Source organism: Glycine soja, chromosome 14, assembly GCF_004193775.1.
Source record: "Glycine soja cultivar W05 chromosome 14, ASM419377v2, whole genome shotgun sequence".
Classification (NCBI taxonomy): domain Eukaryota; kingdom Viridiplantae; phylum Streptophyta; class Magnoliopsida; order Fabales; family Fabaceae; genus Glycine; species Glycine soja.
The window spans coordinates 14241582-14313670 of NC_041015.1; the positions used below are offsets into that span (position 1 = coordinate 14241582).

The window sequence follows — 72089 nt, forward strand, 5'->3', positions numbered from 1 at the left end:
CATTTAGTCTTCCATTTTTAAAGTCATATTAAGTGGAATTTGGAAAAAACATATGAAATAAGATAGATGATGTCATACCCTAATTTCGTCCGGGGACCTTTGCTTGATGACATGCGACCATTCTTTGGTCCTTGTGAGGTGCTTGGCACCCATCATTAGGCAATTTATGAAATTCCAGGACATGCCGAAAAACCAAAAAAATATTGATGCACAATCCGTAAGTTTCCGTGACACACCGGAAATCAAATGGAAGCATCGTTGCATAATTGAGTGAGGTTCCGTAACATTCCGTAAGTCAAAAAGGGGATGATTATGTAATCCGCAAGGTTCCGTAACATTACGGAAAGAAAACAAGTATCGTTACGAAATTCGTAAGTTTCCGTAACTTTACGAAAAAAGAATCACCAAAAAACAGTAGAGGGGGGTGTACTTAGTAAAAATGGGGGTGCAAATAGCACCCAGGCCCATTTGGGCCCTCCAGAAGATTCCTCCAGAAGGCGGTTGCTTCTGGAGGAAGCAACCCTGCTCGCCTGGGCGAGCTGAGCTCGCCTGGGCGAGCTGGGCGGCAACCACCTCCCCTATTTTGCTATAAATAGGGGAGGAAGGGAAGAAGGAAATGGTCGAGCCCCTTAGGCACTTCTCTCTCTTTCGAATTTGCTTGGAAAAATTGTTTCCGTGAAGAAAATCTAAGCCGAGGCGCTTCCGAAACGTTTCCGTAACGTTTTCCGTGAGGAATCTCGCAAAGGTTTCAACCGTTCTTCGACGTTCTTCATTCGTTCTTCATCGTTCTTCGATCTTCAACGGGTAAGTACCTCGAACCAAGCTTTTCGATTCATTCTATGTACCCGTAGTGGTCCACATTGTGTTCCGTGCATTTTTATTCTCGTTTTGTTTACTTTTTATACCCCCTCTTGACGTGCTTAAGCCGTTTTACTTGAGTCATTTCTCGCTTAACTTAAAAATAAAATAAATTTCCACCGAACGTTTGAATTATATTATCCGTTAACTTCGGTTAAAATCAATTCCGACCGTTCGGTCGTGCCGTAACCACGTTGGAAATCAAAAAGAGGTAAAAAATAATATAATAATCAAAAAGACATCTTTTAGTAAAATAAAGCGGAAAATCAAGTGGACATTTTCTCTTTGGGATTTCTCATTCTTAATCGAATTGATTAATAACTAAAGTGAAACTAAAGGCTAAAATCAATTCGCCTAGTCAAGCTCGTCCATAAAAAAAATAGGCTTTTGAAGTTTGTCATTTCATTTCCTCACTAAGTAAAATGGATCATTTTTAAGGTCCAACGCCTTAAAATGATCACCACTTAAATAAAAAAGAATCACTTGATAAGCAAGAACTACGTAGGTTTGAGTTCCTCATTGAGGATACGTAGGAGCAAAAGCCCCGCTTTTGTCGACCACCCCAAGAGATCGTTAATGGTCCAATGCCTTAACGTTTTCTCTCCTTTCAAAAACAAGAGGTCGTTAATGGTCCAACGCCTTAACGTTTCTCCCCTTTCAAAAATCAAAAGACCGTTTCATGGTTCAGCACCTTAAATGACCTTTTGTTCAATAAAAACATATTTTGCAAAAAAGACAAAAAAACAACTTAACCAAACACTTTGTTCCAAAAAGAACTACGTAGGTCTGATTTTCTCATCCCAAATTGAGGAATACGTAGGAGCAAAGGGAAACACCCTTGTCGACCACAAAAAGGAAAAAATATAAAAAGGGTATAAAGGATATAAAGAACATAAAAGGGAACATAAAAATCAAAGTCATGTTTGCACATTCGATTAAAGGCTGTCGTCCCTTGGGACGGGCGTGTGGGGTGCTAATACCTTCCCCGTGCGTAAATACAACTCCCGAACCTTTCACTAAAAGTTCGTAGATCGCGTCTTTTCCGGTTTTTCCGACGTTTTCCTCAAATAAACGTTGGTGGCGACTCCGCGCGTATTCCTTTCGTGGAACACGCATCCCGCGACGCCCTCCCGCCGAAGGGTAGGTTGCGACAGTTGGCGACTCCACTGGGGACAGTTTTTTAGAGAGTTAGGCCATTTAATCTTGTGCAATGTTTTATCATGACTTTCTCCTTTGTTGGTTTCCCTTTATTTGTCTTATGTTCTTGTGTATATAAACTATTTGTTGCTTTTAGTGTGTTTTAGAATGTATGCATGAGGTAAATATTTATTCATTTGATGCACACAAACACTAACACTATTTGCACACACTGTAAGTGAAAAAGGGCCCTATACCCGGGTTCATGGGAACATAAGGAGTGGAGGTGAATCTGTGATCATGCTAGGTCTCCGACTTGCTTGATTACAGTGAACCCTCATCTAGAGCTTTTCTCTTTGAAAACTTATTGTTGCTAGTAGTCCCTACTGCTGCAATATGTTCTTCGAAGGGGATGATACCTCTAGAAACCATCAAGAGAGATATGACTACCTTGGGGATTATTGCTAAAAGCCTAGTTAGTTCTCTCCCTTATAGGTCCCTTAAATAGGGGCACGGAGCAAACACGCTGCGTGCCATTTTTCACACTACCATGCATAAGTATCATATACCCTTTTGCTTATATTCAGTAAATATCGTAATACTGTGTACATTCCCGCATTGTCTTTTACATAGGCATTGCATATGGGTTCTGTCTTGATCCCTACTGTAAACAAACCAACGGAGGGTCCGTGTCGCCTTCTTAAAAACGTGCGTTGGGGCATTTCGCTACCCCTAGACGTCGTATCTAAGAAGGGGACAAATTCCCCGGACCCCCGCATTCCTAGATTGCATCTGTGTCATATGCATTCCATCATGCATTCATCCATCCCACCCATGAGATATCGGAGTTTTGATTTGCACCAGCTTTTGTCTCACTTTAGTAAGCATGGGAACAAATCAAACCGGCAAGAGGTTCTACCAAGTCAAGGTCAAAAGCCTAGATACCACCAGCATCAAGGAATTGGGGCGGTTGATGGAACCCCTCCAAATGCAAGCCTTCCGCAAGACTTACGGAAAGATCTTAGAGTTGACCATAGCAGAGGTGTCCATAGAAGCCATTGCATCACTTACCCAATACTACGACCAGCCTTTGAGGTGCTTCACATTCGCAGACTTCCAATTAGTACCAAACATTGAAGAATTTGAGGAAATTCTAGGATGTCCTCTCGGGGGAAGAAAACCATATCTTTCCTCCGGGTGTCTCCCCTCTTTGAGCAGAATTGCAACTGTGGTCAAGGATTCAGCAAGAGGTTTGGACCGCATAAAACAGACTCGGAACGGCATAGCGGGCCTACCACAGAAGTACCTAGAAGACAAGGCGAGGGGTATGGCCAATCAAGGAGATTGGGTCCCGTTTATGGATGTGTTAGCTTTGCTAATTTTTGGGGTCGTCCTCTTTCCAAACGTGGATGGTTTGGTAGACCTAGCAGCAATCGACGCTTTCCTTGCCTACCACCATAGCAAGGAAAGTCCGGTGGTAGCTGTCTTGGCAGATCTATTTGACACATTTGACCGAAGGTGCGAAAAGAGTAGCGCACGGATCATCTGTTGCTTACCCGCCCTCTGTGTTTGGTTGGTTTCACACTTGTTCCAACAAGACACAAGACATCCATGTCCGCTCCTGAGCCATCGCTCGTGTACTGAAAAGAGGAGAATAGATTGGGACTAGCTCTTGGCCGGGATAGGAGGTAGAACAATCAGTTGGTTCCCCCGATGGAAGGAAGGAAAAGAAGGAGTCCTTTTCTCATGTGGAAGATACCCAAACATTCCGCTGGTAGGAACAAGGGGTTGTATTAACTACAATCCCGCGCTCGCTATAAGACAACTAGGGTACCCCATGAGGGGAGCACCGACGGAAGAAAACATGTCTCCTTTCCTTGTGAGGGATTTCGGCGCACAAAATTCCAAGACTATACAAAGAATCCATAAGGCGTGGGAAACCCCGTTAAAGAAAGATCAAGAGCTTAGAGGCATTCGTAATGGCATCATTGGTGGGTACCACGAATGGCTGAAAGTTCATGTACGAGGTTTAGATTGGCTCGCCAAGTTAAAAGTCGTCAGCAAAGAGAGCTTTGAAGCACTGGAAGAGGACGAAGAAGTCCAAGCTCTCAAAAGCGAGTTAGGAAAGGCAAAACTTGCCAAGGAGAAGTTCAAGTTGGCCGCTACACACGTTCGGAAGGAGTGTGCCGGGTTACGGGAAGAGAATGCAATTACCGCAAGAGCCCTTGAACAAGAGACCAAGAGGGCTCGCAAGGAAGAGTATGGTCGGAACAAATTTCGCGGAGCTCTATGGGGTAGCAATAGTGAACTCAAGGAAGAAAGGGACCAGTCGCGAGCACATAGCATGGTTTTGAAAGAGGAGTTAGTTGCCTGTTCAAGGTCCAAAAGAAGCTTGTCTCAGCGTTTATGCGAGACGGAGACCAATATGCTAGCTATCATCGCCAAGTACCAAGAAGAGTTAGGTCTAGCCGCGGCCCACGAGCATAGGATTGCGGACGAATATGCCCAAGTATACGCGAAAAAAGAGGCTAGAGGAAGGGTGATCGACTCTTTACACCAAGAGGCAACCATGTGGATGGATCGGTTTGCTCTTACCTTGAACGGGAGTCAAGAACTTCCCCGATTGTTAGCCAAGGCCAAGGCGATGGCAGACACCTACTCCGCCCCCGAAGAGATTCATGGGCTTCTCGGCTATTGTCAGCATATGATAGACTTAATGGCCCACATAATTAGAAATCGTTAGGAAACTTGTATGGTCTCTCAGACCTTGACTAGATACGACTTCCTTTTTGAAATAAAATGAGTTGGTCCCATGTTTCTACTCCAAAAAGCTTGTGCAAATCAAGTCACTCCCGCATTTTATCTCTAGCATGCATTGTATGTTGGTCTCGTCCTTTGTCACGGGAAGCCGGAAGGTCCATATCACCTTCTTAATTGTACACATGGGGCACTGCGCCCCCAAATGCGCAAGTAAGAAGAGATAATTTTCCGGGCTCTCGTGTCCGTAAAATGCATTCATATCATGCACCGCATAAATATCTCTTCAGCATCATAATGAACATATCGTTCCTGCATTTGTCCGTTATCACATTCCCATTTTGCATGAGTCATTGCATCATCATATGCGTTCAACATACTTTTTGTTTGCTCATACATGATCCTTGTATTTTCCTCTACAAAACAAAAACAAAAAAAAAAAGGGGGAAGTACGAAAATTCATGCTTAGTTGCATATATTCGGTACCATGAGCCAACCATGTTGGGATCATAAACCCATTTCACAAAACAAAATAATTGAACATGGTACCTAATGCATGGTTAACTAGGAAATGGTGTTTCTTCGGGCATCTCAATTTCATAATTACATTTTCCGTGCATAAGCTTAAAGTACGCCCGAGTCATTCATCCCTATGAGATGTTGTTGAAGTATTGGCGATCAGAACTGCCATTCGTTGGATTATAGGGTTGAACCAAGCTCATGCTTTTATAAAAAGGTTCATCAAGTCAAGTTGAAATATGGAAGTAACCGTCTTGCAAAATTGGGGCAAAAGATGAATCGAGTCACATCACTGCTTCGTCTACTGCCAAACATATTTAGGATTGTTGATGTCCTTGTTACTTCCAGTTTCACCTTGACAAAGATGTCATGGACCATGTTGAAAATCTAAATTGATTCAACCCCATATCCTGTGTAAAAATTCGCAATACTTCAACTGTACATCATTCGCATACATCCATGCTTTTCATTGGTTGCATTGCTCATTGCATTCTTTCCTTGAAAAATAAAATAAAATAAAATAAAATGAACTTAATCATTGTTATCACAAAAAAAAAAAAAAAAAAAAAACACATGTTTTACGGCGTCCTCACCGAACTTGTGCTAGAGCTAGAGTAATGGGTGAAGTAGAGGAGATACAAGAGAAGATGAAGGCCGACATGGAGGCCATCAAAGAGAAAATGGCCACAATGATGGAGGCCATGATGAGCGTGAAGAAGATAATGGAAGCCAATGCGGTTGCAATTGCCGCTACCAGCGTTGTTGCTAAGGTGAACCTGATGTCCCCATCCAGCATCAACCAAATGAATCATCCAACCTCAGATATGGTAGGCAAAGATTTGGGAAGTACGGGCAGCCCCCATAATGTACAAATTCAAAACAAGCACGCCTTCCCGCCATATGGTTTGCCTCCCAAACTATACACCACCCAATGTGGTGTACATTCCCAATGAGGATGTCAATAACTCCACTCCCATACTCATTAAGAGCCAACAACCTCAATCTGATCATGCACATGTCTCTCGACCCATGGAGGAGACACATGAAATTCCCCACCACGATCTAGCCAACTTCGAGCCTTGCCTCGGATATGCAGCTGAAGGGCAAGCAGTTGGTGGTATACCCCTGCAAAACACTTTGGAGGGCCCTCAATATCATCCACAACCACAACCCTCACGTTCCACAGCGGTTAAAAACCCTCATGACTATGGCAGGAATGGGAAAGTCGGATCATCTAAAGGAAAGGCTCAGGGCCATTGAAGGAAGTGAAGATTATGCCTTTGCTAAAAGAGTTGTTCCTAGAACCCAATATCATCACCCCTCCCAAGTTCAAGGTGCTGGACCTTGACAAGTACAAGGGGACTACTTGTCCCAAGAACCATCTAAAGATGTATTGTCAGAAGATGGGGGAATACGCAAAAGATGAGGAATTGACAATACATTCCTTCCAAGAAAGTCTTACTGGGGTAGCCGTTACCTGGTACACTAACTTGGAATCTTCCCGAGTCCATTCTTGGAAGGACCTAATGGTTGCCGTTGTTAGGCAGTATCAATACAATTTTGATATGGTTCTGGATAGGATGCAACTACGGAACATGTGCAAAAAGGGGGACGGATCATTCAAAGAACACGCCCAAAAGGTGGAGGGATCTGGCGGCTCAGGTGGTACCCCCAATAATGGAAAGGGAGACGATAATCGTGATGGTAGACACATTATCGGTACTCTACTATGAAAAGATGGTGGGCTGCGCACCCTCAAAGCTTTGCAGATTTGGTCTTCGCCAGTGAAGGGATCAATGTGGGTCCGGAAAGAGGCAAACTTGATCATCCTACTAGGACGACTGAGAAAAATGGGGCAAATAAAGAGGGTGAGGATGAGGGAGAAACCCATGCTGTGACTGCCATTCCTATACGGCCAAGTTTCCCACCAAACCCAACAACGTTATTACTCAGTCAATAACAAACCACCTCCTTACCCACCACCCAGTTATCCACAAAGGCCATCCCTAGATCAACCACAAAGCCTGTCTACCGCACTTCCAATGACGAAGACCACCTTTAGCACAAACCAAAAAAAAAACCAACCAAGAAATGAATTTTGCAACGAAAAGCCTGTAGGATTCACCCCAAATTCCGGTGTCATATGCTAACTTGCTCCCATATCTACTTGATAACGCAATGGTAGCCATAACCCCTGCTAGGTTCCCTCAAACCCCCATTTTTCTGAGGATATGACTCGAACGCAACATGTGCATATCGTGGGGGAGCCCTGGGGCATTCCATTGAGCACTGTATGACCCTCAGGCGTAAGGTGCAAGGTCTAATTGATGCGGGCTGGCTGAAATTTGAGGAGAATCGCGTGTAAATCCTGACATTGACAAGAGATGCCACACATGGGGCAATTTTGAAAACTGTTGTTAGATGTCTCTAATGACTCATCAGGATTTTCAAGTGCAAGCCATTGGTCAGTTTGCTCAAGCGACCTGCTCCTGAGTTTGGACTTCCAAGACCGTTCAATCAGAGATTACTCGTCTTGCACGTTGGTGGGGTTGCCGTAAAACAATGAGTAAAGTTCAAAACAAATAAGTTTCAAAATAAAAAATAAGTTTCAAAATCAAAAAAAATAAAAAGACATTTGATTGACTGTGTTTTCAAGTAAAAATATAGACGTTCATGTGACTTCATTTTATCATTCCAGAAAGTTTGTCAACGGAGAGAAGTGAGTTATCAAGAATAGGATGTTGGACAAATGGCCTCAGTTACCTTGAGAAGAAGAGGGGATTGAATTAAGATGCAAAGACTATTCCCCAATTGAACTATCAATCTCTCTTTTCGGATTAACAATACACACAGGGATAACCCTTCCCTTGTGTTCAAGAATCCCCTACAACAAGAGACCCACGGTCTCTTAATCCCTTTTCAGAAATAAGAAGAAGAGAAGAGGAGGTCTCTCGTAAAAGAGGTAGATTGTAAAATGAAGATCAATCAAAAATTCCTTATTGAATAAGCAAGTGGTTGACCAAGGAATCTTTTTGAGAGGATAAGACATTTCAGTTCAGAAAAAACTCTTGATCTTTCGAGAGGATAAAACTGTTTGGGCAATGAAAACTCTCTTTAAAACATTTGAATGGCCATTCATAAAACATTTGAATAGATATGTCTCTTGGAAATTATTTTCTGAAAATCCCCTCTGGTAATCAATTACAAGACTTATGTAAACGATTACAGGTTTTAAAAATTTGAATTAAAACATTTTCAACTGCTGGTAATCGATTACCAGAGAGCAAATCTCAATTTGAAATGATAGGATTCTTTGGTCAAACCTTTTGTTTTTCAATTTGGAAACTTCTTCCTATGATTCTAGAGATCAAATTGATCATATATCTTGATTTCTTGTCTCGAATAAAACTTGGAAGCACTTGATCCTTTGGCATCATTAAGACATCAAAACATCTTGCTTCTACATAGGAGTCATTTGACTTAATCCATCAACTGAAAGATCCTTCAACTATTTCTCGTCCTTGGAAAATTCTTTTTGCAAGAATCAACTGCTTCTTTCATTCTTCCTCACTACGAGGTCGTGAAAACAAGACAACACTTGGTACCTCTAAGCCCTAGCTGGGGCAACGAAAGGCACTATGCAAAAACCTCAAGCGAACCTAGGGGCAGATTAGCAGTTCTCACCCAATAGGTTCCCTCCTACAAGGTCATGACGAAAGGCAACGATTGGTACCTCAAAGCCTTACACTGGGGCAATGAGGGGCACCGTGCATGAGCCTCAAGTGAACATAGGGGCCGATCAAAAGTTCACACCCGTCGATGTTTTTAAACAAGAAAAAAAAGGGAAACAAGCCCTGGAATTTCAATAGATTGATTAAGCATCAAACGGCTCCATTCCCGTCACTCCAAAACGGTCAAGTGACTAAATCAAACAGAACATACACTCTGAGGGAGTTCCCGGAGAGATTTGCAAAAAGATAGGATGAGGTTGCATGAATTATCACCTCTTTCAAAAGGACAGTCAATCTGTGTTTTCCAAAAAAAAATTAAATCAAAATCAAAATCACAAAATAGGGAAAGAATGTCATGAACATTGTACAACTTTCCATTACATAGCATTGTTTCATATGAAGTCCGCATTTACCAAATTTCACGACAAAGGTTGCATGCATCTGCATCCCTAAAAATCATGTTAACTGCATAGATTTCCTACATCTAATGTCCAAATCTTGTGGATTTGGGATGACCAGTCCTCTCGATGAGTCGATCTCTTGCTTTCTCATAAGGGTGGACCCTTGGGTACTAGTTACCCTCACCGTTAGAGGACTACACGTCCTCGCCTTGAGAGGACTACGCGTCCTCACCATCAGAGGGCTGCACGCCCTCACCTCCAGAGGACTATACGTCCTCGCCTTGAGAGGGCTACACGCCCTCACCTTGGGTACTAGTTACCCTCACCGTCAGTGGACTACACGTCCTCGCCTTGAGAGGACTACACGTCCTCACCACCAGAGGGCTGCACGCCCTCACCTCCAGAGGACTATAAGTCCTCGCCTTGAGAGGGCTACACGCCCTCACCTTGGGTACTAGGTACCCTCACCTTCAGAGGACTACATGTCCTCACCTTCGTAGGGCTACATGCCCTCACCTTTAAGAGGACTACACATCCTCGCCTTCAGAGGACTGCACGTCCTCACCTTGAGAGGACTAAACGTCCTCGCCTTGAGAGGACTACATGTCCTCACCATCAGAGGGCTGCACGCCCTCACCTCCAGAGGACTACACGTCCTCGCCTTGAGAGGGCTACTCGCCCTCGCCTTGGGTACTAGTTACCCTCACCTTCAGAGGACTACATGTCCTCACCTTCGTAGGGCTACACGCCCTCACCTTTAGAGGACCACACGTCCTCACCTTCAGAGGGCTACACGCCCTCGCCATCAGAGGACTGCATGTCCTCACCTTCATAGGGCTACATGCCCTCACCTTTAGAGGACTACACATCCTCGCCTTCAGAGGACTGCACGTCCTCACCTTGAGAGGACTAAACGTCCTCGCCTTGAGAGGACTACATGTCCTCACCATCAGAGGGCTGCACGCCCTCACCTCCAGAGGACTACACGTCCTCGCCTTGAGAGGGCTACACGCCCTCACCTTGGGTACTAGGTACCCTCACCTTCAGAGGACTACATGTCCTCACCTTCGTAGGGCTACACGCCCTCACCTTTAGAGGACCACACGTCCTCACCTTCAGAGGGCTACACGCCCTCGCCATCAGAGGACTGCATGTCCTCACCTTCGTAGGGCTACATGCCCTCACCTTTAAGAGGACTACACATCCTCGCCTTCAGAGGACTGCACGTCCTCACCTTGAGAGGACTAAACGTCCTCGCCTTGAGAGGACTACATGTCCTCACCACCAGAGGGCTGCACGCCCTCACCTCCAGAGGACTATAAGTCCTCGCCTTGAGAGGGCTACACGCCCTCACCTTGGGTACTAGGTACCCTCACCTTCAGAGGACTACATGTCCTCACCTTCGTAGGGCTACACGCCCTCACCTTTAGAGGACCACACGTCCTCACCTTCAGAGGGCTACACGCCCTCGCCATCAGAGGACTGCATGTCCTCACCTTCGTAGGGCTACATGCCCTCACCTTTAAGAGGACTACACATCCTCGCCTTCAGAGGACTGCACGTCCTCACCTTGAGAGGACTACATGTCCTCACCACCAGAGGGCTGCATGCCCTCACCTCCAGAGGACTATAAGTCCTCGCCTTGAGAGGGCTACACGCCCTCACCTTGGGTACTAGGTACCCTCACCTTCAGAGGACTACATGTCCTCACCTTCGTAGGGCTACACGCCCTCACCTTTAGAGGACCACACGTCCTCACCTTCAGAGGGCTACACGCCCTCGCCATCAGAGGACTGCATGTCCTCACCTTCGTAGGGCTACATGCCCTCACCTTTAGAGGACTACACATCCTCGCCTTCAGAGGACTGCACGTCCTCACCTTGAGAGGACTAAACGTCCTCGCCTTGAGAGGACTACATGTCCTCACCATCAGAGGGCTGCACGCCCTCACCTCCAGAGGACTACACGTCCTCGCCTTGAGAGGGCTACACGCCCTCACCTTGGGTACTAGGTACCCTCACCTTCAGAGGGCTACACGCCCTCGCCATCAGAGGACTGCATGTCCTCACCTTCGTAGGGCTACATGCCCTCACCGTTGAGAGGACTACACGTCCTCGCCTTGAGAGGACTACACGTCCTCACCATCAGAGGGTTGCACGCCCTCACCTCCAGAGGACTACATGTCCTCGCCTTGAGAGGGCTACACGCCCTCACCTTGGGTACTAGTTACCCTCACCGTCAGAGGACTACACGTCCTCGCCTTGAGAGGACTACACGTCCTCACCACCAGAGGGCTGCACGCCCTCACCTCCAGAGGACTATAAGTCCTCGCCTTGAGAGGGCTACACGCCCTCACCTTGGGTACTAGTTACCCTCACCTTTGTAGGGCTACACGCCCTCACCTTCAGAGGACTACACGTCCTCACCATCAGAGGGCTGCACGCCCTCACCTCCAGAGGACTACATGTCCTCGCCTTGAGAGGGCTGCACGCCCTCACCTTGGGTACTAGTTACCCTCACCGTCAGAGGACTACACGCCCTCACCTTCAGAGGACTACACGTCCTCACCATCAGAGGGCTGCACGCCCTTACCTCCAGAGGACTACATGTCCTCGCCTTGAGAGGGCTACACGCCCTCACCTTGGGTACTACTTACCCTCACCGTCAGAGGACTACACGTCCTCGCCTTGAGAGGACTACACGTCCTCACCTCCAGAGGGCTGCACGCCCTCACCTCCAGAGGACTATAAGTCCTCGCCTTGAGAGGGCTACACGCCCTCACCTTGGGTACTAGTTACCTTCACCTTCAGAGGACTACACGTCCTCGCCTTCAAAGGGTCATGTACCTTCAACTTCAGAGGACTACACGTCCTCGCCGTCAAAGGGTCATGTGCCTTCACCTTTGTAGGGCTACACGCCCTCACCTTCAGAGGACTACACGTCCTCACCTTTAGAGGACTACACGTCCTCGCCATCAGAGGACTACATGTTCCCCATTTTCAAAGGGGGGCATGCCCTCACCTTTAGAGGATTTGCACGTCCTTGCCATCATAGGACTACACTCCCTCGCCTTCGAAAGGCGACACGTCTTGAACTTCAGAGGGCTACACGCCCTCGCCTTTAGAGGACTATGCGTCCTCACTTTCAGTGGGCTCCATATCCACACCTTAAGATAATTTAAGGTCCTCTGTCCTTAAATGCTTAACCGAGACTTGCACTTCCGGTTAAGGGGCCAGTAGTTTCCTTTTAACGGTTCCTGGGCCACCCCCTGATATTGGAGGAGGGCCAACTGTGCGAGCACAACCAGAGAGGGAGGCTATTACACAGCTACTATGCATACCGGGGCAAGATTTCATTCGTGCCGCTGTAAAGAGACGAGTGCGGATCATGCGCACCAACATGACCACTCTTACACAGATATAGATGACATTGCTACTTAGCAACATTCTGCCCAGCGACCGCAATGCCAATCTCCCCCTGCAAAAGTATCGGTTGGTCTGTGTCGTCCCGACATGGGTAAGTATGCATATAGTTCAACTGATTTCTGATACCATCTATTGTTTGCAGGGATCGCACCCACAAGACACCCAGTGGACCCGAAAAAGTCCAACAGGGCCCTGGGGTTTCCAGCTCTGGTTACGGGCCTCTATCAGTCCTACAGGGTGCCCGTACCCCCCCGGCAAGGTCACGTCATCATAGGTAAGTATGCACATTGCTCAACTGATTTCTGATTTCATCTATTGTTTGCAGGGATCGCGCCTGCAAGACACCCAGTGAACCCGAAGAAGTCCAATAGGGTCTTGGAGTTGTCAAGCTCTAATTACGGGTCTCTGTCAGTTCTACGGAGTACCTGTCACCTCCAGCAAGGGCATCAGGCCCCCTACTAATCGAGCTTTCATCAAGAAGTACTGCGCCCCCAGGCAGGCGCAGGGCGAAACACCACAGCAACATTGGGATGGCCGGTAGCGGGCAATAGACACACCGCCACCACCTCTAGAGTTCACCTCAGCTCATCCGCAAAAAGGTTAGAGCGTTGCCTACGACACATGGCCGACCAGCAGGCGACCAAGTCCAAAGCCAAAGGTAAGCAAAGTACTAGGTCAGTGACCGACAAGTCATAAGGCGTCCAGCTAAAGACGTTAAAGAAGCGCTACTAGGAGGCAACCTAGTACCTTTTGAATCTATGCTTGTTATTTGATCACTTTTTATAGTAGGACGCACCTAGTTGCTCATGATCCTGGGGATTTAAATAAAACAAGCGCAAGCTCGGAAGGTAGTCATACCTCACAAAATATATATATGTATGTTTAGGTAGTGAAAATACCTTAGATATGCATGTATGTAAACAAAAAAACACTTCACAAAATATATATATGTATGTTTAGGTAGAAAGATACCTTAGATATGCATGTATGTAAACAAAAAAATACTTCACAAAATATATATATGTATGTTTAGGTAGAGAGATACCTTAGATGTGCGTGTATGTAAACAAAAAAATACTTCACAAAATATATATTTGTATGTTTAGGTAGAGAGATACCTTAGATGTGCGTGTATGTAAACAAAAATATGCACATGTTTAGGTAGCAAAATACCTCATGAAAAAAAAAAAAAAAGAAAAAAAAACAAACAAGAAAAAGAAATAAACAAATGATAATGATAAAAAAAAAGGAGAAAAAAGAAAAATAAGTTGTCTAGCTAAAAACCGACATGCTTTTGAAAAGAGATGATTTCCAACTTTTCTTTGAAAAAAAAAAAATAAAATAAAATAAAATAAAATTTCACTGATCATAACTAGTTTTTGAAAAAATGGGTATACACCTGAAGGGTGAATGCTGTGAAGTTTTCCCCGGACGCCCGAAATGGACTCGGATGAATGCACAAATTGATAAAAGAACATATTTTGGAAACATTGGGTTGATTTAAAATAGAGGAAATGAATCCTGAGCCCTAGCATCACATGACCATAAAAATTTGACACTTGAGTGTCCACATAGGTGCATGCATGACCAGTTTTGCATAAAATTTCCAAATCATCATTTTTGCATTTGTGTCATGGAAATAATGTGGGGCATCCTTTTTATCCTTGAACCGAACCAAACCCTGACATGTATCATGCCTAGCCATTCTACAAGTCTTGAGCCAAAATCCTGACTCACCATAAACCTTGACCCAGGGTGAGAATGTCAATCCTTACCCTCGGAAGCAAAAAAGAAGAGAAGGAAAATTTCCAATCAAGGAAAAAAGGAAGCAAGGAAATTCCCAATCAAAGAGAGGGAGAAAGAAAAAAAGAAAAGAAAGGAAATTCCCAATCAAAGAGTGGGAGAAAGAAAAAAGAAAAGAAAGAAAATTCCCAACCAAAGAATGGGAGAAAGTAAAAAAGAAGGAAGCTCCTGGTCAAAGAAACCAGAAGAAATGTGCAGAGAGGTCTTTGGACCAGACAATATCTGAACAGTACAGAATTGTCACCAAATGAACAAGAAGAAGGAAAGGAAACCACGACCTAAAATGGTCTTCTCCCTTTAATTACCAACCAAAATCCCGTGCGCTAGCGACCTTTTTTTCCTCGCCCCGCACTAAACAAAAAAAAACAGAAAAAGAAAAAGCCAGAAAAATCAAAAGCCAAAAACACATAAAAGCCGAAAAAAACTCCCCAAAAGAACCCATTCCTAAGGGAAGCCCTATTGATCCATGATCATGCATGTAATTTTTGATTTGATAGGAAATAATTTGCAAAGTCAAGTCATGACATATCTATGGTTCGGAATTAGGATGAAACACTTACCTGTGCGAGATTGATACACTTTGAGTGGATTTCTTCTATTTTTGTCGAACCCAATGTTTCCTCTAAATGGTCATTTAGAAACGAAATGCTAACATCCAAAATCTCATTTATGGTTATGAGAAAATTTCATCAGCAGACTCTCCTTCCCCGGTAGACGCATTGTTTTTCACTCAAAAAAGCATATGCTGCTCTAAGTCAGTTGGAATATTTGTCTCTTTGCTAAAGCATGTTTGCATTTTAGTGGAGAAAACACCGAGACTTTTTCAAGTCTCACAAGTTTTCCAGAACTACGTAGGTCTGAATTCCTCATTGGAGGATACGTAGGAGCAAGAGCCTCGCTTTTGTCGACCACACCGCCTTTTGTTGCCATGACTCAAGAGCTGATACGCGGAGATACCTTACGGTTATCCGCACCCCTTTGCCATTCAGACACAGTCGTGTCCGATGGCACGCAGAGACCAAGTTTGGTCATTCTGCACCCATGATACGCGGAGATACCTTACGGTTATCCGCACCCCTTTGCCATTCAGACACAGTCGTGTCCGATGGCACGCAGAGACCAAGTTTGGTCATTCTGCACACATGATACGCGGAGATACCTTACGGTTATCCGCACCCCTTTGCCATTCAGACACAGTCGTGTCCGATGGCACGCAGAGACCAAGTTTGGTCATTCTGCACCCATGATACGCGGAGATACCTTACGGTTATCCGCACCCCTTTGCCATTCAGACACAGTCGTGTCCGATGGCACGCAGAGACCAAGTTTGGTCATTCTGCACACATGATACGCGGAGATACCTTACGGTTATCCGCACCCCTTTGCCATTCAGACACAGTCGTGTCCGATGGCACGCAGAGACCAAGTTTGGTCATTCTGCACCCATGATACGCGGAGATACCTTACGGTTATCCGCACCCCTTTGCCATTCAGACACAGTCGTGTCCGATGGCACGCAGAGACCAAGTTTGGTCATTCTGCACACATGATACGCGGAGATACCTTACGGTTATCCGCACCCCTTTGCCATTCAGACACAGTCGTGTCCGATGGCACGCAGAGACCAAGTTTGGTCATTCTGCACACATGATACGCGGAGATACCTTACGGTTATCCGCACCCCTTTGCCATTCAGACACAGTCGTGTCCGATGGCACGCAGAGACCAAGTTTGGTCATTCTGCACACATGATACGCGGAGATACCTTACGGTTATCCGCACCCCTTTGCCATTCAGACACAGTCGTGTCCGATGGCACGCAGAGACCAAGTTTGGTCATTCTGCACACATGATACACGGAGATACCTTACGGTTATCTGCACCCCTTTGCCATTCAGACACAGTCGTGTCCGATGGCACGCAGAGACCAAGTTTGGTCATTCTGCACACATGATACGCGGAGATACCTTACGGTTATCTGCACCCCTTTGCCATTCAGACACAGTCGTGTCCGATGGCACGCAGAGACCAAGTTTGGTCATTCTGCACACATGATACGCGGAGATACCTTACGGTTATCTGCACCCCTTTGCCATTCAGACACAGTCGTGTCCGATGGCACGCAGAGACCAAGTTTGGTCATTCTGCACACATGATACGCGGAGATACCTTACGGTTATCCGCACCCCTTTGCCATTCAGACACAGTCGTGTCCGATGGCACGCAGAGACCAAGTTTGGTCATTCTGCACCCATGATACGCGGAGATACCTTACGGTTATCCGCACCCCTTTGCCATTCAGACACAGTCGTGTCCGATGGCACGCAGAGACCAAGTTTGGTCATTCTGCACACATGATACGCGGAGATACCTTACGGTTATCCGCACCCCTTTGCCATTCAGACACAGTCGTGTCCGATGGCACGCAGAGACCAAGTTTGGTCATTCTGCACCCATGATACGCGGAGATACCTTACGGTTATCCGCACCCCTTTGCCATTCAGACACAGTCGTGTCCGATGGCACGCAGAGACCAAGTTTGGTCATTCTGCACACATGATATGCGGAGATACCTTACGGTTATCCGCACCCCTTTGCCATTCAGACACAGTCGTGTCCGATGGCACGCAGAGACCAAGTTTGGTCATTCTGCACACATGATACACGGAGATACCTTACGGTTATCCGCACCCCTTTGCCATTCAGACACAGTCGTGTCCGATGGCACGCAGAGACCAAGTTTGGTCATTCTGCACACATGATACGCGGAGATACCTTACGGTTATCCGCACCCCTTTGCCATTAAGACACAGTCGTGTCCGATGGCACGCAGAGACCAAGTTTGGTCATTCTGCACCCATGATACGCGGAGATACCTTACGGTTATCCGCACCCCTTTGCCATTCAGACACAGTCGTGTCCGATGGCACGCAGAGACCAAGTTTGGTCATTCTGCACACATGATACGCGGAGATACCTTACGGTTATCCGCACCCCTTTGCCATTCAGACACAGTCGTGTCCGATGGCACGCAGAGACCAAGTTTGGTCATTCTGCACACATGATACGCGGAGATACCTTACGGTTATCCGCACCCCTTTGCCATTCAGACACAGTCGTGTCCGATGGCACGCAGAGACCAAGTTTGGTCATTCTGCACACATGATACGCGGAGATACCTTACGGTTATCCGCACCCCTTTGCCATTCAGACACAGTCGTGTCCGATGGCACGCAGAGACCAAGTTTGGTCATTCTGCACCCATGATACGCGGAGATACCTTACGGTTATCCGCACCCCTTTGCCATTCAGACACAGTCGTGTCCGATGGCACGCAGAGACCAAGTTTGGTCATTCTGCACACATGATACGCGGAGATACCTTACGGTTATCTGCACCCCTTTGCCATTCAGACACAGTCGTGTCCGATGGCACGCAGAGACCAAGTTTGGTCATTCTGCACCCATGATACGCGGAGATACCTTACGGTTATCTGCGCCCTTTTGTCATCCAGAGGCGGCGGGCCCGATGACAAGCAGAGACCAAGTTTGGTCATTCTGCACCCATGATACGCGGAGATACCTTATGGTTATTCGCACCCATTCTTTTGCTATCTGTAAGACAGAACGCTTGATAGCATGCAGGGGCTGACACAGTCTTCTGCACCTTTTGTTCCTCCGGGAACAACAAAGTCATTTACATGCGGAAATTTCATGGTCGCCCGCGACTCTCGTCAAATCGAGAGGGACGAAATTAGTGTCTTATCTTTACTTTTCTTTTATCTCCAATAAAAGACAAGTAAAGAGGGGCAACTGTCATACCCTAATTTCGTCCGGGGACCTTTGCTTGATGACATGCGACCATTCTTTGGTCCTTGTGAGGTGCTTGGCACACATCATTAGGCAATTTATGAAATTCCAGGACATGCCGAAAAACCAAAAAAATATTGATGCACAATCCGTAAGTTTCCGTGACACACCGGAAATCAAATGGAAGCATCGTTGCATAATTGAGTGAGGTTCCGTAACATTCCGTAAGTCAAAAAGGGGATGATTATGTAATCCGCAAGGTTCCGTAACATTACGGAAAGAAAACAAGTATCGTTACGAAATTCGTAAGTTTCCGTAACTTTACGAAAAAAGAATCACCAAAAAACAGCAGAGGGGGGTGTACTTAGTAAAAATGGGGGTGCAAATAGCACCCAGGCCCATTTGGGCCCTCCAGAAGATTCCTCCAGAAGGCGGTTGCTTCTGGAGGAAGCAACCCTGCTCGCCTGGGCGAGCTGAGCTCGCCTGGGCGAGCTGGGCGGCAACCACCTCCCCTATTTTGCTATAAATAGGGGAGGAAGGGAAGAAGGAAATGGTCGAGCCCCTTAGGCACTTCTCTCTCTTTCGAATTTGCTTGGAAAAATTGTTTCCGTGAAGAAAATCTAAGCCGAGGCGCTTCCGAAACGTTTCCGTAACGTTTTCCGTGAGGAATCTCGCAAAGGTTTCAACCGTTCTTCGACGTTCTTCATTCGTTCTTCATCGTTCTTCGATCTTCAACGGGTAAGTACCTCGAACCAAGCTTTTCGATTCATTCTATGTACCCGTAGTGGTCCACATTGTGTTCCGTGCATTTTTATTCTCGTTTTGTTTACTTTTTATAACCCCCTCTTGACGTGCTTAAGCCGTTTTACTTGAGTCATTTCTCGCTTAACTTAAAAATAAAATAAATTTCCACCGAACGTTTGAATTATATTATCCGTTAACTTCGGTTAAAATCAATTCCGACCGTTCGGTCGTGCCGTAACCACGTTGGAAATCAAAAAGAGGTAAAAAATAATATAATAATCAAAAAGACATCTTTTAGTAAAATAAAGCGGAAAATCAAGTGGACATTTTCTCTTTGGGATTTCTCATTCTTAATCGAATTGATTAATAACTAAAGTGAAACTAAAGGCTAAAATCAATTCGCCTAGTCAAGCTCGTCCATAAAAAAAATAGGCTTTTGAAGTTTGTCATTTCATTTCCTCACTAAGTAAAATGGATCATTTTTAAGGTCCAACGCCTTAAAATGATCACCACTTAAATAAAAAAGAATCACTTGATAAGCAAGAACTACGTAGGTTTGAGTTCCTCATTGAGGATACGTAGGAGCAAAAGCCCCGCTTTTGTCGACCACCCCAAGAGATCGTTAATGGTCCAATGCCTTAACGTTTTCTCTCCTTTCAAAAACAAGAGGTCGTTAATGGTCCAACGCCTTAACGTTTCTCCCCTTTCAAAAATCAAAAGACCGTTTCATGGTTCAGCACCTTAAATGACCTTTTGTTCAATAAAAACATATTTTGCAAAAAAGACAAAAAAACAACTTAACCAAACACTTTGTTCCAAAAAGAACTACGTAGGTCTGATTTTCTCATCCCAAATTGAGGAATACGTAGGAGCAAAGGGAAACACCCTTGTCGACCACAAAAAGGAAAAAATATAAAAAGGGTATAAAGGATATAAAGAACATAAAAGGGAACATAAAAATCAAAGTCATGTTTGCACATTCGATTAAAGGCTGCCGTCCCTTGGGACGGGCGTGTGGGGTGCTAATACCTTCCCCGTGCGTAAATACAACTCCCGAACCTTTCACTAAAAGTTCGTAGATCGCGTCTTTTCCGGTTTTTCCGACGTTTTCCTCAAATAAACGTTGGTGGCGACTCCGCGCGTATTCCTTTCGTGGAACACGCATCCCGCGAGTCTCGCGTCGCCCTCCCGCCGAAGGGTAGGTTGCGACAGATGATACATTCAATTAGTTTCTGTTTCTTCCTATTGATTTCTAACTCACTTAAACTTTACACAGTATCATGTTCAATGGAGTCAAAATATCAAATGGTTTTGGTCAACTTTGGTAACAAAAAGAACCGGCAAATCAAACATTAAATTAGATCAATATGTTTTGGTTACCAGGGAACAAACAACAATTTTAAAATATACTCCAACAGTTGAGGTAAGGTCGTTTTTTATTTAATAATTAATAATAAAAAACAGTTTTACAATATTTGCATATGAAGTTAATTGTAATTCTCTGGAAAAGTTTAGACTGATGTCATATAGGCATAACATATGGTAACATTGTTAAAAAAAATTTAACAAAATGTCAGATAGCCATAACATATGGCAATATTAACCTAATGTTTGACATGGATACACAGCAAAATAAGCCAAAGAGGATACTTCAATTACAACTTCCAAATAACAACCAAAATAAAAAGAAGTATGAACTACTTCTAAGCAACCAAATCTATCCAAGTTGCTCGTGTTTTCCTAATTTGTTAGACGATAGTTGGGCATGTGAAATCTGGGAGCTTCTTGCTTCATCACATTCATCATATGGTTTTCGCTTTGTTGGTGTTAAGGGAAGTCCAATAACTGGATCATGATCTGCTGTAATAGAAATGGATTGCTGCATACAATAAACAACAACAATAAGCTTATTTCAAAGTTGAAGCTGGTCCAGTTTTAAAATGAGATACAGAAAACAAAGATGTCCCTGCAAACCGAGACACATTTTTTTAACTCACGGATTCATGTTGGGCAGGATTATTGGAGTCAAGCATTGTAACATTGATCTTTGAACATGCCTGCATGAGACATTCATTAACACCAACATAATCCATGCAAAACAAATGAGCATATGTGATGCAATCCTACCCCGCAAGGGCATTGGATAGAAGACTCCAAGTAGATTGGGCCAGAGATACAAGGGAAGGCCCTAGGGTTCTCATGAGCCTAAGGGTAGATTTTGAGCCCATGGGCTAAGTATTAGCCCTCTTATCTTTGTAAATATTAGAATAGGTTTTTTCCTTCGTTTAGGCCTTGTATTTTGGCCATTCTAGTAGTATAGGGTTTTAACCTTGTATTTCGAGGCATTTTGAGTTGTCTTTGTAGTAGGGACTTTTTTTTGTATTTTCATGTATTTTGTCATAGGGGTGAGCTTAGCTATTATAGGGGGTGTGTAGCTAAGTTCTAGCTTCTCATCTCAAGGAGGTAAGCTTAGCTATTAGAGAGGTGTGTGTACTAAGCTCTAGCTTCTTTAGGAATCTTTTCAAGGAAGCTTCCCAAGGAGGTGAGCTTAGTTATTAGAGGGGTGTGTGTAGCTAAGCTCTAGCTTCTCAAGGAAGTTTTCTCAAAGAAGCTTCTCAAGGAAGTTTTCTCAAGAAAGCTTCTCAAGGAAGCTACATAGTCTATAAATAGAAACATGTGTAACACTTGTTGTAACTTTGATGAATGAGAGTCTTGTGAGACACAACTCAAAGTTCAACTTCTCTCCCTCTTTTATTCCTTCAATTTCGTGCTCCCCCCTCTCTCTTTCTCTCCCTCTTTCTTTTCCTCCATTGAAGCATCCTCTCCAAGCTTCTTATCCAAGGCTCATCTTGGTGGTGAAGCTCCTTCTTCCATGGCTTATTCCTTAATGGATGGCGCCTCCTCTCACCTCTTTTCCTTTGTCTTCCGCTGCATCTCCATGATGGAAAATCACCATTAAAGGACCTCATTGAAGCTCAAAGATCCAGCCTCCATAGAAGCCCCCACAAGCAAGTTTCCATCAAGTGGTAATCAGAGCACAAGAGCTTCAAGTAGGTGCTCCTTAAACCTCCATTAATTTTTTTTTCTTTAACTTCTCTTCCATTGTTGTTTCTTCATTTTTCTCCATGTATCTCCTCACATGTCTTGTTCTAAATGTTGTTAACATGATTCTTTAGAGTTTCCACCGATTAAACTTGCTATAGAAGTTAGATTTGATTTTCTATGGTTCAAATTTCTTGTTCTTGTTCTTGAACCATGAATTGTGTTGAGTTTAGGTTCCTTTGAGTTTTGTCTTGTTATTTTTTCTGGCTGAAACCTAAACCATAAAATTCTTACAAAAATATTAAAGTAGAAGAAAACCTCAAAAATCTAGAGTGACTTGTTCACCTATTGTAGTTTTGTCATAGAAGTCATGTCTAGTCATGAAACTTGTCACATAAGATTTCTTATGTTGTGCTGAATTTTATTTTCTTGTTTCTTTGTCTAACTCATTTGTTCATGAGTGTATGAAATTCTTTTAGCCTATTATTTGATTTGAGTCAAATCTTTCATGTTAATTAGTCCTTAACATGTTCATGCAAAAATCTTAGAGAGTCTTTGATTGTGAACCTTTTCTTGAACTTTTAGGTTTCTTTATGATTGTGTCTATTGTGAATTTGAGTTTTGGTGATTGAATTGCTGGCTTAAATGTTGATCCTAAGTGAATATTGAACTCCGAAAACTGTGGTAAACAATCCTAGTGAGTTCAACATACATAGGAAGGTTGAAAGTAAGCCCAAGGCAATCAATATACCATGCTTAAAGAAACAAATCGCTGGTGCTGGCAGCTTGGACATACAAACTTGTAAAAATTACTGAGAATTAGTCACTTCGAATTTTGAGCTGAAATTTTTACTGAATTTTCTAGACATCTGGAAAAAAGTTATATAAAAAGCAACAAGTGATTTGGATAAAAGGAAAAAATACGAAAAATCGCACAAGTTGGCAGGAAAATCAGTATCCAGAAAAAAAAGGTGAAAGGGAAGGGTGCTTGTTGTTTTGGCTCAAAATTTATTCTATAATTGGAAATTTCAATTCAAAAGTAGTGTGAAGACAAGTTCCAAAGCTAGAGTTTTGTTGAGTCTTTTTTTTTCAGTTTTTTTACTCTACTCTAGAGCCATTCTAAGTTTCTCTTTGAGTCCTAGCTTGCTTCTATGTCCTTTTCATTGCTTTAATTGTTGAATAATCCTTGAAAAATTGTCTTCTTAAAACTCCATTGGTTTAGCTTTCATCATTTTTTTTGGTCTTTGGTTATTGCTTGTCTCTTTGTTTCCTTTTTTGTGGGTTGCCATATAGGGAATTGGAAGGAGGATTGGTGCCATCCCTTGAAGAATTTGAGTCCAGAAGCAAGGGGCCAACCACCTTAAGAGCTATTGGACTAAGAAGCACTCCAAATTGAGTGAATCACCAAAGAGAGAACAACCACCAAAATTGAGGACCGTTTTGTAATTTTTTAATTTGCAATTTACTTACCTTCATTGCTTTCAAGTTTTTGTAACAAAAAGGCCTTTCATTGGAAGTGTGTTGGGAGCCTCCAATAGGTTACCAAACTTCCATTTGTGTGTAATAATTTTAGGCAATTTTTACTTAGGATAGTGAGTGTTTTGTTGGGAACCTTGAATGTGGTCATCCAAACACTCTTAGGATTCACCTAGTTTACATTTCTTGCTTACTTTCATAGCTTATTTCTTTTACCTTCCATTGTCAAACCGCCTAGATAGCTTGCATTTTACCAATTAGTTTTTTTTACCTTATCTTTCACACCTCTTTTAGTGTTTATTTGGCTAGTTTCAACCATAGTTTCTTTTACCTTTTGTTTTCAAACCTCCAACAAGAAAGAACCACAACTTAGGAACCAACATGAGTCATCATTCATCTAGTGTTAATGGCGAGGGTACTAGTCATAAAGACCCTTTATCTAGAATCTTAGATGAGTTGAGTTCCCTCAAGTTATGGAAAGAAAAACAAGAGAGAAAAGAAAAAGGAAAAAAAAGAGTGGAAGAAATAAGTCAAGATGAAAGAAAGAAAATAAGAGAGGAAGAAAGAAGAAAAATAATGAAAGAAATGAAAAGAGAAAAACATGCCTCCTATAGTAGTCATAACTCTTGCAAGAGCCTAAGTGAAGAACTTCGTGACTATTACGAAGGAAGGCATAGGTCACATCTTAGACCTCACTCCCATAGAAGAGAAAAGGAAAGAAAGCCTCAAGAGGCTAACATTAACCTCTCATACTTCCATGGGAAGGACAATGTAGAGGCTAACTTAGATTGGGAAATAAGGGTAGAGCAACAACTTAAAAAGAAGTCTACTTCAAAATCTTATGGCTCTCACTCTTATCCAAAGAAAGACCAAGGTCAAGGCATCTTAGGGGTGACACCTTCTAAGCCCAAAGATGATAAGGGGAAGGCAATAGAAAAGCAAGCCCCTAAGGCTAGTATGCAAGAGAAAACTAGCTCTATAAAGTGCTTTAAATGTCTTGGAAGAGGACACATTACTTCTCAATGCCCCACCACAAAAACCATGATTATGAGGGGCCAAGACATTTATAGTAGCCAAGATGAGGCTACTACTTCACCTTCCTATAGTGAAAGTGAAGAAGCAAAAGGGGAAGAATCTAGTGAAGAAATCTACCCCCAAGAAGATGGACAACCATTAGTGGTTAAAGAGAAGTGCAAGGAGGTAAGTGTCTCCTCCAAGAGGTTAGCTAAGAAAGAAAATCATTTTATAATAAAGACAAACATTAAAGAAACTTTCTGATGCAATCCTACCCCGCAAGGGCATTGGCTAGAAGACTCCAAGTAGATTGGGCTAGAGATCCAAGGCAAGGCCCTAGGGTTCTCATGAGCCTTAGGGTAGATTTCGAGCCCATGGGCTAAGTATGAGCCCGCTTATCTTTTTAAATATTAGAATAGGTTATTCCTTCGTCTAGGCCTTGTATTTTGGCCATTCTAGTAGTATAGGGTTTTAGCCTTGTATTTTGGGGCATTTTGAGTTGTCTTTGTAATAAGGACTTTATTTGTTATTTTCATGTTTTTTTTGTCATGGGGGTGAGCTTAGCTATTATAGGGGGTGTGTAGCTAAGCTCTAGCTTCTCATCTCAAGGAGGTGAGCTTAGCTATTAGAGAGGTATGTGTAGCTAAGCTCTAGCTTCTTTAGGAATCTTCTTAAGGAAGCTTCTCAAGGAGGTGAGCTTAGTTATGAGAGGGGTGTGTGTAGCTAAGCTCTAGCTTCTCAAGGAAGTTTTCTCAAAGAAGCTTCTCAAGGAAGTTTTCTCAAGAAAGCTTCTCAAGGAAGCTACCTAGTCTATAAATAGAAGCATGTGTAACACTTGTTGTAACTTTGATGAATGAGAGTCTTGTGAGACACAATTCAAAGTTCAACTTCTCTCCCTCTTTTATTCCTTCAATTTCGTGCTCCCCCCTCTCTCTTTCTCTCCCTCTTTCTTTTCCTCCATTGAAGCATCCTTCCAAGCTTCTTATCCAAGGCTCATCTTGGTGGTGAAGCTCCTTCTTCCATGGCTTATTCCCTAGTGGATGGCGCCTCCTCTCACCTCTTCTCCTTTGTCTTCCGCTGCATCTCCATGGTGGAAAATCACCATTAAAGGACCTCATTGAAGCTCAAAGATTCAGCCTCCATAGAAGCTCCACAAGCAAGCTTCCATCACTTTCCCTCTTAGACAACCTCCACATTTTCTCTTTTGTAAAAAGACACTTGCTAGCATTGCCACACCTCTTGGGCTTGAATTTATTCCTCAAGTAAAGAAGTTGTTGGATGGGGGTTTGGTTCGCAAGAGCTTAAATCCTTGTGCTTTGTTGGTGCCCAAAATAGGTATTATTAGGCACCAAGTCCCTAAAATAGGTGGTATGATGAATGTTTTGAGTTGTGCAACCCTCTTTTGTAAAATCACTCGTACACCTAACATTTTCATGGTGTGTGTACATAGGGACCCATTAGGTAGGTTTGTTCTTATTTTTAGTTTCAATACAAACTTAGGTACTCATGTGGGACACCTTAGGTTTGTCATACTTTTTGGTAGGAATAATCAATATGAAAATACAGAAAAAGGTATGTTTTATTGCGTTACTTTTCTTAATTTTTCAAATAGTGATCAACGGGTTCCCATGAACCCTAAGAGAATAAAGGTCATTCCTGAGTGGCCCACTCCACCAAGTATAAGAAAAATTTGGGGCTTCCATGACTTAACAAACTTTTACAAAAGGTTTGTCCCATATTTTTTTATACTTGTAGCACCATTCATTGAGTTGGTGAGAAACCATGTTCCTTCATGGGAAGATGCCCAGGAAATGGGTTTTCAGACCTTACCTTACTTCAACATACCAAACACCACTAATACATATGTTTTTGTTCTTTTTATAGGTGTTGAGGGAAGGAGCCCAGAGTATGAAGAACCTCGAGATTTGAGGTCAAATCCTTTCCAAGGTGGAGGGAATGATGCAATCCTACCCCGCAAGGGCATTGGATAGAAGACTCCAAGTAGATTGGGCCAGAGATACAAGGGAAGGCCCTAGGGTTCTCATGAGCCTTAGGGTAGATTTTGAGCCCATGGGCTAAGTATTAGCCCTCTTATCTTTGTAAATATTAGAATAGGTTTTTTCCTTCATTTAGGCCTTGTATTTTGGCCATTCTAGTAGTATAGGGTTTTAACCTTGTATTTCGAGGCATTTTGAGTTGTCTTTGTAGTAGGGACTTTTTTTTTGTATTTTCATGTATTTGTCATAGGGGTGAGCTTAGCTATTATAGGGGGTGTGTAGCTAAGTTCTAGCTTCTCATCTCAAGGAGGTGAGCTTAGCTATTAGAGAGGTGTGTGTACTAAGCTCTAGCTTCTTTAGGAATCTTTTCAAGGAAGCTTCCCAAGGAGGTGAGCTTAGTTATTAGAGGGGTGTGTGTAGCTAAGCTCTAGCTTCTCAAGGAAGTTTTCTCAAAGAAGCTTCTCAAGGAAGTTTTCTCAAGAAAGCTTCTCAAGGAAGCTACATAGTCTATAAATAGAAACATGTGTAACACTTGTTGTAACTTTGATGAATGAGAGTCTTGTGAGACACAACTCAAAGTTCAACTTCTCTCCCTCTTTTATTCCTTCAATTTCGTGCTCCCCCCTCTCTCTTTCTCTCCCTCTTTCTTTTCCTCCATTGAAGCATCCTCTCCAAGCTTCTTATCCAAGGCTCATCTTGGTGGTGAAGCTCCTTCTTCCATGGCTTATTCCTTAATGGATGGCGCCTTCTCTCACCTCTTTTCCTTTTCTTCCGCTGCATCTCCATGGTGGAAAATCACCATTAAAGGACCCCATTGAAGCTCAAAGATCCAGCCTCCATAGAAGCCCCCACAAGCAAGTTTCCATCAAGTGGTAATCAGAGCACAAGAGCTTCAAGTAGGTGCTCCTTAAACCTCCATTAATTTTTTTTTCTTTAACTTCTCTTCCATTGTTGTTTCTTCATTTTTCTCCATGTATCTCCTCACATGTCTTGTTCTAAATGTTGTTAACATGATTCTTTAGAGTTTCCACCGATTAAACTTGCTATAGAAGTTAGATTTGATTTTCTATGGTTCAAATTTCTTGTTCTTGTTCTTGAACCATGAATTGTGTTGAGTTTAGGTTCCTTTGAGTTTTGTCTTGTTATTTTTTCTGGCTGAAACCTAAACCATAAAATTCTTACAAAAATATTAAAGTAGAAGAAAACCTCAAAAATCTAGAGTGACTTGTTCACCTATTGTAGTTTTGTCATAGAAGTCATGTCTAGTCATGAAACTTGTCACATAAGATTTCTTATGTTGTGCTGAATTTTATTTTCTTGTTTCTTTGTCTAACTCATTTGTTCATGAGTGTATGAAATTCTTTTAGCCTATTATTTGATTTGAGTCAAATCTTTCATGTTAATTAGTCCTTAACATGTTCATGCAAAAATCTTAGAGAGTCTTTGATTGTGAACCTTTTCTTGAACTTTTAGGTTTCTTTATGATTGTGTCTATTGTGAATTTGAGTTTTGGTGATTGAATTGCTGGCTTAAATGTTGATCCTAAGTGAATATTGAACTCCGAAAACTGTGGTAAACAATCCTAGTGAGTTCAACATACATAGGAAGGTTGAAAGTAAGCCCAAGGCAATCAATATACCATGCTTAAAGAAACAAATCGCTGGTGCTGGCAGCTTGGACATACAAACTTGTAAAAATTACTGAGAATTAGTCACTTCGAATTTTGAGCTGAAATTTTTACTGAATTTTCTAGACATCTGGAAAAAAGTTATATAAAAAGCAACAAGTGATTTGGATAAAAGGAAAAAATACGAAAAATCGCACAAGTTGGCAGGAAAATCAGTATCCAGAAAAAAAAGGTGAAAGGGAAGGGTGCTTGTTGTTTTGGCTCAAAATTTATTCTATAATTGGAAATTTCAATTCAAAAGTAGTGTGAAGACAAGTTCCAAAGCTAGAGTTTTGTTGAGTCTTTTTTTTTCAGTTTTTTTACTCTACTCTAGAGCCATTCTAAGTTTCTCTTTGAGTCCTAGCTTGCTTCTATGTCCTTTTCATTGCTTTAATTGTTGAATAATCCTTGAAAAATTGTCTTCTTAAAACTCCATTGGTTTAGCTTTCATCATTTTTTTTGGTCTTTGGTTATTGCTTGTCTCTTTGTTTCCTTTTTTGTGGGTTGCCATATAGGGAATTGGAAGGAGGATTGGTGCCATCCCTTGAAGAATTTGAGTCCAGAAGCAAGGGGCCAACCACCTTAAGAGCTATTGGACTAAGAAGCACTCCAAATTGAGTGAATCACCAAAGAGAGAACAACCACCAAAATTGAGGACCGTTTTGTAATTTTTTAATTTGCAATTTACTTACCTTCATTGCTTTCAAGTTTTTGTAACAAAAAGGCCTTTCATTGGAAGTGTGTTGGGAGCCTCCAATAGGTTACCAAACTTCCATTTGTGTGTAATAATTTTAGGCAATTTTTACTTAGGATAGTGAGTGTTTTGTTGGGAACCTTGAATGTGGTCATCCAAACACTCTTAGGATTCACCTAGTTTACATTTCTTGCTTACTTTCATAGCTTATTTCTTTTACCTTCCATTGTCAAACCGCCTAGATAGCTTGCATTTTACCAATTAGTTTTTTTTACCTTATCTTTCACACCTCTTTTAGTGTTTATTTGGCTAGTTTCAACCATAGTTTCTTTTACCTTTTGTTTTCAAACCTCCAACAAGAAAGAACCACAACTTAGGAACCAACATGAGTCATCATTCATCTAGTGTTAATGGCGAGGGTACTAGTCATAAAGACCCTTTATCTAGAATCTTAGATGAGTTGAGTTCCCTCAAGTTATGGAAAGAAAAACAAGAGAGAAAAGAAAAAGGAAAAAAAAGAGTGGAAGAAATAAGTCAAGATGAAAGAAAGAAAATAAGAGAGGAAGAAAGAAGAAAAATAATGAAAGAAATGAAAAGAGAAAAACATGCCTCCTATAGTAGTCATAACTCTTGCAAGAGCCTAAGTGAAGAACTTCGTGACTATTACGAAGGAAGGCATAGGTCACATCTTAGACCTCACTCCCATAGAAGAGAAAAGGAAAGAAAGCCTCAAGAGGCTAACATTAACCTCTCATACTTCCATGGGAAGGACAATGTAGAGGCTAACTTAGATTGGGAAATAAGGGTAGAGCAACAACTTAAAAAGAAGTCTACTTCAAAATCTTATGGCTCTCACTCTTATCCAAAGAAAGACCAAGGTCAAGGCATCTTAGGGGTGACACCTTCTAAGCCCAAAGATGATAAGGGGAAGGCAATAGAAAAGCAAGCCCCTAAGGCTAGTATGCAAGAGAAAACTAGCTCTATAAAGTGCTTTAAATGTCTTGGAAGAGGACACATTACTTCTCAATGCCCCACCACAAAAACCATGATTATGAGGGGCCAAGACATTTATAGTAGCCAAGATGAGGCTACTACTTCACCTTCCTATAGTGAAAGTGAAGAAGCAAAAGGGGAAGAATCTAGTGAAGAAATCTACCCCCAAGAAGATGGACAACCATTAGTGGTTAAAGAGAAGTGCAAGGAGGTAAGTGTCTCCTCCAAGAGGTTAGCTAAGAAAGAAAATCATTTTATAATAAAGACAAACATTAAAGAAACTTTCTGATGCAATCCTACCCCGCAAGGGCATTGGCTAGAAGACTCCAAGTAGATTGGGCTAGAGATCCAAGGCAAGGCCCTAGGGTTCTCATGAGCCTTAGGGTAGATTTCGAGCCCATGGGCTAAGTATGAGCCCGCTTATCTTTTTAAATATTAGAATAGGTTATTCCTTCGTCTAGGCCTTGTATTTTGGCCATTCTAGTAGTATAGGGTTTTAGCCTTGTATTTTGGGGCATTTTGAGTTGTCTTTGTAATAAGGACTTTATTTGTTATTTTCATGTTTTTTTTGTCATGGGGGTGAGCTTAGCTATTATAGGGGGTGTGTAGCTAAGCTCTAGCTTCTCATCTCAAGGAGGTGAGCTTAGCTATTAGAGAGGTATGTGTAGCTAAGCTCTAGCTTCTTTAGGAATCTTCTTAAGGAAGCTTCTCAAGGAGGTGAGCTTAGTTATGAGAGGGGTGTGTGTAGCTAAGCTCTAGCTTCTCAAGGAAGTTTTCTCAAAGAAGCTTCTCAAGGAAGTTTTCTCAAGAAAGCTTCTCAAGGAAGCTACCTAGTCTATAAATAGAAGCATGTGTAACACTTGTTGTAACTTTGATGAATGAGAGTCTTGTGAGACACAATTCAAAGTTCAACTTCTCTCCCTCTTTTATTCCTTCAATTTCGTGCTCCCCCCTCTCTCTTTCTCTCCCTCTTTCTTTTCCTCCATTGAAGCATCCTTCCAAGCTTCTTATCCAAGGCTCATCTTGGTGGTGAAGCTCCTTCTTCCATGGCTTATTCCCTAGTGGATGGCGCCTCCTCTCACCTCTTCTCCTTTGTCTTCCGCTGCATCTCCATGGTGGAAAATCACCATTAAAGGACCTCATTGAAGCTCAAAGATTCAGCCTCCATAGAAGCTCCACAAGCAAGCTTCCATCACTTTCCCTCTTAGACAACCTCCACATTTTCTCTTTTGTAAAAAGACACTTGCTAGCATTGCCACACCTCTTGGGCTTGAATTTATTCCTCAAGTAAAGAAGTTGTTGGATGGGGGTTTGGTTCGCAAGAGCTTAAATCCTTGTGCTTTGTTGGTGCCCAAAATAGGTATTATTAGGCACCAAGTCCCTAAAATAGGTGGTATGATGAATGTTTTGAGTTGTGCAACCCTCTTTTGTAAAATCACTCGTACACCTAACATTTTCATGGTGTGTGTACATAGGGACCCATTAGGTAGGTTTGTTCTTATTTTTAGTTTCAATACAAACTTAGGTACTCATGTGGGACACCTTAGGTTTGTCATACTTTTTGGTAGGAATAATCAATATGAAAATACAGAAAAAGGTATGTTTTATTGCGTTACTTTTCTTAATTTTTCAAATAGTGATCAACGGGTTCCCATGAACCCTAAGAGAATAAAGGTCATTCCTGAGTGGCCCACTCCACCAAGTATAAGAAAAATTTGGGGCTTCCATGACTTAACAAACTTTTACAAAAGGTTTGTCCCATATTTTTCTATACTTGTAGCACCATTCATTGAGTTGGTGAGAAACCATGTTCCTTCATGGGAAGATGCCCAGGAAATGGGTTTTCAGACCTTACCTTACTTCAACATACCAAACACCACTAATACATATGTTTTTGTTCTTTTTATAGGTGTTGAGGGAAGGAGCCCAGAGTATGAAGAACCTCGAGATTTGAGGTCAAATCCTTTCCAAGGTGGAGGGAATGATGCAATCCTACCCCGCAAGGGCATTGGATAGAAGACTCCAAGTAGATTGGGCCAGAGATACAAGGGAAGGCCCTAGGGTTCTCATGAGCCTTAGGGTAGATTTTGAGCCCATGGGCTAAGTATTAGCCCTCTTATCTTTGTAAATATTAGAATAGGTTTTTTCCTTCATTTAGGCCTTGTATTTTGGCCATTCTAGTAGTATAGGGTTTTAACCTTGTATTTCGAGGCATTTTGAGTTGTCTTTGTAGTAGGGACTTTTTTTTTGTATTTTCATGTATTTGTCATAGGGGTGAGCTTAGCTATTATAGGGGGTGTGTAGCTAAGTTCTAGCTTCTCATCTCAAGGAGGTGAGCTTAGCTATTAGAGAGGTGTGTGTACTAAGCTCTAGCTTCTTTAGGAATCTTTTCAAGGAAGCTTCCCAAGGAGGTGAGCTTAGTTATTAGAGGGGTGTGTGTAGCTAAGCTCTAGCTTCTCAAGGAAGTTTTCTCAAAGAAGCTTCTCAAGGAAGTTTTCTCAAGAAAGCTTCTCAAGGAAGCTACATAGTCTATAAATAGAAACATGTGTAACACTTGTTGTAACTTTGATGAATGAGAGTCTTGTGAGACACAACTCAAAGTTCAACTTCTCTCCCTCTTTTATTCCTTCAATTTCGTGCTCCCCCCTCTCTCTTTCTCTCCCTCTTTCTTTTCCTCCATTGAAGCATCCTCTCCAAGCTTCTTATCCAAGGCTCATCTTGGTGGTGAAGCTCCTTCTTCCATGGCTTATTCCTTAATGGATGGCGCCTTCTCTCACCTCTTTTCCTTTTCTTCCGCTGCATCTCCATGGTGGAAAATCACCATTAAAGGACCCCATTGAAGCTCAAAGATCCAGCCTCCATAGAAGCCCCCACAAGCAAGTTTCCATCAAGTGGTAATCAGAGCACAAGAGCTTCAAGTAGGTGCTCCTTAAACCTCCATTAATTTTTTTTTCTTTAACTTCTCTTCCATTGTTGTTTCTTCATTTTTCTCCATGTATCTCCTCACATGTCTTGTTCTAAATGTTGTTAACATGATTCTTTAGAGTTTCCACCGATTAAACTTGCTATAGAAGTTAGATTTGATTTTCTATGGTTCAAATTTCTTGTTCTTGTTCTTGAACCATGAATTGTGTTGAGTTTAGGTTCCTTTGAGTTTTGTCTTGTTATTTTTTCTGGCTGAAACCTAAACCATAAAATTCTTACAAAAATATTAAAGTAGAAGAAAACCTCAAAAATCTAGAGTGACTTGTTCACCTATTGTAGTTTTGTCATAGAAGTCATGTCTAGTCATGAAACTTGTCACATAAGATTTCTTATGTTGTGCTGAATTTTATTTTCTTGTTTCTTTGTCTAACTCATTTGTTCATGAGTGTATGAAATTCTTTTAGCCTATTATTTGATTTGAGTCAAATCTTTCATGTTAATTAGTCCTTAACATGTTCATGCAAAAATCTTAGAGAGTCTTTGATTGTGAACCTTTTCTTGAACTTTTAGGTTTCTTTATGATTGTGTCTATTGTGAATTTGAGTTTTGGTGATTGAATTGCTGGCTTAAATGTTGATCCTAAGTGAATATTGAACTCCGAAAACTGTGGTAAACAATCCTAGTGAGTTCAACATACATAGGAAGGTTGAAAGTAAGCCCAAGGCAATCAATATACCATGCTTAAAGAAACAAATCGCTGGTGCTGGCAGCTTGGACATACAAACTTGTAAAAATTACTGAGAATTAGTCACTTCGAATTTTGAGCTGAAATTTTTACTGAATTTTCTAGACATCTGGAAAAAAGTTATATAAAAAGCAACAAGTGATTTGGATAAAAGGAAAAAATACGAAAAATCGCACAAGTTGGCAGGAAAATCAGTATCCAGAAAAAAAAGGTGAAAGGGAAGGGTGCTTGTTGTTTTGGCTCAAAATTTATTCTATAATTGGAAATTTCAATTCAAAAGTAGTGTGAAGACAAGTTCCAAAGCTAGAGTTTTGTTGAGTCTTTTTTTTTCAGTTTTTTTACTCTACTCTAGAGCCATTCTAAGTTTCTCTTTGAGTCCTAGCTTGCTTCTATGTCCTTTTCATTGCTTTAATTGTTGAATAATCCTTGAAAAATTGTCTTCTTAAAACTCCATTGGTTTAGCTTTCATCATTTTTTTTGGTCTTTGGTTATTGCTTGTCTCTTTGTTTCCTTTTTTGTGGGTTGCCATATAGGGAATTGGAAGGAGGATTGGTGCCATCCCTTGAAGAATTTGAGTCCAGAAGCAAGGGGCCAACCACCTTAAGAGCTATTGGACTAAGAAGCACTCCAAATTGAGTGAATCACCAAAGAGAGAACAACCACCAAAATTGAGGACCGTTTTGTAATTTTTTAATTTGCAATTTACTTACCTTCATTGCTTTCAAGTTTTTTGTAACAAAAAGGCCTTTCATTGGAAGTGTGTTGGGAGCCTCCAATAGGTTACCAAACTTCCATTTGTGTGTAATAATTTTAGGCAATTTTTACTTAGGATAGTGAGTGTTTTGTTGGGAACCTTGAATGTGGTCATCCAAACACTCTTAGGATTCACCTAGTTTACATTTCTTGCTTACTTTCATAGCTTATTTCTTTTACCTTCCATTGTCAAACCGCCTAGATAGCTTGCATTTTACCAATTAGTTTTTTTTACCTTATCTTTCACACCTCTTTTAGTGTTTATTTGGCTAGTTTCAACCATAGTTTCTTTTACCTTTTGTTTTCAAACCTCCAACAAGAAAGAACCACAACTTAGGAACCAACATGAGTCATCATTCATCTAGTGTTAATGGCGAGGGTACTAGTCATAAAGACCCTTTATCTAGAATCTTAGATGAGTTGAGTTCCCTCAAGTTATGGAAAGAAAAACAAGAGAGAAAAGAAAAAGGAAAAAAAAGAGTGGAAGAAATAAGTCAAGATGAAAGAAAGAAAATAAGAGAGGAAGAAAGAAGAAAAATAATGAAAGAAATGAAAAGAGAAAAACATGCCTCCTATAGTAGTCATAACTCTTGCAAGAGCCTAAGTGAAGAACTTCGTGACTATTACGAAGGAAGGCATAGGTCACATCTTAGACCTCACTCCCATAGAAGAGAAAAGGAAAGAAAGCCTCAAGAGGCTAACATTAACCTCTCATACTTCCATGGGAAGGACAATGTAGAGGCTAACTTAGATTGGGAAATAAGGGTAGAGCAACAACTTAAAAAGAAGTCTACTTCAAAATCTTATGGCTCTCACTCTTATCCAAAGAAAGACCAAGGTCAAGGCATCTTAGGGGTGACACCTTCTAAGCCCAAAGATGATAAGGGGAAGGCAATAGAAAAGCAAGCCCCTAAGGCTAGTATGCAAGAGAAAACTAGCTCTATAAAGTGCTTTAAATGTCTTGGAAGAGGACACATTACTTCTCAATGCCCCACCACAAAAACCATGATTATGAGGGGCCAAGACATTTATAGTAGCCAAGATGAGGCTACTACTTCACCTTCCTATAGTGAAAGTGAAGAAGCAAAAGGGGAAGAATCTAGTGAAGAAATCTACCCCCAAGAAGATGGACAACCATTAGTGGTTAAAGAGAAGTGCAAGGAGGTAAGTGTCTCCTCCAAGAGGTTAGCTAAGAAAGAAAATCATTTTATAATAAAGACAAACATTAAAGAAACTTTCTGATGCAATCCTACCCCGCAAGGGCATTGGCTAGAAGACTCCAAGTAGATTGGGCTAGAGATCCAAGGCAAGGCCCTAGGGTTCTCATGAGCCTTAGGGTAGATTTCGAGCCCATGGGCTAAGTATGAGCCCGCTTATCTTTTTAAATATTAGAATAGGTTATTCCTTCGTCTAGGCCTTGTATTTTGGCCATTCTAGTAGTATAGGGTTTTAGCCTTGTATTTTGGGGCATTTTGAGTTGTCTTTGTAATAAGGACTTTATTTGTTATTTTCATGTTTTTTTTGTCATGGGGGTGAGCTTAGCTATTATAGGGGGTGTGTAGCTAAGCTCTAGCTTCTCATCTCAAGGAGGTGAGCTTAGCTATTAGAGAGGTATGTGTAGCTAAGCTCTAGCTTCTTTAGGAATCTTCTTAAGGAAGCTTCTCAAGGAGGTGAGCTTAGTTATGAGAGGGGTGTGTGTAGCTAAGCTCTAGCTTCTCAAGGAAGTTTTCTCAAAGAAGCTTCTCAAGGAAGTTTTCTCAAGAAAGCTTCTCAAGGAAGCTACCTAGTCTATAAATAGAAGCATGTGTAACACTTGTTGTAACTTTGATGAATGAGAGTCTTGTGAGACACAATTCAAAGTTCAACTTCTCTCCCTCTTTTATTCCTTCAATTTCGTGCTCCCCCCTCTCTCTTTCTCTCCCTCTTTCTTTTCCTCCATTGAAGCATCCTTCCAAGCTTCTTATCCAAGGCTCATCTTGGTGGTGAAGCTCCTTCTTCCATGGCTTATTCCCTAGTGGATGGCGCCTCCTCTCACCTCTTCTCCTTTGTCTTCCGCTGCATCTCCATGGTGGAAAATCACCATTAAAGGACCTCATTGAAGCTCAAAGATTCAGCCTCCATAGAAGCTCCACAAGCAAGCTTCCATCACTTTCCCTCTTAGACAACCTCCACATTTTCTCTTTTGTAAAAAGACACTTGCTAGCATTGCCACACCTCTTGGGCTTGAATTTATTCCTCAAGTAAAGAAGTTGTTGGATGGGGGTTTGGTTCGCAAGAGCTTAAATCCTTGTGCTTTGTTGGTGCCCAAAATAGGTATTATTAGGCACCAAGTCCCTAAAATAGGTGGTATGATGAATGTTTTGAGTTGTGCAACCCTCTTTTGTAAAATCACTCGTACACCTAACATTTTCATGGTGTGTGTACATAGGGACCCATTAGGTAGGTTTGTTCTTATTTTTAGTTTCAATACAAACTTAGGTACTCATGTGGGACACCTTAGGTTTGTCATACTTTTTGGTAGGAATAATCAATATGAAAATACAGAAAAAGGTATGTTTTATTGCGTTACTTTTCTTAATTTTTCAAATAGTGATCAACGGGTTCCCATGAACCCTAAGAGAATAAAGGTCATTCCTGAGTGGCCCACTCCACCAAGTATAAGAAAAATTTGGGGCTTCCATGACTTAACAAACTTTTACAAAAGGTTTGTCCCATATTTTTCTATACTTGTAGCACCATTCATTGAGTTGGTGAGAAACCATGTTCCTTCATGGGAAGATGCCCAGGAAATGGGTTTTCAGACCTTACCTTACTTCAACATACCAAACACCACTAATACATATGTTTTTGTTCTTTTTATAGGTGTTGAGGGAAGGAGCCCAGAGTATGAAGAACCTCGAGATTTGAGGTCAAATCCTTTCCAAGGTGGAGGGAATGATGCAATCCTACCCCGCAAGGGCATTGGATAGAAGACTCCAAGTAGATTGGGCCAGAGATACAAGGGAAGGCCCTAGGGTTCTCATGAGCCTTAGGGTAGATTTTGAGCCCATGGGCTAAGTATTAGCCCTCTTATCTTTGTAAATATTAGAATAGGTTTTTTCCTTCATTTAGGCCTTGTATTTTGGCCATTCTAGTAGTATAGGGTTTTAACCTTGTATTTCGAGGCATTTTGAGTTGTCTTTGTAGTAGGGACTTTTTTTTTGTATTTTCATGTATTTGTCATAGGGGTGAGCTTAGCTATTATAGGGGGTGTGTAGCTAAGTTCTAGCTTCTCATCTCAAGGAGGTGAGCTTAGCTATTAGAGAGGTGTGTGTACTAAGCTCTAGCTTCTTTAGGAATCTTTTCAAGGAAGCTTCCCAAGGAGGTGAGCTTAGTTATTAGAGGGGTGTGTGTAGCTAAGCTCTAGCTTCTCAAGGAAGTTTTCTCAAAGAAGCTTCTCAAGGAAGTTTTCTCAAGAAAGCTTCTCAAGGAAGCTACATAGTCTATAAATAGAAACATGTGTAACACTTGTTGTAACTTTGATGAATGAGAGTCTTGTGAGACACAACTCAAAGTTCAACTTCTCTCCCTCTTTTATTCCTTCAATTTCGTGCTCCCCCCTCTCTCTTTCTCTCCCTCTTTCTTTTCCTCCATTGAAGCATCCTCTCCAAGCTTCTTATCCAAGGCTCATCTTGGTGGTGAAGCTCCTTCTTCCATGGCTTATTCCTTAATGGATGGCGCCTTCTCTCACCTCTTTTCCTTTTCTTCCGCTGCATCTCCATGGTGGAAAATCACCATTAAAGGACCCCATTGAAGCTCAAAGATCCAGCCTCCATAGAAGCCCCCACAAGCAAGTTTCCATCAATATGGATAACATATAGATATGACAATAATCACTGAAATAAACTTCATGAAACAGGACCTCAACATCGGGCAACATGTCGAGCACAATGTTGATGAAACTTAAGTCACTTGAGCATTTCAGAACAACTGAATTTTTATACTTTGGTTGGACCTTGATTTTAAAGGCAAGCACATTACCCAGGAACTTATCAAGTGCTTCAGACGATGCATTTAAATTGAGATCACCATCCTTGAACAAAGATAATCAATTTCTGCATCAAACAGTTGTGATGATAGCAGATAACATACAAATAAAACATAATTTCAACATTCAAAAGTCATGTTTGATAATGCAAGGACCTACTGCTATTTTGAGACAATTGACTTCATCAGCTGATTGTCCAATCGATTCATTGCATTCACGATCCCAAAGCAGGAATCTTGTGCTTTTGTCTTTGTGATTCACCATCACCTCTACTCTACACCTGAAACATATATAATAGTGTTTAAATGATGCATATATTAAGGGAACAAAAATTGGAAAAGGGTTATAATGACCTAAGCATAGCTCGATCATTATGTTTGCCACATGCACATGTGAACGGTTCTGTGTATATATCAGTTTTCTTGTGGCACTAAATGCAAGTTGCATAACACCATGAATGATTGTCTATAACAATCTTCGTGATTGTGCCAACAGTAACACAAACAAATTCCTAGGGAAAATAACATAGGCATCACATTTTGCAGTAGGTGGTCAAGGATTGAATAAATAGGCAAAACATAAATAAGCTAATTACTTCACAAATGTTGTTTATCTCAGAAATGGTCTTTGCCTCAGACTTCGAAATAAATGTTTCCTTTGATGATAATTGCGTAGAACCCGAAAGTTGAGAGCTCCCTTGGCCACGACCTCTCAACACCGATCGGACCTCAATGCCCAATTCTGAAAGCCTACACATATACAATCAATACCAAAGCCAAGAAAAAAAAACAGCCAACATATGTTAAGTACGACATGAGGAAAATACCTCTGATTGAATTCTTGGATCTGGACTACCGGTTCATTATTAGCTAACTTTGAAGCCTTCAAAGAATTGCTAACTGATGGTGGATAGGATCCTGCATCATTCAGAAACAGAAACATCAGATGGCACGTGATAAACAGAAGAACTAACAAACTCTGTACGACAGTATACCCTGAGCTTCCTTAATTCTCGCATTGGTTAACAACACAATAATGGGGCTTTCACTCTCATGCTCATCTAAGTATTCCAAGAATTGAAGGCAATAATCGTCCCATATAGTGCAAGACAAAAATTGGTCACTGTTGGAAACAAATGATGGTCTCAACATAATACAATCATGCACATAACTTCACAAAACAGGCAAATAAAACTGGCACAAACATAAATAAGGTATAGAACAGATTGGACATTCACCTCAAGTCACTTAGTTTAAAAACAACCCTTCTACTCTTTGGTGAAACATGGCAAAAGACAATCTCATCAACCACACCAATGATGTCTAAAAAAAGGATGAAAATTAAGAAATGGTATTTCAAAAAGCCTAATGTTGGTTCCAAAATCAGTCGTGAAAATCTAGCTGGACTCACCAACCAATAGACTAGGTTGGAACTGGCCAGAAATGACATTGCTAAATTCTGTAAATTTGTATTTTTAAAAAGGCAGACCATCCAATTCACACTGCCTAACTATGGTAACTCCAGTAAACGCTAATTTATATGGATGATCACAAACTTTGTATTGGCCGTCATTCTTGATGACCCTAAAATTGTGCATGACATAAGTACAATTTTCCTTCAAGTCCATTTTCCAAGCCTTTAACTGGTCTTGCTTACAAACAACATGGATTTCATCACCCTAAGCATGAGCAAAATATATAACTAATAGGTACAAAGGTAGACAAATGAAAAAAAAAAACCCACAAAATGAAAGCATACACTGGAGTCAACCATAACCATCTTAGCTTGTTCAGACTTGTTCGCCACACCAACAAACCAAAGATCAGTGATCCTCATAGCAAGTTTAAGAGTTTCTTTTGATCCATCAACGGTCTTGATCTTGTCAGGAATACGCGCCATTAGGCTGCACAAAACTTGAACAACAACACAACACCGAAATCACAGAACAACTACATAATATGACAACAACAACTAACACAATGTTGATTTTGGAAAACAACAATCATGATTGAAACAATAAATAAGATCATTGAACTACAAAGAACAGTTTTGTTGAGCTGATTGTGCCTTTTTTTGGTCCTGGCTAAATGACAACCAACACCAACACCAAAAAGAAAGAACAATATATGGTAGTTATGAGGCACAAAACATTTCAGGTATGCTGAATAACATCAAACAAACCAGCAGTGCAAAAAACCGGTCAGTAACCAAACATGCATAAATCTGAGCCAAATTTTAAGCCTGGGAATAACACCTTACCTATTCTGCGATTTCTTTGGTCCTGTCTAAATGACAACCAACACATACACAAAAACACATTAGGCAAGCCAGGGAGGGAAAAAAATAGTTAACAACCAAACATGCATAAATATCAGAAAACATTTCAGGCATGGTCATCATAGCTTACCTCTATATTCTTCTGTCAAACACTGAACAACATCACAGAAATAAGGGCTGCAAAAAATTAGTCACCAGAAAGAAGCATGAAAAAGACAAAACAGAAAGAAACAAACTTGCCTTGTGAATGCTTCTTCGTGTTTGGCTCCCCTAAATGACAACCAAACATGCATAAATGTCAGAAAAAATTTTAGGCATGGTCATTATAGCTTACCTCGCATACTCTTCTGTCAAACACTGAACAACAGCAGGGCCAAAAACAGGAAAAAAAACTAACAAAATTCACACAAACAAAGCAAAAAACGTCAATGTGTGTGAACAACAAATAAACAACAACAGGAAAAAAAATCCATAAACAACCAAACATGCACAAAATGAAACAATGTTCCAGATCACCAAAATGAAACAACATTCCTGGTAAGGCACAGTAAGCATGCATGAAACAAAAACCCGTGTGAGGGAAAATGACAAATAGAGCAAAAAACGTCGATCTTTGTGAACAACAAATGAACAACACTAGGGAACAAATCCACTAGCAACCAAACATGCATGAAACAAAAACTCGTGTGTGCCTGAAGAAATCAAAAGGAAGAAACAAAAAGTGAAAAACTATGAGTAAAATGCATGACACTCTGAGTAAAATGCATGGCAACAGCAACGAAACACAAAATGGGAAACATAAGCAGCAAGAAACAAAAGCAAAACCTTGTGTGGCAAAGACAAAATGGAAAACCTCAGCAACTGAAAAAACACAACAGGAAACAGCAAAAACTGTAAGTGAAGCTGGAAGAGATGAAGCACAAAAATAAAGAAGAAAGAAAGTAAACGAAGGAAGCAGGTAGAAGTTGGTAAGGAAATGACACAAACACAGGAAGCAAGTTTATTTGGTGAGGAAACAAAGACCGGAGAAGAAGCCACGTGGAGCAACCAACAGAGGATGCAAACCTCATGCGAAAATACCCAAAAAACCAACAAAAGTGCCACATGTCAGCATATTAAGCATGGGCATAATAGGAATTTTATAGACATTCTCATTTATAACACTTTATATAGATTATAAAATAATGATAATAATTATTATTATTTTAGCATCTAAAAATATCATTATTAGTTTAGTATTTTTTTTTCCTTCTAGTTGTACGTCAATAGTAATTGTTGACAACGACAACTACCTCGTGGCTGAATTTAAGTTTAAGAACAGCGTATTTAAGTGGCTTTTTCTGACTTTACGTACAGGCAGAGTAAACTACGACAAAAAAAGAAAGGAAATGAAAAAAATAAAATAAAATAAAATTGTATTGACTAACATTATCTAAATTATTTGAAACAAAACAAATTAAATTGTTAATCTCTCTGTTTTTTCTCTAAAAAAAATCTCTTTCTGTTTTTTTTAAGTTAAGAGATGAAATTATTTTTTAATTATATTTTCTCCAATTCAGTTAATTGATTTGTAATTTGATTTAATTTCATTTTATTTAAATGTATCCAAATATCTTGATAGTTTTTACTGATTGTGAAAAATTATAAACTTGTCCTGAAAAAATACTTATTAATATATTCATATGGTGATTTTTTTTATGTATTCTGCTTTTTAATTAAAAATTTATATTATTGATTTATTAATAAATAATATTTTCTTTGTTTAGAATTAAAATTTAACGTCAATATAATTGTGTTAACTTTTGATGCGATTTCTTTATTATATAAATTATTATGATAAAACCTTAATTTTTTTATAGACCACCCATACTTTTTATAACGGAGAATATGTTTGATCCGAATAAAGCCACCATGAAACAATATTTTTTATTTAAAACTTAACTTTTATATATATATATATATATATATATATATATATATATATATTCTTAGTGTTTTTATTATTATTTTCTAATTAAAATTGAGATAATAATCATTGTGCACATGATTTGGTGAAAAATTATTTTAGTTTAATTAATAATCTTGAATTTAAGGTTTATATATATATATAACAATAATTATTATCTCAATTTTAATTAGAAAATAATAATAAAAACACTAAAAAAACTACATCTAAATTTTATCTTCTAGTAATTAATTTTTTTAAAAGAAACTAACAAAACTCCTTAAACAATCACTATCTAAATGCTATTTTTTGGTCATAAATTTCATGCAAGTTACGTTAGTACAAATTATGACCACATCTATTGTTGTTGTTTTGATGCTTTATTACAAGTAGTTTATTAGTGGCTGAAATAAACCCGTGAGAGGGGATTCCTTTATGTGACGGCGAGGGACACGTCAAGTTTCTCGTTTTCTTTATCCGATTCCTTTCTGAGCATACAACTACTGCTCGTGTTCGCTCACACCTCTAATCTCTTCACCTACTTGCTCATTAGTCAAACACTTTTCCCTCCATTCCAATCATTTTCTTTTCCTCCATATATAATAATAATCCTTCGCTTTTTTTTTTTTTTTCTCTTCTTCTTCGATCGCATTGAAACCTTGTTCGTTGTAGCTATGTTCTTCTCCACAGCTTCAACGAACAACGCTTGATGGTGAAAAAACCTTCAATCGCCTATTAACTGCAATGCACCACTCATCATCAACTCATCCATGGCTTTCTCCGCTTTACTTCGCCCTTCCTCTTCTCCTTCTCACTCTCAGGTTCCTCTCTCTCTCAATTTGCTTCGTTTTCGATTTTCATAAAAAAGAATCTAAAACTCTGCAAATTAATATCTATAATTAAGATTCGGTTAATTAATTAATATTTTCGAAACGCGTTTGTGTTTGTAGTGTTTTATTTGAATTTGACGTGGATCGGTTCTGTTTTGCTGTGTTGTGTAGTTGTTTTGCTCTGTTAGGTTCAATAGGAGGCATCGTAGTAGTAGCCGGGTAGGTTTCGCGTCGAACGGCAGAAGAAGAGTTCGTCGTTTACGGAACAACAATGATGTGACCGTTAGCGTTAGGTCGGTGTTGAACGACAACAGGCCTAGCGCTAGCGTGAACGACGATTACGGGGCGGCGGAGTCTGCTAGGGTTTTGTTCGAGAGGCTGTTCACGCAGAACCGGATGACCGGAGATGAACCGGATCTTCGGATTCTTGAATCGGATCTCAAGGCGGCACTGGCGGCATTGAAGATGGAGGATCACTTGATGGAAGCGGAGAGGATGGTGTTGTTGGAGAATAGTAAGTTGAAGCTCACGAAGGAGGAGCTGGAGCGGCAAGAGAGTGAAATTGAGGCTGCTAGGGTTAGGTATGAGAAGCTCGAGGAGGAGATGAAGGAGACCACGGTTAAATTGGTTTCTCAGGCGGGACAGATTGAGGAGCTGAAGCTTAGGGTTAGGGATCGCGATAGCGAGATCAATGCAGTGAAGTATGCGCTGGGGTTGAAGGAGGGTGAAGTGGAGAAAATGAGGGTTGAATTGGAGGAAAGGAGTCGTGAGGCTGTGGATTTTGATAATGAGCTTAGAGAGAAGGGGAGGATTTTAGATGAGGCAAATGAGGTTATGAAGAAACAGGAGGCTGAGCTTGAGGAGCTGAAGAGGGCGGTTCGAGAGAAAGAGAAGGAGATTGAGGTTTTGTTGGTCGAGAGGGAGGTTGAGAGGGAGAAGCTGAGGGTTGCTGAGGCAAATTTGGAGAAGCAGGCAATGGATTGGATGCTGGCGCAGGAGGAGCTTAAGAGGCTGGGAGAGGACGCTACTAGGCATGCTGAGGAGAGTAGTGAGACACTGGAAGATTTCAGGAGGGTGAAGAAGCTTCTCAATGATGTGAGGTCTGAATTGGTTTCGTCTCAACAGGCGTTGGCGTCTTCCAGAAGTAAAATGGAGGAGCAGGAGCGGTTGTTGGAACAGCAGCTGAGTGAGCTTGGGGAGCAGAGGGTAAGTGTGATGTCATACATGGAAAATTTGAAGGATGCACAGATAGAAGTGGAGAGTGAGAGAAAGAAACTCAGGGTTGCAGAGTCTCGTAACAGAGAGCTTGAACGGGATCTGAAGATGGAAAAGGAGCTTATTAGTGAGTTGGAGGAGGAGCTGAAGAAAGAGAGGACTTCTTTGGAGCAGGCAGTCAAAGAAGTGGCTTTTCTTCAAGAGGAATTGGAGAAAAAAAATGCTGAGTTTAGAGAAACAAGTGCTGTTCTTCAGGTCAGAGAGTCAGAGCTTGTTGATGCTAAGCTAGAAATCCAGCGTTTGAAATCTGAAAAGGCTTCTCTTCAGGGTATATTGGAGGAGAAAGACTTGGAGCTTTCCAATGCTAAGAAGATGCTGGGGGAAATTAACCAGGAAATCTCTGATCTTAAGATGCTTATGAACAGTAAAGAAACACAGTTCATTGAAGCAACTAATATGCTAAGGGAGAAAGATGAGCAATTGAAGATGATCCAGAACAAGTTGAATAATACAAACCAGAAGGCTTTTGAGGCCGAAACTGTGGTAGAAAGAATTTTAGATCTCACAAACAAGTTGGTTGCTTCCATTAAGGATGAAGACATGAACTCGTCAAAACCACTACTAGATGAAATGGGTAATCAACTACTTGAGCAACTATTGGAGCAACCTGCTAATGAATTGAGATGGCAACAGAAAAGACTTGAGAATGAGCTTGAGTTGGCCAAGGTAACCTTAAAAGAAAAGGAGATGGAAGTTCTTGCTGCACAAAGGGCTCTAACAATAAAAGACGAGGAGCTGAAGATGACTCTTGCAAGATTGGACTCAAAAGAGGAAGAGTTGAAAAAAGTAAGGGAAGAGGTGACAGAAGACTCTAATGATCTTAAAAGGCTGTATGCTTTGGCACAGGAGAGAATTGGTGAGAAAAGCTTAGGTGATTTGGCAATTGAGAAGCTTCAGCTTGAGGCAGCTCAGCTTGAAGTTGAAGCTGCCACTAATGCACTACAAAAACTTGCCGAAATGAGTCGACAACTTCTGAATAAGGCTATCCTGAGTGTTGAAGCTGATAACTACATCAGTGTCATGCAAAATAATGCTAATAAAACCCCAGATTCAATCACAGATACCAATAACCCTGAATGTTTCGAAGAGGTAAAAGCAAGAGTTGCTCGCCTCTCAGCTTTGTCTGAGCAGCTTGTGATGGAGGCAGGTATTGTTCCTGCAAACTAAGAGAGAGAGGTAGTGAAGAAAGTTGTGAGGGAGGGTTGGATCATAAAATCTTCCCTTAGTTTGCAAGACATGTACAATGTACAGATAGTGATCACATCTGGTTTTGGTACTTTACTACAAGATATGTAAAATCTCCACTCATTTTATTGTATTAGTTACATTCAGAGTGTATTTGTTTTCGATAACATAAAAATAGAATGGAAAGATTTTGGATTGCTGCTTTACCCTAATCATATCTTAAATCAAATATCTACTCATAAATCCAAGCCCCCCCTCATCTTCCCCTCAAGATTTTGAGTAAAAAGAGTGGCATAAATAACTTTGCAAATGATATGCAGGCTTGCATTTGCAAACATCTGGCACTGCTGTCCGAGTTTAAATGTTTTTATTTTTGTTTTATGACAGTTTTTAAATGTCTGATAGCTAAAATAATTACGCTCCATTCAGTTGTAAACTTAATCGCATTACCTCAAAGAAGCATTCTAATACAAGGTTTATTATTAGATTGCAAAAATAAATTGAAGATCACATTTCGCAGAGTAGTTCAATATTTATCGGTTCTGAATGTTGTACTTTCTATAACGCTGTTCCAGATTACGTTATATGACCGGAAAAGAAAAGAAAATATGGACGCTCCTACAATACATTGAACCATTCTGGTTACTATGCCAAACCCACCTCTCTGGTACAAAACATACTATTTTTTATAGTTTTAATTATGATTTTTTTAAATATTTTCGTTGATTCTTATACAAGTTTTTGAAAATTAAAAACCAAATAAAACAAACTAATATATTTTTATATTAAACGTGAAAGCAGAAAATGAATAACAAAAATAAAATGTATTTTTGATTCTTTTAGTTATGATTGCTCAAGTTATTTTTCAAGCAAATTAAGTCATATTTTTCAGATGGCTTAAATATGATTTTATTTCTTTAAATTTAGATAATTATTTTTTTAATCCTTCAAAACAAAATATATTTTTATTAGTCCCTCAAATTTTGAAAAAATTACATTTATTAGTCTAATTCTTTATGTTAATGGTGTCAAAATTTGTAAAAAAAAATTGTAAGAGTCAAATATTTTGGTAGTTTAAAATAGTCAAAAATCATTTTTATAAAATTGAATTCAAAGTAAATAAATTTTGGTAGTTAAAAAACGTCACAAATTGTGAAACCATGAATTCAATGAACAAAGAGGGGTTAAAAGTAATTTTTCAAAAATTTGATGGACTAATAAAAACAAAAAAAATTGACATTATTAGAAAAATGATTTTTTACGACGCTAATTTAATGTCGGTTGATTAAAAATCGTTTTAGAAAGAAATGTGGTAACATTTTTGTAAATAAAGATAACTATTCTACGACAGTTTTGTGAAAACCGTCTTAGAACCAATCTAAGACGGTTTTCGCAAAACCGTCTTAGAATGGTTGTCATTCTAAGATGACTTTCATAAAATTTTCTTAGAAGGATGTCATTCTAAGACAATATTACAAAATCGTCTTAGAAGATTTTTGATTGTTTTTAATGTCTCCCTCTAGTCTCTCGTGTCTTTCTGTATTCTCACTCTCCCTCTCACTCTCTGTATTCTCGCGTTTCTGTTATGCTAGGTGTCATACCCTAATTTCGTCCGGGGACCTTTACTTGATGACATGCGACCTTTGTTTGGTCCTTGTAAGGTGTTTGGCACCCATCATTAGGCAATTTGTGAAATTCCGGGACATGCCGGAAAACAAAAGAAAATATTGATGCACAATCCGTAAAGTTTCGTGACACACCGGAAATCAAATGGAGGCATTGTTGCACAATTAGTGAGATTCTGTAACATTTCGTAAGTCAAAAAGGGAATGATTATGTAATCCACAAGGTTCCATAACATTACGGAAAGGAAACAAGTATCGTTACGAAATTCGTAAGTTTCCGTAATTTTACGAAAAAAGAATCTCCAAAAAAGGCAGGGGGTGTACTTAGTAAAAATGGGGGTGCAAATAGCAATCAGGCCCACTTGGGCCCTCCAGAATATTCCTCCAGAAGGCTGTTGCTTCTGGAGGAAGCAACCCTGCTCACCTGGGCGAGCTGGGCGGCAAGCATCTCCCCTATTTTGCTATAAATAGGGGAGGAAGTGAGAAGGAAAAGGGTTCAGCCCCTTAGACACTTCTCTCTCTTTCGAATTTGCTTGGAAAAATTGTTTCCGTGAAGAAAATCTAAGCCGAGGCGCTTCCGAAACGTTTCCGTAACGTTTCCGTGAGGAATTTCGCGAAGGTTTTGACCGTTCTTCGACGTTCTTCATTCGTTCTTCGATCTTCAACGGGTAAGTACCTCGAACCAAGCTTTTCGATTCATTCTATGTACCCGTGGTGGTCCACATTGTGTTTCGTGTATTTTTATTCTCGTTTTACTTACTTTTTATACCCCCTTTTGACGTGCTTAAGTCATTTTATTTAAGTCATTTCTCGCTTAACCTAAAAATAAAATAAATTTCCACCGATCGTTTGAATTGCATTATCCATTAACTTCGGTTAAAATGAATTCCGACCGTTCGGTCGTGCCGTAACCACGTTGGAAATAAAAAAAAGAGGTAAAATAATAATATAATAATCAAAAAAATATCTTTTAGTAAAATAAAGCGGAAAATCAATCGGACGTTTTTCTCTTTGGGATTTCTCATTCTTAATCGAATTAACTAATAACTAAGGTGAAACTAAGGCTAAAATCAACTCGCCTAGTCAAGCTCGTCCATAAAAATAGGTTTTTGAAGTTTATCATTTCCATTTCTCACTAAGTAAAAATGAATCATTTTTCAAGGTCCAACGCCTTTAAATGACCACCTTTTAAGTAAAAAAGAATCACTTGATGAAGAAAGAACTACGTAGGTCTGATTTCCTCATCGCAATTGAGGAATACGTAGGAGCAAAGGGAAACACCCTTGTCGACCACAAAAAGAGAAAAAAATATAAAAAGGGTATAAAGGATAAAGACATAAAAAGGGAACATAAAAAATCAAGGTCATGTTTGCACATTCGATTAAAGGCTGTCGTCCCTTAGGACGGACGTGTGGGGTGCTAATACCTTCCCCGTGCGTAAATACAACTCCCAAACCTTTCACTTAAAAGTTCGTAGATCGCGTCTTTTTCGGTTTTTCTGACGTTTTCCTCAAATAAACGTTGGTGGCGACTCCGCGCGTATTCCTTTCGTGGAACACGCATCACGCGAGTCACGCGTTGCCCTCCCGCCGAAGGGTAGGTTGCGACAGTTGGCGACTCCACTGGGGACTGTTTTTTAGAGAGTTAGGCCATTTGATCTTGTGCAATGCTTTACCTTGACTTACTCCTTTGTTGGTTTCCCTTCATTATGTTCTTGTGTATATAAACTCTTTGTTTCTTTTAGTGCATTTTAAAATGTATGCATGAAGTAAATATTTATTCATTTGATGCACACAAACACCAACACTATTTGCACACACTGTGAGTGAAAAAGGGCCCTATACCCGGGTTCATGGGAACATAAGGAGTGGAGGTGAATCTGTGATCATGCTAGGTCTCCGACTTGTTTGATTACAGTGAACCCTCATCTAGAGCTTTTCTCTTTGAAAACTTATTGTTGCTAGTAGTCCCTACTGCTGCAATATGTTCTTCGAAGAGAATGATACCTCTAGAAACTATCAAAAGAGATATGACTACCTTCGGGGTTATCACTAAATGCCTAGTTAGTTCTCTCCCTTATAGGTCCTTTAAATAGGGGCACGGAGCAAACACACTGCGTGCCATTTTTCACACTGCCATGCATAAATATCATATACCCTTTTGCTTATGCTCAGTGGATATTGTTATACTATTGCGCCTTTTGCATATGCATAAGGGTTCTGTCTTGATCCCCTCTATAGACAAATCAATGGAAGGTCCGGGTCACCGTTTTAAATACATACGTTGGGGCACTTTGCTACCCCTAGACGTTGTGTCTAAAAAGGAGACAATGTCCCGGGCACCCGCATTCTTAAAATACAGCTGTGTCATATGCATTCCTTCATGCATTCATCCATTCCACCCATGAGATATCGGAGTTTTGATTTGCACCAGCTTTTTGTCTCACTTTAGTAAGCATGGGGACAAATCAAACCGGCAAAAGGTTTTACCAAGTCAAGGTTAAAGGCCTAGATACCACCAGCATCAAGGAATTAGGGCAGTTGATGGAACCTCTCCAAATGCAAGCTTTCCGCAAGATTTACGGAAAGATCTTAGAGTTGACCGTAGCAGAGATATCCATAGAAGCCATTGCATCACTCACCCAATACTACGACCAACCTTTGAGATGCTTCACGTTCGGAGACTTCCAATTAGTACCAACCATTGAAGAATTTGAGGAAATTCTAGGATGTCCTCTCGGGGGAAGAAAACCATATCTTTCCTCTGGGTGTCTCTCCTTTTTGAGCAGAATTGCAACTGTGGTCAAGGATTCAGCAAGAGGTTTGGACCGCATAAAACAGACTCGGAACGGCATAGCGGGCCTACCACGGAGGTACCTAGAAGACAAAGCGAGGGGTATGGTCAATCAAGGAGATTGGGTCCTGTTTATGGATGTGTTAGCTTTGCTAATTTTTGGGGTCGTCCTCTTTCCAAACGTGGATGGTTTGGTGGACCTAGCAGCAATCGACGCTTTCCTTGCATACCACCATAGCAAGGAAAGTCCGGTGGTAGCTGTTCTGGCAGATTTATTTGACACATTTGACCGAAGGTGCAAAAAGAGTAGCGCACGGATCATCTGTTGCTTGCTCGCCCTCTGTGTTTGGTTGGTTTCGCACTTGTTCCAGCAAGACACAAGGCATCCATGTCCGCTCTTGAGCCATCGCTCGTGTACTGAAAAGTGGAGAATAGATTGGGACCAGCTTTTGGCCGGGATAGGAGATAGAACAATCAATTGGTTCCCCCGATGGAAGGAAGGAAAAGAAGGAGTCCTTTTCTCATGTGGAGGATACCCAAACATTCCGCTGATAGGAACGAGGGGTTGTATTAACTACAATCCCGCGCTCGCTATAAGACAACTAGGGTACCCCATGAGGGGAGCATCGATGGAAGAAAGCATGTCTCCTTTCCTTGTGAGGGATTTCGGCGCACAAAATTTCAAGGCTATACAAAGAATCCATAAGGCATGGGAAACCCCGTTAAGGAAAGATCAAGAACTTAGGGGCATTCGTAATGGCATCATTGGTGGGTACCATGAATGGCTAAAAGTTCATATACGAGGTTTAGATTGGCTCGCCAAGTTAAAAGTCATCAGCGAAGAGAGTTTTGAAGCACCGGAAGAGGACGAAGAAGTCCAAGCTCTCAAAAGCGAGTTAGGAAAGGCGAAACTTGCCAAGGAGAAGTTCAAGTTGGCCGCTACACACATCCGGAAGGAGTGTGCCGGATTACGAGAAGAGAATGCAACTACCACAAGAGCCCTTGAACAAGAGACCAAGAGGGCTCGCAAGGAAGAGTATGGCCGGAATAAATTTCGTGGAGCTCTATGGGGTAGCAACAATGAACTCAAGCTGCGAAGGGAAGAGAGGGACCAGTCGCGAGCACATAGCATGGTTTTGAAAGAGGAGTTAGTTGCCTGTTCAAGGTCCAAAAGAAGCTTGTCTCAGCGTTTATGCGAGACGGAGACCAACATGCTAGCTATCATCGCCAAGTACCAAGAAGAGTTAGGTCTAGCCACGGCCCACGAGCATAGGATCGCGGACGAGTATGCCCAAGTATACACTGAAAAAGAGGCTAGAGGAAGGGTGATCGACTCTTTACACCAAGAGGCAACCATGTGGATGGATCGGTTTGCTCTTACCTTGAACGGGAGTCAAGAACTTCCCCGCTTGTTAGCCAAGGCTAAGGCGATGGCGGACACCTACTCCGCCCCCGAAGAGATTCATGGGCTTCTCGGCTATTGTCAGCATATGATAGACTTAATGGCCCACATAATTAGAAATCGCTAGGAAACTTGTATGGTCTCTCAGACCTTGACTAGATACAACCTTTTTTGAAATAAAATGAGTTGGTCCCATGTTTCTACTCCAAAAAGCTTGTGCGAATCAAAATCACTCCTGCATTTTATCTCTAGCATGCATTCTTTCTTTCTTTACCCACTCCTCACGTTTGGTTTTTTTAGGGAAAAACACCATAACTAAACGCGCCACAAGGCATCCCTATCGCACCAGATCCAAATCTAGAACGATGGGTGATCAAGAGGAGACACAGGAATAGATGAAAGCCGACATGTCGGCTCTGAAAGAACAGATGGCCTCCATGATGGAGGCCATGTTAGGAATGAGGCAGCTCATGGAGAAGAACGCGACCACCGCTGCCGCTGTCAATTCGGCTGCCGAAGCAGACCCAACTCTCCTAACAACTGCGCACCATCCTCCCTTAAACATAGTAGGACGGGGAAGGGACACACTGGGGCACGATGGCAACCCTCACCTGGGATACAACCGAGCGGCTTACCCTTATGGATTGCCGCCCAACTACTCACCACCCGTCTTGCAAGACGATGCGGGCCATATTGCTTCTCCCGTCCTTGAAAGAGAGCCTCCTCAACAGCCCGACGAGGTCCACAAAGACCCTCAAGACTATGCTCGAAGGGATGTCGAGTTCTATCCCCCGATCCCCGAAGGGCCGGCACCCAGCACGTTGCCTCAGCCCAACATCGCAACACAACCAATAGTTTTGTCCATGGAAGGACCGCCCCCAGCAACTGAAGAAAGGAGGAAACTCGATCTCCTCGAGGAAAGATTGAGAGCCGTGGAAGGATTTGGGGATTATCCGTTCGCAGACATGACGGATCTTTGCTTAGTACCCGATGTTGTTATTCCCCCGAAGTTCAAAGTGCCGGACTTCGACAAGTATAAAGGGACGACTTGTCCCAAAAACCATCTCAAGATGTACTGTCACAAGATGGGCGCACACTCTAGGGATGAAAAGCTATTAATACACTTTTTTCAAGATAGCTTGGCCGGAGCCGCGGTAGTCTGGTACACTAATTTGGAAGCTTCCCGTATCCGTACTTGGAAGGATCTGATTACTGTCTTCCTAAGGCAATATCAGTACAATTCCGATATGGCTCCCGATCGCACTCAGCTGCAGAATATGTTCAAGAAAGAAGGCGAAACCTTTAAAGAATACGCACAGCGGTGGAGAGACCTGGCGGCACAAGTAGCTCCTCCCATGGTTGAGAGAGAGATGATCACCATGATGGTAGACACTCTGCCAGTGTTCTACTATGAGAAGCTAGTAGGTTACATGTCGTCCAGCTTCGCGGACCTAGTATTCGTCGGGGAAAGAATCGAGGTAAGATTGAAAAGAGGAAAGTTTGATTACGTTTCCTCCACGAGTGCGAATGCCAAAAGAATCGGGGCAACAGGGGCAAAAAGGAAGGAAGGAGATGCCCATGCCGTCTCTTCAATGCCCGCGTGGGTCAAACCCCCGCAGACACCTCATGGTACCCATCAGTACGCGCAACATCACCCGAGCTTCTCGGCTCATACCGGGAACGCCTCTAGTTCAGCACCCGTGCAGCCTAAGGCACCCACCCAAAGGGAAGCTCCCCAAGTTCCAACTCCGAACACGACTCGCCCGGCCGGTAATTGCAACGCAACAAGGAACTTCCCTCCGAGGCCATTTCAAGAATTCGCCCCACTCCCAATGACGTACGAAGACCTCTTGCCATCCCTCATCGCCAATCATTTGGCCGTGGTAACTCCCGGAAAGGTCCTCCAACCCCCTTTCCCAAAGTGGTATGACCCTAACGCAACTTGCAAGTACCATGGGGGTGTCCCGGGGCATTCCGTTGAAAAATGCTTGGCCCTTAAATACAAGGTCCAACATTTAATGGATGCTGGATGGCTGACCTTCCAAGAGGATCGGCCCAATGTGAGAACCAACCCACTCACCAATCATGGAGGGGGAGCAATTAACGCCGTTGAGTCCGATAGGCCGCGCAAGTCTAAACCTTTAAGGGATGTGGCAACCCCTAGGAGGTTTATCTTTGAGGCCCTACAAAAGGGAGGTGTGATTCCCCATAGTGGGTGTAAGGAGGATTCCTGTTTGCTGCATTCCGGCGAGCTGCATGACATGGAAACGTGTTTGGGAGTAGAGGAATTGTTACAGCGGATGATAGATCAAGGTCGACTGGAAGTTGGCAGTGAAGGAAAAGAATAACAGCATATATGCATGCAATCCACGGATGGGAGCAGTGTTGCGAAGCCCAAACCCTTGGTGATATACTTCACTAAGGGCACAGCTTCGCAAAAGCCCGGACACCCCTTAGCAGCTAAACCTGTTCCTTTCCCGTACCAAAATAGCCACGCAGTCCCATGGAGATATGCACCTCCGAGGGGGGAGGAAGAAGAAGCCACCGACGTCAGCTCGTTGTCGGCTAAAAATATCACGGGGTTGAGTGGTGTGACCCGTAGCGGTCGTGTGTTCGCGCCTCCGGACCTACCAGTCAAACCCGCGAACGTCAAGGGAAAAGGAAAAGTGGTGGAGGAACAAGATGGCGAAGCACCCCACGCTTCGAATAAAGATATTCCGGCAAAAGGTCTTCCGGAGAAAAAGGATGGTAAAAAGGAGGTATCACTAGAGGAAGCCAGCGAGTTCCTCCCTATAATTCAGCAGAGCGAATTCAAGGTTATCGAACAGCTCAACAAAACCCCGGCCAGGGTCTCGCTGTTGGAGTTACTCATGAGCTCCGAGCCTCATCGGGCTCTGCTAGTAAAAGTTCTGAACGAGGCCCATGTGGCCCAAGACATCTCGGTAGAAGGTTTCGGAGGGCTGGTCAATAATATCACTGCCAATAACTATCTTGCCTTCGCCAAAGAAGAAATCCCCGCCGAGGGGAGAGGGCATAATAAAGCTTTGCACGTATCAGTCAAGTGTATGGACCATGTCGTAGCCAAAGTGCTCATCGATAATGGTTCCAGTTTAAACGTGATGCCTAAGAGCACTTTGGAGAAATTACCATTCGATGCTTCCCACTTAAAGCCGAGTTCAATGGTGGTTCGTGCCTTCGACGGCACCCGCCGAGAGGTTAGGGGAGAGATCGATCTCCCAGTACAGATAGGCCCTCACACCTGTCAAGTCACCTTCCAAATAATGGATATTAACCCCCCCTACAGCTGTCTGTTGGGGCGCCCGTGGATCCACTCAGTGGGGGTTGTTCCCTCTACACTCCACCAAAAGTTGAAATTCGTAGTGGAAGGGCATCTGGTCATCGTATCAGGCGAAGAAGACATCTTGGTGAGCTGCCCATCCTCTATGCCTTATGTGGAAGCCGCAGAGGAGTCATTAGAAACCGCTTTCCAGTCTTTTGAGGTGGTAAGCATTTCCTCCGTGGACTCCTTCTCTGGGCAAGCTTGCCTGTCCGATGCAGCAGTAATGATGGCCCGTGTTATGTTGGGGAACGGTTACGAACCCGGAATGGGTTTAGGCAAAGACAACGACGGCATAACTAGCTTGATAAATGCCAAAGGAAATCGTGGGAAGTATGGTTTAGGCTATAAACCCACTCAGGCGGATATAAAGAGAAGCATCGCGGGAAGAAAGAGCGGTGGTCAAAGCTCGCAGTTGAGGCAAGAAAGTGAAGGAAGCCCGCCCTGCCACATAAGTAGAAGCTTTATAAGCGCGGGTCTGGGAGACGAAGGTCAAGTGGTCGCGTTATACGAAGATGATGTTCTGAGTACATTGGATTTGGTACGACCATTCCCTCCTGATTTCCAGCTAGGAAATTGGCGAGTGGAGGAACGCCCCGGCATTTACGCAACGAGCATAATGTAAACCTTTACGGTTTTAAAAGCTCTATAATTGGGCCTAGGCTTTAGAGTTTTTCTTTTGTTAAGGCTTTGTGTCTTTTGTTTTTTTATAATACAAGGACCTTTCTTCATCTGTTCCTACGTCTCTACCCATTCTCATTCATTTGCATGTTTACTTCTTTTTTCTGAAACGGCAGATCCGATGACGAGTCCCCCGAAGGTACTAATACCTGGGACCCGCCTATCGACTTCGAGCAAGAAATGAATCAAACGGAAGATGAAGGAAACGAGGATGTGGGACTTCCCTCAGAAATAGAAAGAATGGTCGCCCATGAGGACCAAGAAATGGGGCCTCATCAAGAAGAAACAGAGCTAGTAGACTTAGGAATTGGCAGTGGAAAAAGGGAAGTGAAGATAGGCACAGGTATTACCGTGCCTATCCGTGAAGAATTAATAATTCTGCTAAAAGACTACCAAGACATCTTTGCTTGGTCATACCAAGATATGCCCGGTTTGAGTTCTGACATTGTACAGCACCGATTACCTCTAAATCCCGAGTGTCCCCCGGTAAAGCAGAAACTGAGAAGGATGAAGCCCGAAACATCCTTGAAGATAAAAGAAGAAGTGAAGAAGCAATTTGACGCTGGTTTTCTGGCCGTCGCTCGGTATCCAGAATGGGTTGCCAACATCGTACCGGTCCCTAAGAAAGATGGGAAAGTACGAATGTGTGTGGATTATCGGGACCTGAATCGGGCCAGTCCCAAGGAAAATTTTCCTTTGCCACACATCGATATCCTCGTGGATAACACGGCCAATTTCGCTTTATTTTCCTTCATGGACGGTTTCTCCGGCTACAATCAGATAAAGATGGCGCCAGAGGATATGGAAAAGACTACCTTCGTCACCCTGTGGGGGACGTTCTGTTACAAGGTGATGTCCTTTGGACTCAAGAATGCCGGGGCAACTTATCAACGGGCCATGGTAGCTTTGTTCCATGATATGATGCATCAAGAGATCGAGGTCTACGTAGACGACATAATTGCTAAATCTAAATCCAAGGAAGAACACCTTGTCAACCTGCGGAAGTTGTTCGAAAGGCTTAAGAAATATCAATTAAGGTTGAACCCCGCCAAGTGTACCTTTGGGGTCAAATCAGGGAAATTGCTTGGTTTCATCGTGAGCCAGAAAGGGATAGAGGTAGACCCCGAAAAGGTGAAGGCCATCCTTGAAATGCCAGAACCTCGTACTGAGAGGCAAGTCCGAGGCTTCCTGGGACGCTTGAATTATATTGCCAGATTCATATCGCAGCTCACCGCCATTTGTGAGCCGTTGTTCAAGCTCTTACGCAAAAACCAAACTGATCGCTGGAATGAGGATTGCCAAGAGGCTTTTGGAAGGATCAAGAAGTGCCTAATGAATCCTCCCGTACTTATGCCACCAGTACCTGGAAGGCCTCTCATCTTGTACATGACAATCTTAGACGAGTCAATGGGGTGTATGCTGGGGCAACATGACGAATCCGGAAAGAAAGAGCGCGCTATTTACTACCTAAGTAAGAAGTTCACGACCTGTGAAATGAACTACTCCTTGCTCGAAAGAACGTGTTGTGCTTTAGTATGGGCATCCCATCGCCTAAGGCAGTACATGCTGAGCCATACTACCTGGTTGATATCCAAGATGGACCCGGTTAAGTACATCTTTGAAAAGCCAGCTCTCACGGGACGAATCGCCCGGTGGCAAGTCCTGCTATCCGAGTTTGATATAGTCTACGTCACCCAAAAGGCGATAAAAGGAAGTGCCTTAGCAGATTATTTGGCTCAACAACCTCTTAACGACTATCAGCCCATGCATCCTGAATTCCCGGATGAGGACATCATGGCCTTGTTTGAGGAAAAATTGGACGAAGATCGGGACAAATGGACCGTATGGTTTGACAGAGCGTCAAACATTCTAGGCCATGGCGTTGGGGCAGTATTGGTCTCTCCGGACAATCAATGTGTACCTTTCACAGCCAGGCTAGGATTCGACTGCACCAACAACATGGCCGAATATGAAGCATGTGCCCTAGCCGTCCAGGCAACAATTGACTCCAATGTCAAACTACTCAAGGTATACGGCGACTCAGCGTTGGTAATCCATCAGCTGAGAGGGGAATGGGAAACTAGAGATCCCAAGCTGATACCCTACAAAGCCTATATCAAGGAATTGGCTAAAACCTTTGATGAGATCTCCTTCCATCATGTTCCCCGCGAGGAAAATCAAATGGCGGATGCGCTTGCTACTTTGGCGTCTATGTTCTAGCTGACGCCGCACGGGGATCTACCCTACATTGAATTTTGGTGTCGTGGCAAACCCGTGCATTGTTGCCAAGTAGAAGAGGAACGAGACGAAAAGCCTTGGTATTTCGATATCAAGTGATATGTCGTAAGCAAAGAATACCCGCCAGAGATTGCCGACAATGATAAGAGGACATTGAGAAGGTTGGCAGCCGGTTTCTTCATGAGTGGAAGTATACTGTATAAGAGAAATCACGACATGACACTCCTGCGGTGTGTGGATGCCAGGGAGGCAAATCACATGATCGAGGAAGTCCATGAGGGCTCGTTTGGAACGCACGCCAACGGGCATGCTATGGCCAGGAAGATCCTAAGAGCAGGTTATTACTGGCTTACCATGGAAAGTGATTGTTGTGTCCATGTGAGGAAGTGCCACAAATGTCAAGCGTTCGCAGATAATGTCAATGATCCACCGCATCCTCTGAATGTCATGTCCGCTCCTTGGCCTTTCTCCATGTGGGGGATAGATGTCATCCGGGCCATTGAGCCCAAGGCCTCGAATGGTCATCGCTTCATCCTTGTGGCGATAGATTATTTTACCAAGTGGGTCGAGGCGGCCTCCTATACCAATGTCACGAGGGGTGTGGTGGTCAGGTTCATTAAGAAAGAGATCATCTGCCGATATGGTTTGCCAAGGAAGATTATCACGGACAACGGCACCAACCTGAATAACAAGATGATGGGGGAAATGTGCGAGGAGTTTAAAATCCAGCATCACAATTCCACACCCTACCGGCCAAAGATGAATGGAGCCGTGGAAGCGGCCAATAAGAATATAAAAAAGATTATCCAAAAGATGACTGTGTCATACAGAGATTGGCATGAAATGCTCCCATTCGCGTTACACGGTTACCGAACTTCAGTGCGGACGTCAACTGGGGCAACGCCGTTCTCATTGGTATATGGGATGGAGGCTGTGTTACCGTTTGAGGTAGAAGTCCCGTCATTAAGGATCTTGGCAGAATCCGGATTAAAGGAATCAGAGTGGGCTCAAACGCGCTATGACCAGCTCAACCTCATTGAGGGTAAGCGCTTAACGGCCATGAGTCATGGGCGTTTGTACCAGCAAAGAATGAAGAGTGCATTCGACAAGAAAGTATGCTTGCGCAAGTTCCATGAGGGAGACCTTGTCCTAAAGAAAATGTCCCTTGTTGTCAAGGACAATCGAGGGAAATGGGCCCCAAACTACGAAGGGCCTTTTGTTGTGAAAAGGGTTTTTTCCGGAGGAGCCCTGATGCTTACCAACATGGATGGCGAAGAGCTACCTTCGCCTGTGAATTCTGATGTCGTCAAACGATATTATGCTTAGAATCTGGGGCAATTAAGGATGTCGCTGCATGTTCTTTATCTTTACGTGTTTTCTGGATTTCCCCCAGGGATTCCCCGTCTACTGTATCTCTCGTTACAATCTTTCAAAGAAATGAACGTAGATTCGAGGCTTTAGTCCTCACGTTGGTTTCAAACCTTGCATTAATTTGTGATCACCTGAGCCCTTCCGCTCAGTTCATGGGATGCCCCAAGCGCTTAATTAAAATTGAACCTAAACCAACTTTCGCTCAAATTTGTTGCATTTGAAAACATTCATGCATACGCATACGCATGCATATTGTTGTGGTAAAATAGGGGCAGGATCATCTTGAGCTACCTTCTGGGGTGGGGACAAAACATGAATAGCAGAAACCAACCCAAGGTAAGACAACGACGCGGTCAGGATTGGCCGTACCTGGTTGTTTATTACTTGCAGGTACTTAGGAACGGATGCAATTGGGGATGGGGTCACGACCGACTGATCGTCGCCCCTTCTCTGCGCTAAACAAGCAGAGAACGTCGCTGCAAGGCAGCCTCGTATCCTTTGTATTCGCAGTTTTCTTTTGCTATTTGTTTGTTTTAAAAATAAGTAATCAACGCCTAATTCTAACTTAAGTAAGTTCAAGTTAGGCAAAACGCTAACCCATAAGGAAGGAGGGGACATGGTTAATGTTCCTCTCAAAAAAAAAAAATGCAGGTTAGCTCGCCTGGGCGAGCAACCCCTGCACCAAAATATAAGGGTGACGAAAGGGGGGACGTTTTTGCATTCACACGGAATTTACGAGTTTGCACCCCTAAGGTCTCTACTTTTCGCATTCTTCGATTCCGTTTTGCGCTTTTATTCATCACCAACAAGTAAGTGTTCCATCCTTAAAGCTTTCTAGCTTTTCATTGGTGTATTTTGATCTCCTTTTGGTGCTCTAAATTGTGGGAATATGCTCAAATATGTGGGGCAATTTTGGTTTGTTTTCTTGCTTGATTGGGTTGAATTGGGGGTTTGTATGGGATGGCCCTAGGCCTATAATGCATTTTGAAGCAATGGGACATGCCACATTGTCCCCGTTCTCTTGCTATTAATGCCTAAACGCGCGCCCACCAAGTGTTCGGTGAAATGCCTCAATGGCATTAGCGCGTGGTTTTCGTTGGGAAACAACCCGTGGGGCATTTTGGTTTGCACATATTTTCTATTTTTTGGGACATGCATTCATTCCCGAAAAGGCTAGAGTAATTGCCCCACATATATCCTAGGCCTAGGAACCAAAGTTTTATGCAAAAGAACACAAGAGTGGGTGCATATTGGGTAAAGTTACCCTTTTTGGCCAGCAATCAGCTATGAGCCACGCTACGATAATTTCCCTACCCCTAGATGTTTAGGAATTTTGCTCATCATAAATGTATAGGTTTAGAATAGGTAGCAAAATACCTTTGGCAACTTACACTTTGGGTGTGGTAGCGAAATACTTGGATGTATGTACATGTAATTTTTGGTAGTCAAAATGTCTCACAAAAAATATATATATGTTGCATGTTATGTAAAGAAAATACATTACAAAAATACCTTTTAATTTGAATGCAATTTTAGTCAGCAAAAGGAAATATACTTGAATTTACATGCGGCTTTTAGGTAGCAAAAACACTTGAATAAAGCATGAAATGTAGCACCTTATTGTGTAGATAGCCAAGATTCATCACAAAGTTTGTATATGCATAGGTATTAGAAATGCCAGAATGTGCACGTGTGCAATTTTTGGTAACCAAGATGCTTTGAGTATGCATGTATGTAAATTTAGCCAAGGAAGTGCATGTGATGTAGGTAGCAAATACACCTTGGAAGTACACATAGATAAATCTAGGTAACAAAGGTGCCTTGATTGCGCATCGGTGCATTTTTTTAGGTAGAAGAATATCTTGTGTGAGTGAATGTTCGTAAGGAAGTATGTGCATGAGTTTGCTCTAAATTTACATTGATGTTTGTGTTTATTGGAGGAGGTTGTACGCCATTTTTGTTTTAGAAGTAGCATTTCTTGGTAAAACTAACTTTCCGAATGTTTGCCTTCGCAGGAAATGGCCCCAAGGAAGCTTGCCTCAAAGAGGTCCAGGAAGGATAAGGCGGCCGAAGGAACTAGTTCCGCTCCCGAGTATGACAGTCACCGCTTTAGGAGTGCTGTACGTCAGCAGCGCTTCGAAGCCATCAAGGGATGGTCATTTCTCCGGGAGCGACGCGTCCAGCTCAGGGACGACGAGTATACTGATTTCCAGGAGGAGATAGGTCGCCGGCGGTGGGCATCACTAGTTACCCCCATGGCCAAATTTGATCCAGACATAGTCCTCGAATTTTATGCCAATGCTTGGCCAACAGAGGAGGGCGTGCGTGACATGAGGTCCTGGGTGAGGGGTCAGTGGATCCCATTTGATGCAGATGCTATCGGCCAGCTCCTGGGATATCCATTGGTGCTGGAAGAGGGCCAGGAGTGCGAGTATAGCCAGAGGAGGAACCGGTCTGATGGGTTCGATGAGGAGGCCATCGCCCAGTTACTATGCATATCGGGGCAGGATTTTGCCCGGACTGCTGCAGGGAGGCGAGTGCGAATCATGCGCACCAACATGACCACCCTGACTCAGATATGGATGACTTTGCTGCTCAGCAACATCCTGCCCACCGATCATAATTCCGACCTCCCCATACCGAAGTGTCAGCTGGTGTACGCCATCCTGACGCGGATGAGCATCCATGTGGCTCAGTTAATCGCTGATGCCATCTATATTTTTGCAGGTATGGCGCCTACCAGGCACCCTTTGGACCCAGATAAGTCCAACAGGGCCCTGGGATTTCCCGCACTGATCACAGGACTCTGCCAGTCGTTCGGAGTCCCCGTTGCACCTACCAAGGTAATTCGGCCGCCCATTACCCGGGCTTTTATTGAGAAGTACTGTACCCAGAGACAGGCTCAGGGTGATGCTCCACAGGCTGCAGGCGCGCCCCCACCACCTCATCAGGCTGGCCAGGCTGGGTCATTTGACATGGAGCAGTATTTACGGCATTTGGTTCGCCAGCAGGCGGCCAACCACCGGGCACATGTACAGACCCATGATTATCTGTACCAGATGAGCCTCAGCATGCAGAGCCAGGGCTTCGCTTCTTTTTCATGCCCTACTCCAGACCAGTTCAGGGCAGAGGTCGCATGGCCCGAAGATTGGCCCGAGGCCCAAGCAGGAGAGGCGCCCCCAGAAGCTCCCGGCGATGGAGAAGAGGCCCACGAGGACGAGGAGATGGCCGATTTGCTTGACTTCTTGGGAGGGAGTGGAGCTACATGACTGGGAGATCCCCAGATTCATGTTTTCTTTAATATTTCGTTTATCATTTTTATGTTATGTTATTGTTTTGACTTGAGAGACTAATGTTTGTTTTTTTTGTTTCGATTGTCATTTGTACAGCGCGTACATTTTTGTTTGGATTGTTGCGTTAGTGTTTATATCATCATTGTCAATGATGTTTGAAATTCTGGAACCGTGTAGAGTTCTTCGTTTAGGAACATCGTCCAAAAAAATATATATAATAAAACAAACAAAAATCATGATAAAAATAAAAATAAAAATCAAAAAAGGGAAAAAAAGAGCAAATACGAAAAAGAGAGCAAATAAGGAAAAAAAGCAAGTAAGGAAAAAGAGAGAAAAAAGAAAAATAAGTTGTCTAGCTGAAAAACCAACATGCTTTTGAAAAGAGATGACTTTCAACTTTTCTTTAAAGAAAAATTCACTGATCATAACTAGTTTTTGAAAAAATGTGTATACACCTGAAGGGTGAATGCTGTGAAAATTTTCCCGGACGCCCGAAATGGACTTGGATGAATGCACAAATGGATAAAAGAACATATTTTGGAAACATTGGGTTGACTAAAATAGAGGAAATGAATCCTGAGCCCTAGCATCACATGATCATAAAAATTTGACACTTGAGTGTCCGCATAGGTGCATGCATGACCAGTTTTGCATAAAGTTTCCAAATCATCATTTTTGCATTTGTGTCATGGAAATAATGTGGGGCATCCCTTTTACCCTTGAACCAAACCAAACCCTGACATGTATCATGTCTGGCCATTCTCCAAGCTTTGAGCCAAAATCCTAACTCACCATAAACCTTGACCCAGGGTGAGAATGTCAATCCTTACCCTCGGAAGCAAAAAAGAAGAGAAGGAAAATTTCCAATCAAAGAAAAAAAGAAGGAAAATTTCCAATCAAAGAGAAAGCAAAAAAAAAAAAAGAGAGAAGGAAAATTTCCAATCAAAGGAAAAAAGAGAGGAAAGGAAATTCCCAATCAAAGAGTGGGAGAAAGTGAAAAGAAAAGAAAGAAAATTCCCAACCAAAGAGTGGGAGAAAGTAAAAGGAAGGAAAGAAAGCTCCTGATCAAGGATCGAAAGAAATCAGAAGAAATGTGCAGAAAGGTCTTTGGACCGGACAATATCTGTACAATACAGAATTGTCACCAAATGAACAAAAAAAAGGGAAAGGAAACCACGACCTGAAAGTGGTCTTCTCCCTTTGATTACCAACCAAAATCCTGTGCGTCGGTGACTTGTTCGCCTCGCGCAAAACAGAAACAGAAAAGGAAAAGGCCAAAAACACACAAAAGCCGGAAAAAAAAACCACCAAAAGAACCCATTCCCAAGGGAAGCCCTATTGATCCATGATCACGCATGTAATTTTTGATTTGATAGGAAATAATTTGCAAAGTCAAGTCATGACATATCTATGGTTCGGAATTAGGATGAAACACTTACCTGTGCGAGATTGATACACTTTGAGTGGATTTCTTCTATTTTTGTCGAACCCAGTGTTTCCTCTAAATGGTCATTTAGAAACGAAATGCTAACATCCAAAATCTCATTTATGGTTATAAGAAAATTTCATCAGCATACTCTCCTTCCCCGGTAGACGCATTGTTTTTCACTCAAAAAGGCATATGCTGCTCTAAATCAATTGGAATATTTGTCTCTTTGCTAAAGCATGTTTGCATTTTAGTGGAGAAAACACCGAGACTTTTTTTTTTAAGTCTCACAAGTTATCCAGAACTACGTAGGTCTGAGTTCCTCATTGGAGGATACGTAGGAGCAAGAGCCTTGCTTTTGTCGGCCGCCCCACAAGCTCTGTCATACTGACCCTGAGGTCATGTGACATGCGGAGACAAATTTGGTCATTCCGCACCCCTTTGCCATTCAGACACAGTCGTGTCCGATGGCACGCAGAGACAAATTATGGTCATTCTGCACCCTTTTGTCATCCAGAGGCGGAGGGCCCGATGACATGCGAAGACAAAATTTGGTCATTCCGCACCCCTTTGCCATTCAGACACAGTCGTGTCCGATGGCACGCAGAGACAAATTATGGTCATTCTGCACCCTTTTGTCATCCAGAGGCGGCGGGCCCGATGACATGCAGAGACAAAATTTGGTCATTCCGCACCCCTTTGCCATTCAGACACAGTTGTGTCCGATGGCACGCAGAGACAAATTATGGTCATTCTGCACCCTTCGTCAATCGCGGCCGACAAGCCCGTTGACACGCGGAGATTTACATCATCTTCTGCACTCACAAGATCTGTCATACTGACTTTTGAGTCACGCTGACGGGCGGAAATACCCGAGTGGTTATCCGTATAAACATTCTTTTGCTATCTGTAAGACAGAACGCTTGATAGCATGCAGAGACTGACATCGTCTTCTGCACCTTTTGTTCCCTCGGGAACAACAAGTCATTTGCATGCGGAGATTTTATGGTCACCCGCGACTCTCGTCAATCGAGAGGAACGAAATTAGTGTCTTATCTTTACTTTCCTTTTATCTCCAATAAAAGACAAGTAAAGAGGGGCAACTGTCATACCCTAATTTCGTCCGGGGACCTTTGCTTGATGACATGCGACCTTTGTTTGGTCCTTGTAAGGTGCTTGGCACCCATCATTAGGCAATTTGTGAAATTCCGGGACATGCCGGAAAACAAAAGAAAATATTGATGCACAATCCGTAAAGTTCCGTGACACACCGGAAATCAAATGGAGGCATCGTTGCACAATTAGTGAGGTTCCGTAACATTCCGTAAGTCAAAAAGGGGATGATTATGTAATCCACAAGGTTCCGTAACATTACAGAAAGGAAACAAGTATCGATACGAAATTCGTAAGTTTCCGTAACTTTACGAAAAAAGAATCTCCAAAAAAGGCAGGGGGGTGTACTTAGTAAAAATGGGGGTGCAAATAGCAACCAGGCCCACTTGGGCCCTCCAGAATATTCCTCCAGAAGGCTGTTGCTTCTTGAGGAAGCAACCCTGCTCGCCTGGGCGAGCTGGGCGGCAAGCATCTCCCCTATTTTGCTATAAATAGGGGAGGAAGTGAGAAGGAAAAGGGTTCAGCCCCTTAGGCACTTCTCTCTCTCTTTCGAATTTGCTTGGAAAAATTGTTTCCGTGAAGAAAATCTAAGCCGAGGCGCTTCCGAAACGTTTCCGTAACGTTTCCGTGAGGAATTTCGCGAAGGTTTCGACCGTTCTTCGACGTTCTTCATTCGTTCTTCGATCTTCAACGGGTAAGTACCTCGAACCAAGCTTTTCGATTCATTCTATGTACCCGTGGTGGTCCACATTGTGTTTCGTGTATTTTTATTCTCGTTTTACTTACTTTTTATACCCCCTTTTGACGTGCTTAAGCCATTTTATTTAAGTCATTTCTCGCTTAACCTAAAAATAAAATAAATTTCCACCGATCGTTTGAATTGCATTATCCATTAACTTCGGTTAAAATGAATTCCGACCGTTCGGTCGTGCCGTAACCACGTTGGAAATCAAAAAAAGAGGTAAAATAATAATATAATAATCAAAAAAATATCTTTTGGTAAAATAAAGCGGAAAATCAATCGGACGTTTTTCTCTTTGGGATTTCTCATTCTTAATCGAATTGACTAATAACTAAGGTGAAACTAAGGCTAAAATCAACTCGCCTAGTCAAGCTCGTCCATAAAAATAGGTTTTTGAAGTTTATCATTTCCATTTCTCACTAAGTAAAAATGAATCATTTTTCAATGTCCAACGCCTTAAAATGACCACCTTTTAAGTAAAAAAGAATCACTTGATGAAGAAAGAACTACGTAGGTCTGATTTCCTCATCGCAATTGAGGAATACGTAGGAGCAAAGGGAAACACCCTTGTCGACCACAAAAAGAGAAAAAATATAAAAAGGGTATAAAGGATAAAGACATAAAAAGGGAACATAAAAAATCAAGGTCATGTTTGCACATTCGATTAAAGGCTGCCGTCCCTTAGGACGGACGTGTGGGGTGCTAATACCTTCCCCGTGCGTAAATACAACTCCCGAACCTTTCACTTAAAAGTTCGTAGATCGCGTCTTTTTCGGTTTTTCCGACGTTTTCCTCAAATAAACGTTGGTGGCGACTCCGCGCGTATTCCTTTCGTGGAACACGCATCACGCGAGTCACGCGTCGCCCTCCCGCCGAAGGGTAGGTTGCGACACTAGGGTTTATACATCTTCCACCTCCGTCACAATGAAACCAAGCTTTATCTGATTCCAATTCTCCTTCTCTCCTTCTTCTCCTTCTCTCCTTCTTCTCCCTAGTCTTCATCCTGTACCTCATGTGTGTGATGAATGACTTAAGTGCTTGATGCAACAACAAATAATGAACCTTGAATAGATGGCGTGAGCGCAAGTAACACTTGTCTTTGCCTTTTCCCTTTGCAAATCGCACCTTACAAAGAGAAGAAAGTTTTCTAAATTCAAAGAGAACCCACAACGACACCTTTTGTCGTCATTTCGAGATATATGCGGATTTGAAATCGACGAAGGCGACATACCAGAATGTCAAGGCGGAGGGAAACCACTGGGAAGAGGTGCGGTGGGCCAACGTCATCAGTGACATACTCAAAAACTGAAGAGAGTACCTTTAAGCCCTCAAATAGATCCTAATCGATTACGACGTTTCGCTCAAACGTCATTGGTGACATTTGCTCCCAACTTGTCAATCACTCAGCAAAATGTATCTTCGCCTCGAACACTTCTCTGATGCCCTAATTTATCAGGTCAACGCTTCACTTCTTCCTCCCAAAACCCTAATTATTCTTTCCCTTTTAACATTGAGAGTTTTACTTTTTTTGTCACAAAAAAAACATTGCAAGAGATGCTGACAACGTCGTTGAGCAGCAACGAGCGAGCACACAACTCAGTCGCACTTACCACGAGTTGTTCTCGCGATTGGAGCATGACCACAACTTGATTCGCAACATGAAGAAGTACTTCAAGTCGACAATGGATCTCGCGGTGAAGCTTAAGGATAATCCTCCCAATAGCAAGTCCTCTTTTCTAAAGGAGTACATCGATGCACACAACAACATAGGCATGCTGGAGATGGGTCTCGACAACTTGCACGAGTCGTGGAAGATTTTAACTAGAGGATTGGAGATTTGTGAGGAAGAGGAGGTCGCTGAATATGGTGATGGCCATAGTAGACTCCACCATAACCTTGGGAATGTGTATATGGATCTTAGGGATTGGGATAAAGCTAGGAAATACATTAAGACGAATATTGTGATTTGTAATAGAATTGAACATGCTCAAGGGGAAACCAATGGGTATATTAATCTTGGTGAAGTGCATTACAGGACTCAAAAGTATGAAGATGCGAGTTCTTATTACGAGAAGGCACTTGGTTTGGCGAAGAGCTTGGAGGATGAGGATGCTTTGGTAAGGCAAGTCGAGCAGAATATTGAAACTGAGAGAGAAACTGTTAAGGTAATGGCTGATATAAAGAAAGATGAGCAGAGCCTTAGGAAGCTCAAAAAAGATATAGCCACTGGCAGAGGGACACCAAATGAGCACAAATTCTAAACCATGAATATGAGTAAATATATGAAAACTCCATTCAGAGTTCATTATGTAAGATAAATTGCACAAGTTATTGAAACTCTTTCTTTTTTATTTTCTCACCCAAGTATTCATATCTTGGTTTTATGAGCTTGATTTTATTTTGGCCATAGTGCATTGGCAAGTGATCTATTTATGTTGCTTTGCAGGATCCTTCCATAACAATTGTCATAAAATTGCTCAGGAAGGTTGAAATCATAAAAAGCTCTAGATTTGGTGAACCAAATTTCACGTCTCATCACGTAGAAGCAAATGATTTGCAGTCTGTGGTTGATTGATATTTTCAAATTAGGGGAACTTCTAAGCCAGCACGTGATATAGCAACGCATTTTGGGGTCAATAAAGAGTTTTCAATATCCAAGGCAATAAATATTCCTCTTTGTTGTATCAACTGAGGTTTTTATACAATGAGCTAGTGGCGCAGCAACTAGAGAAGCACATTTGAGATGTTGAACTTCCTATCATTAATTTTGCTCTAAAGTAAATTAAATTAGGAGATTTAATTGATTCGAAGAGTAAATATGCTATTGATAAGGTTGCTCAATAGATTGGGTTTTTAGGACAACAACTTTTGGATAAGGGAAGATTCTACTCAAAGGGATTAGTAGATGATGTAAACATTTCTTTGTAGTGAATGAAGGTTATCTGATTTTTAATATCTCAGTAAATGATTTTTCCCTGAATTTTTTATTTATGCATTTTATTTTCAAGAAATATTACTCTGCATGATTAATTTTAGGAATGAACTTGTTGATCGGCGTGTCATTTTGTACTTGAATGACTGTGATTGTGGAGGGAGTTATTACCGAGAAAATGCAACATATTCAGTTAAAGATCAATTGAAAAAAGTCAATCTCAAGGATGCAGTTGTAGTGTGTTGGCTGCAACTGCCATGTCTCCGTTCTCTCTATCCTCTCTCTAACAAAGTTGTCCACTCTCTATATAAGTTTGAAATGGCAACTCTTTAAGAGGACAGATAGTCCTATCTAATCATAGGAGGAACTGTAAAGTGCTCAATCTTTGTTGTATCTAGGATACAAGAACTATATTTTATTGATCATGAGGTAAGTGATTTTACACTTCAATCTGGGACTGGGAGTTAGACTTAGTGTTAAAACTGGGAATTTAAGTGTAGTATTCTGATTGTAATTTATCATGTTTAATGTGTATTTATATCATCAGGTACCCCCAACTATCAGTTTTATGTAACCGTGTGTTTGAAACATATCACACGTTCATTTATAATAACAATATGTTGATACATAAGAATCTCCATTAAATGCTCATATGATCAAATCTATAATGTCTACTAGTGACATGTGCTATTACAAATTGGAAATTTGAAACATGTGCTATATTGATATTTAAACCAAGAAACTCAGCTACCATATCTGTTGAGTTTGTGAATCTTATATTGCTTAGATGTAACCCTTGTATGTTGTGTCCCACATTCTCAGTATTGTACTTGGAAAACTATGGTTTTTCTTTTTGTTTCAGAGACTATTAAAAATGACATTTTCTATGGATTCTTTATGACAATTTCTTAATTTCCTTTTCTTCAATATTCCTATGTATTAAATTTTTTGATCCAAATAAGGAAGGAAAGAAAAAATAAGTCAAAGATTTTGTATGTACATTGCCTTTATATGTATTATGTCATTATTATCACATGCTTTCTTTTATGATTATTGCAATTTATTTGTTGGTCTATATCACTTTCTGATCCATCTTGGCAGTGAGTCTTGCTCATCTTCACATCTTGTTGCACCATGTTTAACATTTTGGCTAAAGAATCATGATAGTGATTTGGATAATGCTGTAAAGGTCTTGGCTGAAAAGATCTGCCCTATTTTGTTCGAAACAATAATCCAAGGTATTTTCCTTGCAATCATTTCTTCTATGGAAGTACTCTATTTCTGTTTTCATTAAATCTATATGTATGGTTTTGTAGTTGAGGTGGAAAAGATAAAAATGATACTTAGAATTAGAATAATGTGGGATTTAATTGATGTGCCACAATTCACTAACTTAATGGTCATAGCAAAGTATATTAATAGTATATATTATAATATAAATTATATTGTATTATTGAAGTTTCGACAACACACTAAAAGAGGAGTTGAATAGTGTACATAGCTTAATCTTAAAACCTTTTTCAAAAGATGGTTGTTTTACTAAAACATATTTATCAAAGGGTTTAGGAAACAAGATCTATAATAGATCGTCCAATGGATAACACATTTTTCACAAAACAATTTTTAGCAATGACCTTGAGCGTTCAAGGTGTGTCAGAATAAGCCTAACAAAAAAATAATCAGTTAAAGATTTAAAGAGAGAATATAAAAACTTGTTTTTGTATTGGTTTACTCAACCTCTTAAGCTATATCCAGTTCTCCTTCAGAACTTTGAAGGATTTCACTAATTAAAACTAATTACAAAGTAAGTATTCTATGTTACTTTAGGCTACAACATTGGTTAATACACCTAATCTCTCCCTGTCATTAATACCATCAAGTATTCTTTGACCACCAAATCACTCATGGCTTTCCAAACAATAAGTTTTATGAACACAATTGATTCAACTCTCACAGAGTGAATAATCAATAAGCTCAATTATAAGAAAAACTTTGTGCAACAAAGTAAAGCTCTTTTAAGTTCAAATGTTTGGATCTTCATTGTTGATTCCAGTGCATTGGTCTTCTATTTATAGGCTTCAATGGAAATGTATCCATTGTGAGATTAAAGACTTCTCGAAAGTATTTGTTGACTTACAATTGTCAACTTTTGTCACGTGTTAGCATGTAGAGGAGAGAGAAAGGGGACAACAATACTACTCTTTTTGTGCTAAGCGATTTTATGTTCCATTACTTGTACTATAACGATTTTACAGAGAATATTCCTTTCTGCTGAGTTGTTCTTATATACACTTGAAATTTCAAATGATTATCAATTCAAATCATACAGGGAAAATAAAATATTTCAGAGTTTTTATAACATGTATTAACCTCGTGAATTGTATGAGTGTATGAACTCATATATGGACATTAACCAACTTATATATAAATCATCTATGTAAGTTAATTAGCTCCCATTGAACTTTTAACAAAACAACACTTTGGATGTTGGTTTTCATAAAGGTTTGGACGCCTATTTTAGTTACAACGATTTGGACGATGGACAATCTATTTATAAAAAGTTTCATATTGTTCGCTAATAAGAAAACATAGTGGATAAGGAGACTTCAATAGAATTTGGTTACCAATCATGTATTGGAGGATATGTTTCTTGTAATCCTCAATTGAAATTCATTAGTCATTACAAAATGTAAGCATTTGTTATCATCAAAATCATAGATTTTTGAGGGGTCAAACACCATTCAATATCATTGGTTATAATAATTATTTTGCATATATATTATTAAATATATGTGTAATAAATGTATAATCATTATTTAGTACAAAATATATGTAGTAAAGATAGTAAAATTATTATTAAATGAATGTAATAAAGATATTCTTATAATATTCATAATGAATTTTTTATTACATTTAATAATAATAATATATTTATTATTGCATATATTTTTATTTAAATATTTATATTATTTGAATTTGGAGAATTAAAATCACACAATTATGAAATTTGAGACACTAACATGGCTTATGCCAAATCAACTACCATGTCAACAAACATCATGTAAGTGTCACGTTATGTGACACGTCATCTATGAATGCCACATCAAT

At 41.5% G+C, this 72089-nt stretch overlaps 2 protein-coding genes across 2 annotated transcripts; one reads left to right on the forward strand and one right to left on the reverse strand.

The window, feature by feature from the left end:
* Positions 1-20901: 20901 nt before the first annotated feature.
* LOC114383849 lies at positions 20902-40415 on the reverse strand. The gene is made up of 8 exons (XM_028343573.1): positions 40275-40415; positions 40005-40194; positions 39754-39838; positions 39511-39638; positions 39343-39433; positions 39112-39265; positions 21182-21241; positions 20902-21063 (listed from the first exon to the last, which is right to left on the reverse strand). The coding sequence occupies exons 1-8, from the start codon at positions 40413-40415 to the stop codon at positions 20902-20904; spliced, it is 1011 nt and encodes a 336-aa protein (XP_028199374.1).
* Positions 40416-43166: 2751 nt separating this feature from the next.
* Positions 43167-46234, forward strand: LOC114384672 (myosin-4-like). Its single transcript, XM_028344386.1, has 2 exons — positions 43167-43559; positions 43740-46234. The coding sequence occupies exons 1-2, from the start codon at positions 43509-43511 to the stop codon at positions 46008-46010; spliced, it is 2322 nt and encodes a 773-aa protein (XP_028200187.1). The 5' UTR covers positions 43167-43508; the 3' UTR covers positions 46011-46234.
* Positions 46235-72089: the final 25855 nt, after the last annotated feature.

What these genes read in the sequence shown, in the direction of transcription:
- LOC114383849 (XM_028343573.1), bottom strand. Translation starts at nt 40,415, where the DNA reads ATGGCGCGTATTCCTGACAAGATCAAGACCGTTGATGGATCAAAAGAA. An exon ending in ATCCAAGAATTCAATCAGAG is followed by an intron (nt 39,266 to 39,342) that starts GTATTTTCCTCA and finishes GTATATGTGTAG; the next exon opens with GCTTTCAGAATTGGGCATTG. An exon ending in AGATAAACAACATTTGTGAA is followed by an intron (nt 21,242 to 39,111) that starts GTAATTAGCTTA and finishes TGTCTCATGCAG; the next exon opens with GCATGTTCAAAGATCAATGT.
- LOC114384672 (XM_028344386.1), top strand. Translation starts at nt 43,509, where the DNA reads ATGGCTTTCTCCGCTTTACTTCGCCCTTCCTCTTCTCCTTCTCACTCT. An exon ending in CTTCTCCTTCTCACTCTCAG is followed by an intron (nt 43,560 to 43,739) that starts GTTCCTCTCTCT and finishes TGTGTTGTGTAG; the next exon opens with TTGTTTTGCTCTGTTAGGTT.